This window comes from Homalodisca vitripennis, unplaced genomic scaffold (genome assembly GCF_021130785.1).
Source record: "Homalodisca vitripennis isolate AUS2020 unplaced genomic scaffold, UT_GWSS_2.1 ScUCBcl_231;HRSCAF=1720, whole genome shotgun sequence".
Lineage (NCBI taxonomy): Eukaryota > Metazoa > Arthropoda > Insecta > Hemiptera > Cicadellidae > Homalodisca > Homalodisca vitripennis.
Genome location: NW_025776358.1, coordinates 86,215 through 158,303, shown reverse-complemented (window position 1 = coordinate 158,303; position 72,089 = coordinate 86,215). Strand labels below are relative to the sequence as shown.

The 72,089-nt window shown below is 33.6% G+C and overlaps 2 protein-coding genes across 9 annotated transcripts; both read right to left on the bottom strand.

The window, feature by feature from the left end:
- Positions 1-21,299: 21,299 nt before the first annotated feature.
- On the bottom strand, positions 21,300-22,980 carry LOC124370498 (phosphatidate cytidylyltransferase, mitochondrial-like). The gene has a single exon (XM_046828793.1). The coding sequence runs from the start codon at positions 22,849-22,851 to the stop codon at positions 21,802-21,804; it is 1,050 nt and encodes a 349-aa protein (XP_046684749.1). The 5' UTR covers positions 22,852-22,980; the 3' UTR covers positions 21,300-21,801.
- Positions 22,981-34,077: 11,097 nt separating this feature from the next.
- On the bottom strand, positions 34,078-70,193 carry LOC124370496 (trihelix transcription factor GT-1-like). 8 transcript variants are annotated; one of them, XR_006923187.1, is made up of 3 exons: positions 69,452-69,571; positions 45,140-45,756; positions 34,078-34,892 (listed from the first exon to the last, which is right to left on the bottom strand). XR_006923187.1 is itself a non-coding variant. In XM_046828792.1 (3 exons), exons 1-3 carry the CDS (start codon positions 69,670-69,672, stop codon positions 34,857-34,859), a joined length of 216 nt encoding a protein of 71 aa, XP_046684748.1. In that variant the 5' UTR covers positions 69,673-70,193; the 3' UTR covers positions 34,078-34,856. The 8 variants fall into 8 exon arrangements, 5 of the variants coding, with proteins under 5 accessions (XP_046684748.1, XP_046684744.1, XP_046684746.1 ...); XR_006923186.1 differs by lacking the exon at positions 69,452-69,571 and adding an exon at positions 69,217-69,421; XR_006923188.1 differs by lacking the exon at positions 69,452-69,571 and adding an exon at positions 69,296-69,421.
- Between the last annotated feature and the right edge of the window lie 1,896 nt (positions 70,194-72,089).

Sequence of the window (72,089 nt, the reverse complement as noted above, 5' to 3'; positions counted from 1 at the left end):
ATACTATCAGCCATAGAAGTGTGTGACACCCTTTTGTGAACACCCTGTGTAGTTCAACATCACTTTTATATTTTACTTTATTTTCCTGGTTTATTATTTGAATTTTATCAAACATGATATTTCCTTAAGGGGTAGGCTAAGAGTAACAATTTCATTGTTTGTGCTATTCAAATGCCAATTTTTGAGACATATTCGTTCCAATATTGACAAACTAAATAATACAACTTACGTTGTTACTAATTTCGAAATTATTATATTTTAAGGTTACTTCAGTAGGCTATATTGCAAAACAATTATTTAAGTAATATCTAAAATAATGCGTTCCAATCCTAATTACGATTTCTTGACAACGCAGCGTAAATGATAGTGTTCAAAATACAGGACTGAAATAGATTTTCGGCGGGAATGAAATACATGGCTGTCTGAGGGCAGAGCGCAGGGCGCGACCTTGACCCAATTCGCGTTCGCCCTTTGACTCGGCCCTTCGTCATCCCCACTCACGCCCTTTCATTTTGCATCTTGCGTGTACATGACAACACGCCACTGCCCATGATCGAACTGCAACGAATTATCCGTCATTATATTTGTAGCACACCGCGTACAGTATTGGTGGAGGTAATTAGGGTCACGATTAACGTACAGCGTAGTTATTACATCAGACTCGTCATTGTGCCCCTCAAATCAATCATGGGGATATTTGAAACACCAAAATATTCTAAAATATTAATTTTGCTGAAACATTGAAGCAAAATTAATAATGATGCCAGTGACATAATGAGTATATTGGTTGGAGCAGAATTGTCACTGGCTCTATTATTTTCTTCTGTACTTATCGTAATAGCCATTATTCAACTGTCTCATCAGAATTAATAAGATGCATAATCAAACAAAGGAACATTTTCGCTTGCACGGGAATCAGTTTAAAATACGTGAATATAATTACTATCAAGCTGGCAGTCACTACTTAAAATATTATTGAATAGTTAATAAATAAATCATAAATCATAAACCGTATTGTCTGTAAGCAAACATATACATGCAATAGACTACGTCTATGGACAATGGACATCAACATACATATCGATGAGATACAAAACAGTACAGTAGTTTGATTAAAAATTAAAACATTTACAAAAAGTTATAAATATTTTAACATTTACGAAGTTAACAAAGATAAAATTTACAAATGTACAGATCTAAGGCTACAAAGTTCATTTAAATCACAAAAAGGATTTAAGCTTAACCAATTGTAACATTTTAACTTAATAGCTTCAAATCAAAGAGTTTACTATCATTGTGCAACTCGTTAAATATTTTCAGACTTACAATGTAAAATCTATTTTGACATTTCCTTAGCCTACTGTATGGCAAATCTAACCGAAGTTGATGTCTGGTATTGTGATTATGTACATCAGATCTATGTACAACTAAACCTAAATTAAAATCCTTCTTCATATGCAATAAACATACATAAATATACAAGTTTATCACAGTCGAAAATCTTACATTTAATAAATAATGGTTTACAATGTTCTTTGAAAGTTGCCTTATTCATAAAAGATCATAAAACAAGTGGTACGGAGTAAGTGTTTGAAACCGAAAAGTCGAGCAGGGGACAGGTGAAACGAAAAGGCGGACCGGAGCGGGCCAGGAAAAGTCAAAGTGCAACTTGGGAAATAGGCCAAGGCCAAGCTTGCACGCGCATCCCTTTGCCCTCCCCGACGCCACCCCATCCCCAAACGATCCACCACACCTCTAAATCCACCTCAGCCAGCCTAACAGGATCACAGATCTCACTTTACGCCATCTATTCCCGAAATAGAACACACCAAAAATAAAAAAAGGTACCAGTACAAGTATAAATAATGTCAAATATTAAATTTGATCCTATTATGCTGTAATATTCATTTTATTACTAAGAGATTTTCATTTTCACTTCCTAACCATATGTATATTATTAGGATTCACCTTCGGCTCGCTTGGGGCTACGGCCCCAGACCCAAAGTGGGGTTTTAATAAGTTCAGGGGTAAGAGGGATTTGGTGATTAGTTAAATTCGGACATGAGGTTTAACGTCCTCTGTCCCTATCTACTACTGCAGTAGTAACACTGCCTGTATGTACTAATATTGCATAAAACAAATTTGGACCAATGTGAATATTAAATCGTCACTTGTATACCTTCGAAATGTTTGGTATTCTGAAATCTCTCTGTTCCTATCTATTAATGCTACTTTAAGAGCGTTTAAGGGTTAAACGTCAAATATATGGGAAACATCCAATGGACATTATTTGTAGATCGCTCAATTTTCTAATTGACAAAATAACTATATCCGAGCTAGCTCCAACGGTTCGCCCACTATCGGGCTTAACAAAAAGGCCAGTAAGGGTGAAAAATGTGCGAATTTTCTCGAATTTTTTGGAGAGTTTTAAAAGTTAAAATTGTCCGGTTTTCAGACTTTTCCTGTGGGTCATACGGCAAATGGTACCCGTGTACCGAATTTCAAGTTTCTAGCATTTCTAGAAGTATTTAGAATATGTATCTACACACAGTCAGTGAGTGAGTTTGAGTTACACATGCGGCTGTATAGTATATAGGATTTCATATAGCTTAGAAGAATATGTACTCTCACTTCTTCCTTTATGACTTTACCAAAAAGGGATGTTTTATTCAGGTAGTATAATTTAGACAATCTTCAGATGGAAAAGTCTTCAAGGGTGCATGCACTGCTTCCCATGAAAATTGAGACTAAATCTGGACTCTATAAAAATTTACCAAGTGTATTTTAAGTTAGGGAATTCAAAATCATCGTTTATTAGTTGGGGCGGGGGTTAGGGGCTTGCTGCTGGGGGGCCTGTAGGGGTGGGTGTTGCTGCTTGTTGCGGTCATGTGGTCAATCAGTGTGTTAGAGTGATTGAATGTTTCTTTGCTTCTTGCTCTTCATTTTGAAATTTCTTTTATTTGTCATATTATGTGTAAAGTTTTTCTTTCCAATTTTAAAGTATTGAATTAATTTCAATATATAGATTTTTACTTTAAGTTCATTGGGTAGGGTACGATAAGCGGACCCGGTTTTTTATATCGAAGAATGTAATCATCGATACCTAATATTCACATCTCAAATCCTATACTATCAATCGATATAAAAACCATCTATAGTCCTCAATAACAATCACGTTTTAAATTAAAATATGAATTTAATATTTATAGTGATCAAACAAATTATTATAACCAAAATTAGGAAAACTGAATATTTGCTCCTCTTACAGTTACAGTTGTTTCTTTCCCACAAATTTCGCATAATGGGCTTTTTCGGTCCAACATGTTGAAGCCACGAAAAACATGTTTTATCATCTTTCAAAGCAATGTCGTGTAGTTTTCTAAAATTGACTGCCATTTTTAATAATAAAATGTTACTTATGTAAATTTGTAATGTTACCTTACGTTTATTATTTGAAAGTGTTTACAGCTGTTGATATACAGTAGATTATTTAAGTTAATTATTCAAAATAATTAATCAGTATCGATTTTATATCGATGATTATGATTAAGTAATATCCTTTGCCAATTTCGATATAAAAAACCGGATCCGCTTATCGTACCCTACCCAGTTCATTTCATACTGTTTAGGTTAGTTTTTTTTATTTTCTATTTAAAAAATAAGTTAATAATTTATCAAACAATAATATGAAACTATTGTAAAATTACTGTATACAATATGAGGTTGAGCGGTAGAGAAGGCTTTATAGCCCTAACTCTGCCTCTTAAATAAAGGCATTTTTCATTCATTCATTCACTTTTGATTGAAAAAGACTAAACTCTAGTATTATACTCGAAATATGCCTCAGATCATATAGTACTCCTGGTCAAAATCCATGTTTTTAGAGACCATACTTACTTGCGGCTAAACCTAAATTGTAACAGTTCCTACAGGAAATATTCTGTTCATGTCAAAAAACTACGATAAAGAACTTACGGGTACTCCTTACCGATTAGAATATTTTTTTAATGTTTTGAAAGATATATATGTAGTGCAAGACCAAATTCAATTAATACGAGTTTGGCTTTAGAGTCTTTCCTGACAGGCACTTTTTTGAAATAACTCAGAATCTTTAAAGTTTCTAGGTATAGGTTTTATTAGGTACTAATGTAACTTTCTTTTTAAGTGGAAGTGATGCTCCAAATCATATAATTGTCGTAATAATAGATGAACTTGCTGTTCAACAATATTTCATTGATATGGGCGGGAAACTGTCAAAATCTGTTAACAATACTATCTAAAGGAAAATAATTTCCATACCTTATCATCTTCTGAAAAATCATGGATTGATATTTGAAAAATCCAGATTAAAAAGCATGTCTGTAAGATGCATTGTGTGATTGCTGTATCTGTAGGTAATGAAGTAGGATTTATTTCAAACATCTTTTAATGTTTAAATCAAGTTTTAAATAAAGGTGACCGTCAAAAGAAATAAATCAAATCTACAGAAAATAGCTGAAGGAGAAATTAATCTCTGATTTGAATTGTGATATATAATATACCTTTACCACAATGAACAAGTAAATACTGCACTGCTCATCTTTTTCACAGATGAAAAAAGGACTTTTTTGATCAAAAGGAACAAAGGAAACAAGAATTTAAATCGATTCCCCAAAAGGAATTATATGCATTTAACTCATTATGGACGAAAGGTAAGTATGCCAAAAGGCACAATCTGTGTCCTCTTTTCTGTCTGTAGCAATAGGCATTGTATTTCTTGATCTTTGAGCTAGAATGCTTTTGGATGCTCCCAGCTAGGCTTGGGTTTTGTTTTTATTTAAAATTTTGTTTGTAACATAAAAATGCATTAAAACTTTGTGATATGTATGTTTAGACACCATAATAAGGGCCTAAACAAAAGTAACTACAACTCTACAACCCAGGAGGGTTCACTTCTGGCTGGTTTATACCTTCCAGTTAACCCACACTGGGCACAGCAAAAACCGATGTGTCACTTCAATCTGGGCAACCTTACAGACAACCTTTATATAACTAACTGCAAATGTCGAGATTCTGGGGTTCATGGGCAATTCCATAGGTATTATTGTATAGGTATATTGCAAAAAGTTGAAAAACCGTTATAAATTAGTCAATATAAACATATTTGTATGGGTTGTTAAATGTATCTACAGAGAGTTAGCTGTATAGTATATAAGCACGAAAACGATTCATTTCTTTGAGAAATATAAACAGTGCTACAATTGGTGAGAAACTAAAAGCAGGATATTTACAGTTGTAGAATTTTGTAGTCTTAAAATGTATTTTTATAAGTAAAAAAATTTTAAGCTAAATTTGTTATTAAAAATTTTTATCAGGAAATTTCCATTTAATATTAAATTTATGGAATGTGAACATAGACTTTCACAAGACTGCTAGAAATCAAGTCATTGTATTTATAAAATTGTATATTTTTTGCCTGCACACACTGTGCATGGAGCCTGTAAACTGATTCTGCAATATTTTATTGAATACAGATTTTGTGACTTGCGACACACGCACACATGCATACACGAATGCACACGCACACACACACAATCATCCGCTTAAGGTCCAAACCCTATAACCCTACAATTGTAAGTTTGTGATACAAGGATGTAGCCAGGAAAGGAGTCCAAGGGGTCCGGGACCCCCCCAAATTTTCAATTGTTTTGATTACTTTTTTAGTAAACCATCATTATTTAAATAATTCAGTATTACTGACACATACTGATGAAAGATCGTTCTCAACAAAGAAACAGGTCAGGAACTTTTTAAGGAAAAAAATGGGGCCTTACTTTCTGTCCACTTTGGGAAAAATCAGTTGTCTGGAACCCCCAAAATTTCCTGGCTACGTTCTTGTTGTAATATAAAGCTCATACTAATACATCTAAAACCAAGGAAAGGACAACTGGACAGAGAATTTTATAATCCGATAAAAACATTATATTTTAATAACATTTTTATAAATGGTATATTTTTTTAAGAAGGAAACCCAGTGCTAAAAGTATTATAATATGAAAATAGAAATTTGCATGTGGGAAATACATATATAAATAGACAAAAAGTGTTGTAGCATTGGTTTTATTTACTTTTTTATATGTGCGACATTAAAATCTCAAATTCCAGCATTTACAAAATAAATAAAAACTAAACTACTGTAATATAAAACTGATTTACTTACTACTTAGTGTCCTGTAGCTGCATGTGAAATTACTTAGATCTTCAGACTTACAAGTTCCAAGTTTCTCTTTTAACAGAGATCTGCTTTGCTCGATTTTTTTTCCAATTCCCAGCAGCTCAGAGTTGGCAAGTTCACAATCCTGCATTATATTACATAAACATATACACATATAAATTTTTTATATGAAGGTTTTTGATTCTGGGGACCAAGATTGATGAAAATGTAAAACCCTCTGGAAAATTCTGACAAGAGGATAGTTGCAATAGATAGTTTTCTGTAGAATCTAAAACTTGTTTAGGTTTATAATTTTACCCGTCAGGTACTTTTCCAAAAACTCTGTATCAGAAAGGACTCGAAATATTAGTTTTATCGCTGAGCTTACAATTTATGAAATTTTTGATAGTATTTTTCAATACAAATCACTAAAAGATTTTAAAAAACGTGTTTGACTTCCTTTTTTAAGTAGTAACAGGCCTAAAATATAAAGGGGGGACATATCACCTCTTAAAACAAGTTTACATTATTGTACTCCAACACAGTTACTACAAGACTGAATTTACTGACTGCCTTCAATTTACAATGGCAATTCAAGAACTTGTATCAAGACATGTTGCATTTAAATATTGCAGGAGCTCCATTGAGAAGAAAAACCATAAGGCTATTTAACTAGACTTTGTTGTGTGCATGCGAGACCCATACAAATTGATGCTAACTTCCCAAGAAATCTTGATTTCTCAGTAAAGCTACATTTCATCATTTTTTGTATCTTTTAGTATTTACCTACTCTATATAGTGTTATCAAGTACATTTAGAAATAAAACGTTTGGTAATCTTGACAAGATGCTAAATAATCAAATTTGTTCTCCATGTACTGGGTTTTTAATTTAAAACCCCATGACTACTGTTGATTATGTATTATTGGGTCTATATGAAATCGAAGGGTACTTCAGTAAAGGGATAGTCCACAATCTTCCAGGTTTTGATTTGGCAAACTGTCAGGCTCTGCAAAGACTTACATTCTACAATACAATATTTAAACCGTAACACAATTCTAATGAAGTAGTAGACAAGGTTTGTGAACAAACCCATGTGTGTTGTCCACAATCCCTTCATGATCAACTACCGCACCAAGATTTAATTGAAAAATAGTCCCACGAATTTGGGGTCAAGAAATATTTTATGGGAGTATTGTTATTATGATTAATTTTGCTAGTAGGGTTGAAGTTGCTTTTGTTGAGGCTCAGTCTTATCACAGGTGTCTAACCATATCAAAAAGTGTTAATACATGTTTATATTACTTACTCTTACTCCCATGGCCATGGATACCCTAGGTGGTATTTGGCCTCGCCAACCAGCTGCCTCCATCTCTCCCTGTCTTCACAATCCCCCTGACCCGCTCTCAATTTCCGCAAGTCCTTCTCCACCTGGTCCTTCCAGCGATTTTTTGGGTCTACTTTGAGGTCTTCTTCCAACTGGATTGTGTTTCCAAACCTCTTTAATCAATTTATCATCCTCCCTCCTCATCACATGGCCTGCCCACCGAAGTCTCTTGCTCTTTGCTTCTCCTACAACGTCTGGAGATTGAAACATCTCTCTGATTTCTTGGTTGTGCCTGATTCTCCATCCATCTCCATCTCTAATAGGTCCGAAAATTTTCCTCAAAATTTTATTCTCGAATGTAACCAATCTCTTTTCTGCCTGTTTATCTATAAGCCATGTCTCTGCTCCATAGAGAAGAACTGGTCTTATAACAGTCTTAGCGTCGTTAATTTTCTAGTCCTATTGACCGGGTTTTGTCTATTAATATTCCTGTCATCTCCATCAGTTCATCTCTGTCATTGGAAACTAACACCACGTCATCCGCAAATGCCAGTGCTCCTATCTTAGTTCCAATGCTTATACCTAGTTTCCTATTTCTTATTTCTTTCAACGCTTCTTCCAGGGCTAAATTGAACAGTAATGGAGAGAGGCTGTCTCCCTGTCTCACCCCTGTTTTTACCTCAAACTCGGGTGAATATTCATTTTCCACTTTAACTTTGCATTTGGAATTTTCTAAGCTAAGTTTTGCCATTTTCGTTAGTTTTGTAGGTATTCCTACTGTAACACAATTCTAATGAAGTAGTAGACAAGGTTTGTGAACAAACCCATGTGTGTTGTCCACAATCCCATGGACAACACATGGACAACACAAACCTTACATGTTTATATTAACATGAAAAATAAATATGAATTTTTGCAAACAAATCTAATGTACCATAACACCTGAACTCATTCTACCAGATGTTTTTTGTATTTCTGTGACAACAACAAAACATTAAGCTTAGCTAAGGGCATCCAAATGCATTATAGCACAAACATCATAAAATACAATGGTTATTACTATAGGCAGAAAAGTGGACACAGTGTGTATCTTTTAGAATACATACCTTGAATTTTAATATCTGTGTGTAAAGTCACCTTTCGTGACGTATGATGACAATCTGCCTTGTCATTACATAATAATAATATTAAATATGTAAAAAAAGTCACACTCCCGTTTTGCATTTTGTTTAAGTGCTAATTTCATCGTGTTACCTTCATTTTTGAACGGGTTTAATTTAAATGCATTATGAAATTTGGAAAAAAAAACAAAATTTGCTGCTTTTATGGGTTTCAAAGTTAACTTCTCTACAAAAAAAAAAAAAAAAAAACAAGGATGGAGGGTAGGCTATGGTTCTTTCAGACCAATTTCCATAACTCCTGTGATCTTGAAAATTTTTAAAATTATTCACTTCAGACTGTATAACTTTCTTCAAAGGAACAACGTTCTCTCTCTTTCCGTATCAGTTTGGTTTCTGGCCGTTTTCATCTATCATAGCTTCCACCTTGAAACAAATCCTGGTGAAGCTTGTCCTCTGTGGATTCTGGTGAATAGACGCTTGGTTTATTTTGTGACTTAAGTACGGCTTTTGATGTATGTAATAATCACGATATCCTACTAATGAAGCTTGAACAGTATGGTAGTATGGAAAACCCCTGAACTGGTTTGAATATTATTTGATTGGCTGTGTCCAGTGTGTTGAAGTGCACAACATTGGCAACATTCATCATTCATAATTTTCATTAGTTGATTCATGTGTACTCCAGGGCTTAGTGCTGGGACTACTTTTGTTTCTACTTTATAAAAATAAAAATACAAATGGAAGAATAAATGCATTGGAATATAAAACCAACACCAAGCACCTTGGCATCATAATAGACTCCAGCATCTCGTGGAAACCACACATGTGCAAGAAGACCAGCTGTGCAAGAAGATTAGTGCAGGCGCTTACCTGATTCGCAGACTCAAGCAAATAAGCATCTCAGAGGCAACAAGAACTGCATACTTTGCCTTTCTTGAATCCCACCTAAGATACGGCATAGCTACATGGGGAGGAACCAACGAAACAAACTTGAAAGAGACCTCACTCAACAAAAGAGAGTTATAAGGTGCCTTGTAGGGCTTGAGCAAAGAGAAAGCTGCCAAACAGTATTTGTCGAGTTAAAGATCCTCACAGTAGTGGCACTCTACAAACAAGAGGTCATCATGCACACAGTCTCCACACAACAACTGAGACATCCATCAATACTACACTAAACATGCCCCAGACTTTGCCCTGCCTCGTCATCACCACAGCATGTACAGCAAAAAACCATCATACATTGGAGTAGAACTTTTCAACCTGCTACCAGAGGACCTGAAGAACACCCCAACCCAAAAGCTGAAGAAACACCTAACCAACTGGCTGCTGAAGAATCCCTTCTACTCAGTGGAAGAGTACCTGAATAAAATACCACTTGACCCAGATGTAACTTCAAAACAATAAAATAAACACCAATACTGAAGACTTATTTTAATAACCTACAATGTAACAAATTTAAAGATATTGTCTATTGTCTATTTATATCAATGATCTTCCTAATTTTATTAACACAGTAAATAATGAAGCACTCTCCATAATCCTCTTTGCAGATGACACCAGTTTGATTTTCAATCATAGTGATTACCAATACCTTGTACAGCACTTTTACATTGTGTTCTGAAGTGGTACAACATGAATATCAATATTTTTTCTTAATATCTGAAAAAATTAATCTCATAAATTTTCACTTCCAAAAAATCTTCCAAAGCAATTTACACACTCACACTTAACAGTTCACTCTGCACTAAGTTTCTAGAGGCTCATTTAAACTTCAATCTAAAATGGGATTCCTACATAAATATGTTGGCTAAACATTTCAACTCAGCAACATTTGGCCTGAGGTGCCTATGACCATTGCCTCTGCGGAGACTCTCAGACTGGTTACAATGGCTTGTTTGAGTCAAAGGTTAGTCTGTATTATTTTCTAAGGTTTCTGTACTGCAAATTTCTTTAACAGTAGAATTATCTGCCTCCAGAAGAGGGCCTTGAGGATCGTCTAAGAGCTCCATGCAAGCGTCCTGCTGGTCTGATCCCCAGTAATTTTTGTCTTTCAAAATAAACATATGTTTTCAGTTCTTGGGTACAATTATAATACAAATACAAGACACAAAGAAAATCTTCTGAATAACATTACAAATACATAAATTACATAATATTAAAATCTGTTTTAAGATACAGAATTGTTGTTTTGGGGTGTAAAAAAAAGTGAAAAAACAGGTTCCACAGAAGAGTATAATTAGAAAAATTGCTCAAAAAAATAAACGAACTAGTTGTTGGCCATTATTTTGAGAGTCTGAGGAAAAACACACTAAAAAGAATATATGTTTATGAAGTCATAAATTTGGTGTGTGATAGGTCTGCCTTGCATAAGTTTACCTCCACACACCGCTTTAATAAAAGGAAACATTCAATATTTCAGTATCCCCACCATAATCTCTCCTTAGTTGAAAAAGTCCATTACATATGCCTTTAGAAATTTTTAACAAAATACTTCCACATATCACTTGTCTTGATCAAAAACAAACATTAAAAGACTGTAAAGGATAAGTTGGTGAAGGAGGCATATTACTCCTTAGATGAGTATCTGCTTCATAGCTGGAACTAATTTAATGCACCCTCACATTCTTAATATTTTGAGTTTTTATTTTTTATTTATTTTGATTGTATTATCTGATGTAAGTGCAAATTGTATACTGTGTGTTCCAAATTTTATGAACACTGACGGGATCTTGGAAATCACAAGAGATACAGCAAGGATTAACTAGACAGAGTTGTGCGTAATAAGAAGGCCAACAAATCAATTTGGTTAAGTTAATTATTGGTGGCGTTGTTCACTCGCTGGCTAAAAAAACTTTGTAGAAAAAATCTTCAAACTGTCACTGTACTCTTATTAGTACCTATATTGTAACGGTTTTTTACATGACATTTCTTCACCTTTTTAAATATTATAATGACATTTTTTTAAGACTAGCAAGCATGAAATGTAGGGTTTGAGTCCATTTTTTGAATGCAATGACCCATTTTTACTTCATTAAAATAAAGTATATTTTTTACTGATTTCAAAAATACCAAAGTATGTTGTACTTTCCTTGTAGTTTTCATCAAATAAATAATAAAACCCGTTTTTTGTAAGGTCGTTTGAAGAGAAATATTATTCCATTAATCGGATGGTTGGCAAACTTGACTGTTTACCTGATATTTATATATTATTAAACAGCTGACCGTAAAACCTTACAAGTTTACCAACCCTACAATTATTGGAATAAAAATTCGTTTTTATTAAAAAATTAATGGAGTATTTTGTAACAGCTGATCCCAAGAACAAGTGCATTGCAATGTCTGTTATTTCTTGAAATGTTATTCCTTAATTATTATAATTAGCTGATACACATCCAATTATTCCTCTTAATAATTTTCAAAATTAAACTTTTACATGGTTGTTTTACTTTTAATAAAACTTTTAAATTATACACAACCTTACCTGTGTTTAAATTGTACATTTCTCACCAACTCCTTATGAGCCGACCCGTATAGAAATTCAAAAGTTGCTGATGGGACAAGTAGTACTTCTTTAGGTCTCATATTGAAGTGCAGTTTCATTTTGTTATCAAGCCTTTACAAATGTATAAACACATCTGGGACTTTTGACATACCTGTGTCTACATGTTTAAGAAAACATGAACTCCGCACCAGAATGTTATTAAATCTAATATTTAAACGAGATAAATGAAAAATGAATAGTGCTTATTATTTTATCTCACTTTAGTAAAATTTCTACTGGGTGACGGGCTTCAATGACACTAAATTCAATGGGTGGACATGCACTATCATAGAATTTATTCTGCTCTATGTAGAAATGAAGGTTCATGCAACGTTTGAAGTCTATATGTCAGTTCATTTACAAGATATAGCCAGATAGATAGAAATAAAATTTTTCCAGCCCCACAAGTGATAGGCTTCGCTGACACTCAGTCAATAAAACCTAACACATAGTTTTCAATATTTATGTTGTTGTGAAGAAAGGAATAAGAAGGATAAGAAACTGAAGGAACCCTTGATTGCACTTATCCTTAAGAGGATTTGTACGCTTATTTCTCGGAATGGGAGGGATTAAAAAAATTGAGAAGTGTGATGGTAGGGGCCTGCTCCTGTTGAGATCCTTTGAGAAGGGGTAGCAAGCACTACTGTACATCTCAATCATATCACCTCTAAAGAAGGGTTTGCTAGCTCTGTTCCAGCCAAGAACGTAGCCAGGAAAAATTTTGGGAGGGTCCAGACAACAGACATTTTCCTGTAGTGGGCAGAGAGTACAGCCCCGTTTTGTTCAATAAAAAGTTCTTGAACTGTTTCTTTGTTGAGAACAATCTTTCAGCAGAACATGTCAGTAATACTGAATTATTTAAATAATAATAAACATTAAGTCATTGAAAAAATAAAAAATTTAGGGGGGTCCAGACCCTTGGACTCCCTCGCTGGCTATGTCCTTGGTTCCAGCCTCTTCCAGTAAAAGCTGGATGGGGAGAACAATCCCTCAACTTTAGGCTAGCAACATTTTTTTACACCAAGGAAGCTCCAACCACTACAACAAACATCCTATTGTAGTAAATTGGGCCTATCTAAACCCTTTTACCCTAATATCTCTGCATTTGCCACTCGCAGACATTCGTGGAACTGCCCAGATTTAAGTGATACATCAGTTTTCACTGTACCCAGTCTAGGTTCAACTGGAAAGTATAAACCAGCCAGAAGTGAACCCTCCTGATTTTTGGTTTTCTTACAATGATAACGGCAACTACAAATAAACTGGTTAAGTACCCCTGGTTAGAAATTGAAAAACAAAACGTAGGGCTTTTTTGTAAATACAAAAAGCAAAAGTACAAATCAAAAGATGGGTACTTGAATGGCCCATAAAAAAATTAAAAATGTAGCTTGATGTTTTAAAGATCTTAGCACCACTCCTCATCACAAGTTTGTACATCTAACTGCCAAAAACATTTTGAAGACTGACTGATCAAGTTCAAGACATTACCTTCTTTTGAAACATATTATACAGGGTATTCCTTAACTCTTTGGACAAAGGTATATCAAGGTACTGCTCAGATCAAAACAAACACATTTCTTCATATGAACATGGATCTCCGGTGCTTACTTTCCCATTTCTCTATGTGTTTTTACTACAAAAATAAATCTTAAAAACTAATAAACTAAATCATACCAAATTCGGGTCAAATTTTTATGGTAACAAGGCCAGTTACTACAAAAAATATTATATTATCTGCAATACTTTCAAAATAACGCCATTAAAACTTGTAAAATTAAAATATCTTAAAAGCAGTAATTTTACCAAAGAATCACAGTATAACATTTTTAGTGGATTTTATAGAAAAATCTAATGACATCAAAATTATTTAAATAGAACAATAAATTTCTGAACTAGAGAAGATTTACTGTTACAGGACATGGCCCACACTGAGGTTCTAAGGGAAAAGCCAACAATACAAAATCTAAATTTTTCCGAAATTCTTATGGCTATTAAACTAAGATCTGAGTTATTCAATAGTGAGTGGTGAAGTACATCAAAACCTGTTGCTAGAAAACTTTTGTTTCATCTAAAGAAACAAAAACAAAAAAAACCAAGAGGTATTATAAAAAATGTGTTTACAACAATAAATGCCTTTATGAACTGTAACAAAAAAATATAAACCTCTTAATTAACAATAAGCAAACTGCTTTATTTCTGAGGAGGCTTCTTTTATATACAACTGTTAAAAAAACACCAAAAATTAAATTAAAGGGCTTTAACTAGGTTAGATTAACTGTTGCCTATTAAAAATAATAAACAACTAGCACAATCTTACAGTAATGTTCAGATAACAATGATATTTTGGTAACAGCATAGATCAGCTGTTTTATGGGGAAGACAGGTGATTGTCTTATTTATATTTTTTTAGAACAGACATTGTCACTTGAAGTATGTATAGAGACACCACAGTGATTATGCGGAGCTCAATAAAGGCATATCTACAAGTTTCTCTAGGCTGTAGATCAGCTAAGAGAACAAGAGTTCTTTGTAGATTTGCTTTACTAGAGTTGCCCCATGCTGAAAGACAGTAGCTGAGGTGAGACTCAAAAACGGCATAGTAAGCGGTAGTTGCTGTTTTTATATCACTTATAGACTTAATTCTCTTTACAACATAAAGTCCTGTGGCCAGCTTTTTGCAGAGATTGTCAACATGTATAGTCTATTTTAGGCTGTTGTCAATTGTAATACCCAGGTATTTGGCTTCATTCGATGATTCAATGTTTGGCAGCACTCCCACCTCCTCTTTTCTGGGACCCATGACAAGCTGCTTATATTTACTCTCATTTACCACTAGATTGTTGTTATGGCAGTACTGAACAGCCATCTCCATTGCTACATGATCTGAGACTTCTAGGCTACCAGGTGTGGAGTCACTGAGGAGGAGTGCTGTATCGTCCTCATACATTATGGTTGTTGAATATTATTCCAAGTATTTAGGGAGGTCGTTAGTAAATAAAATAAAAAGGATAGGCCCTAAGATGGATTCCTGTGGTACACCTCCTAGTGAGCAAATATGATGAAAGGCTCATATCGCCATTGCTTGCCTGTGTGACACACAGTATACTTGGTTCTACAGGGGTGCTGAAAAGTCCCGGGACGGTCTAATAACTTTTGAACTAATTACAATATAAGAACCAAAATTTACATCAAGCTTTTGCTCATATAAAACTATTATTTTATGTATTTCACGATGATATCCTGCTTATGGGGGACGTCCCGCTAGGGGTTGGTGAAAATTCTTAAATAGAAGCATAGGTCGAGTCGTACATCAAATTAAAGCTCTTTTAATTAGAAACATTTTGGCGAAAATCTGACGTAAAACAGTTGACGCATTACAAAATGGCAGACACTCAAAGATTATAAAATACAGAATTTTTCAAATGCAAACATTCTGGTTGTTAGAGAAAACTGAGACACTTAATCTTTTATTTTACTTCTTTTACTTCAAATCACTTACCAAAACAGTTATAACAAATGTTCAAAGTGTTTGCCTTCAGTTTGCTGACAATATCCCAATCGATTGTAGAACGCTGATATCGCATTGTTTAAAGCTTGGACAGGAACACCCTGAGCTTCTCTTACAATACGGTTTCTCAACTCATCCAAATTTTGAGGTTTTGTTTTAAACACTTTTTCTTTGAGGTAGCCCCAAAAGAAGTAGTCTAAAGGGGACAAATCTGGAGAACGGGCAGGCCATTCTATTGTTCCCCTTCTACCAATCCACTTATGTGGAAAGACATTGTCTAAAAAATGTCTTACATGTACGCCATACTGTGGAGGGGCTCCATTTATATATATATGTATATGTATATATATATATATATACAGGAATATATAGGAGGCAAGAAACTTCTAAACTTATTGACAAATTCTAGTGTTTTTAAAGGTCAAGTTACAGGTAATGTGTTACGTAATTAAATATTACCGTATGTAATCCTACATTATTAAATTTATGTTATAACTTAGAGTATTTAGTTGTAACTTCCTACTGTAAAAAAGAAACATCATGAGAATATTCCTTTTAAATGACATTCTAAACATTCCTGATATAAGCGATAGTCAATGAATGTTAACCAATCTCCTGATACATTTGAGATTTGTGTTTTAAGAACAATGTTTTAAAGTTGTGAAGTCGGAGAATGAAATAGTTTTTATAAGTACAGTATCTGTGAAACAACACAAATTTCTCTCCAATATTCCATGATTATTGATTTTTTTTAGCACAAGAAGCTTAGATTTGTATTTAGTCCTCTAAGGACCTGTGCGCTGCTTCCGAAGTGAGAGGATATTCTGGATGGGTAAGGTTTGTGGGTTTGCCTCCTGTCGAGATTCATGAGGAAGAATTTAGGGTACTAATCTCAAGTCACGTCCCCTAGGAAGAAGAGGTTGGCACACCCTTATGTCTAGGCTAGCATGAGAACCTTTGACACCTAGGGAACGAACCCCACCAATTCCAACAGTCATATTCTGCAGTAGACTAGACCGATCAAATTACCCTTGCACCCCAGAATCTCTACATTTGCGGTTAGTGATGTGCCGCCCCTGGACATCCATAAGGTTGCCCAGATTTAAGTGACATCGGTTTTTTACTGTGCCCAGTGTGGGTTCAATTGAAAGGTATAAACCAGCCAGAAGTGACCCCTGCTGGGTAAATGATTATTGATTGAATAGTTATAACAATTTTAGTAAGAATTGAACTATTTTAGGTCTTTGTAGAGGAATCGTATAGTCGAAGTCTAGTTTTTCAGGGTAAAGTAATTATGATGTAATAAATGCTAGGGCTCTATCTAGTTTTGAAATTAAAATAGACATATTTTGGGTACATATTATTACAGTGTTCAGAGCTTCAGATGTTAAGTGAAATTGTGAATGGTTTAGGCTATGCACATGTGCATTTATGATTTGTATGAATTATATTTCCGACACAATGGCTGAGTTTCTATTGTTGCCTTAATCAAGAATATTCATCGGATCTGGTCTGAAAAGCTTACATCAATTAAAGAACATATATTTACTGCCCTTATAAATTATTTCCAATCTAAGGTATTTTCAGTGCCATAGTTGAGTTTGCCTCGTTTCACCGATTAAGAATACACATGTCTGAAAAGTCTACTTTGTTCATAAAGCGTGTACTTCGGCAATTATAATTTACTTCTAGTCTAAGGCATTTCCGGTGACATAGCTGAGTGTTTGCTATGTTGCCCCGATCAAGAAAATATATACATACGCTCTTCAAAAAAGCCTACTTCTGTCGAAAAACAAGTAAGATGGATTTTATAGTGGTATTAAAAGCTGTAGACAAAGTTATACAGTAACTTTGCCTTTAATATCTGCACTACACTGCTAACAAGGTACTGCATACTTAATGTTTGCTAAAGTGTATGGTTAAAAGTATATTTGTACTAAAACTTCCAATTGTATTATCTGGAGAAAAGATAGAATTGATATGAAGTGTTGTTACTTTCAAGCTTACTCTATGATTTGAACACAATAAATGAACACAGGTTTAGAATTATAATTAAATTAATTAAACATATGATAGTTTAATGATAAAATCTTTTAATAAACTTTTATTGGTGTTGAATCAAACATGCATTTGTTTTAATAATTACCAAAGAAATGTAATTAGAAATTATGTAAACTCAGCTCTTCTTAAATTTAAAACTAAACAAAGTACAACAAATACCTATTTCAAAATCACTTCAAGACGTCTTTTAAAATAAAATTAATATAATCAAATCATTAAAAAGCAAAAAAGTGTTCTACCTCAAAGCAAATAAAAGTAAAAAACTCAATCATATTGTTAGATAAGTGAATATTATTCAAGAGGATAAAACATGCTTAAGGAGGGCCCTTTTATAGAAATCAACAAGAATCCTTTAAATCAGTATATTGCATCAGTTACAGCTTCACTAAAACACTGCAAGACAATCATATTGAAAACAATTTTAAATCGCTCACAGTATCAAATCCAATCATCCCAAGATTGTACAGTCTTCTTGGTAATAAAACAATGCCCATAGTTCAAAGATACCATCAAAATTATTAAGGACCGGCTGATTTCCATGAACTTAGAAAAAACTATTGTTAACAAATTAATTTTTTTAAATCTTAGTATATCCCGAAATGTGTTTTCATATTCAAGACAAACAGGTTGATGATACTGCCATGGGAAATCCACTTTCATGTTTTATTACATGCATGTTTCTCAGTAAATTTGAAATTCGTGCCAAAGAAACATTGGATAATTTTTCAAGAATCAGGAAGGTTGATAATGTATTTCCTGTTTTCAACAAGAAACAAAATCTTCGAGATTTTATCTTCACTCATGTTATTTTTCTATAAAATTCACATGTAAAATAAAACATAACAATCTAATCCCATTTCTAGATACAGTAATTTAAAAAAAAAATACAAGTGGCCATTATGAACTTGTTATATACAGAAAATCAACACAAAACAACACGTTTATCCCATTTAATTAATTTTGTCCCCTTCAAAAAAAAGAGCAGCTATTCAAGGGTTAATCCATAGGCTTTTACATACTCCTTTATCAATAGAAAATGATAAAAAAGAAATTAATAAACTTAAAGAAATTGTATTATTTAATACCTACAAAACTGATCATTCACAAAATAAAAAAGGACAAGAAAATTACTGGAAGAAATGCTAGAACCACTCTCTATCAAATTGGATGTAAAGAATCTGAAAAATGGATATCTAACTACAGATATTACTAAAAAATTTGTATACGTGCCAATATTAATGTATCTTCAAATTCCAAAATTAAACTAAAAAAATATACTACTAAATGCAAAAACTAAATGAAGAAAGAAAATCTGTGACAACTATGATTTAAAATACTGGCCAAACAAAAAGAAAGTTAAGGAACACAGAGCAGTTTTAAAATACCAACAAGAAGAACATCGGTGATGGCAAAACATGCACTTTGAACTGGACACTGTTTTTCAAATACAAAATTATTAAAAGAAAACCAAAATAAAAATTCCTCAAATTCCTCAATTAATTATCTCCTAGTATATTTTAATGACATTTGTTTTTTGATTTGAGAACAAAATTGTTTATATTATTATTGTAAAATTGAAATCTGAGGAAGGTTTATATGAAGAGAAAGACTATAAAAGTTACCTGGAATATTTTGGAATTCAGAAAAAATGTTAGCCTTCATGTTTCATTAACTGACATACAGCAGCTGTGACGTTTCCATCTAAAGTTCAACAAATTGGCTGAAACATCTGTGTATTTGAACATTTTTTTAAAATAATTGTATACTTCATATACAGTGCTTGATCAGTATAGTATAATGCAGATGGCAAATAAAAATGTAATATTTATTTTACTCCAGATTGCTTTAGTGGCAAATTTAAAATATTTAATACATTGTAAATACTATTTAAACACTGTTGTAAAAACAATCTTTACACTGTTATAAAAACAATCTTAATGAACAAAGCTATGAATGTTTGCACATAAAATACTCCAAACTGCTGAGCTTTGTTGACATTGTGGTATGGCATTTTAACAGCGGCTTATGGAAAACGGAGAAATAAACACTAGCATGCCTTAACGGTCTATACTTCCCCAGACTACAGTCCAAAAAACATCAAGACTTCTATAACTTAAAACTTCATAAATTATTATTTTGGAACTTAAAAAGGATTCCCCCCATTATACCGGAAGCAGTTATAGTTTTCCCCATGACCGTAATTGGCTTCCCAGTCATACATGTGCATGTATATTTTCTTCATAAAGACAACAAGGCAAACAACCATGGCACTGGAAATATTTTGGAACAAAAGTAAATTAAAACAGCCGGAATTAGATGCTTTATAACCAAAGTAGATTTCCGAGAGCTACATATGTCATGTGTATCATTTTTTGATCGGAGCAATAAGGTAAACTAACCTGTACCACCATAAATGAATTTAAATGGTCAGAAGTAGGCACCTTTTAACCAAAGCAGGCTTCTCAGTCCTACATGTGCATACATTTTTTCATCATTGGGACAACAAGGCAAAATATACTATGGTGCTGAAAATATCTTAGGCTAGAAGTACACGCTTTTTGACCGATGTGGGTTTCCGAGACCTTTGTATTTGCATTTTTTTATTGGGGAAACAAGACAGGCACTACATAATGTAGTTATCGTTGGAATGTTTGATCCAATGTGAATGTTGACTTTAGTTCCGGTTCACTTTCCTCTTAATGCAGCGTCTGAAATCTGGCGGTGTCAAAGACTTGACTTCTGGAATCTAGTCTTAATAGATCCAAAACAGTCGACAACGAAGATGCTCAAAACGAACTATTGTATCTTTTCGACATCAGAGACACCTATACTACAAAATATAGTGTAATCTAGGTGAAGAGGTATTGTCTCATTAATTGCACAATTGAGTGTACTACAATCTTCTATACACAATCTCTATGCATGGTGAAACTGATTTTTCTATGTTTAAAGGTTATTTTTGACGATGGAAGGATTGTGAAGGAAACAGGATTTTTCCAGACATTTGCCATTGTTCAGTGAAACAACGCCTTGTTCAGTGAAAGAAGAAACGTAGTGTTACTGATTCCTTGTTTCACTGAACGATGGCAAATGTCCGGAAAAATCCTGTTTCCTTCATAATTTTTCTACACGTAACGTAGCTATGGTGCGAAGGGCTGATTCAATGTGTATGTTGAGTTTAAATAGCTCAAGTTCACAATCCTGTTAGTGCAAAGTCTGGTTTCTGATGCTGTCACAGGCTAAATCAGGATTACAATTGTACACCTGATAAACAATATTTACATATGAAAAAATTCATAAGACTCCATCATATCTCTCCCCCTCTCTCTCTCTCTCTCTATATATATATGGTTTTAAGAAGAAATTTGTGCGCTACAGGCTATAAAAGTAAATGTCTGTGATATTTATCTGATATTACTATTATTTCTTCTATGGTATTTTACTTTAAGATTATGGATGGGAATTCAATATATTGTAGGATAATTAATACAGAATGACATTGATACATTCCAGAAATTGGTCAGTAAGGCTGTAAAGAAAATAAGATACCAAAACTGAATATTCTGCTTTATTTCTTTTTTACATAGGCAATTAATTAAATCATTTGATGACAAATAGCCTATTTCCTAACTTTTACATTTATGTTGTTATATGTATCTTCTTCTAGGAAAATGCCATATGATACATCTACGTATGATCAACAGTATAGTGGTCATCTAAATACAAAGAATCATGACGTACTGTTCACCTGATCGGTGTAGTGGGGAATACCAAGCAAATCTGCAAAAACCCTAAGAATATGAATTTCTAATTGTAAGTTAAATGTATTTCTTACATCACATTCAACTCTGGATTCAGGATTTTTGAGTTAGTTGACAAGTTTCAAGTTTGTATCTTAAATATCACACCCATAATAAATGTATTACCAGAAAAATAGATTATACTTACGTATGTCCTGGATTTTGTACATTTGTGTAATGCTTCAAAAATGTATAAGCAAAATGCCTACCAGTGATATTAAATAATGATTTGCTATGAGACAACCAACAAACTACAAAGTAGTACTTGGCCACTTATTCATTGATTTTACCATTTTATACAGTTTATTTCCACTATATTTTACAGATTTGTACAAACCAGCAGTAAAAATACCTTTCAGACTCTGAGTAATACTAGAGTTCCATACAATATTACTCAAGCATAGTTTTAACACTTCACCACAATCTGGATCGTGAGCCACAGCACGTAACACATCTTCAGTGTCTTGCCGTTTCCCTCTTGACTGTTTGTTCCAAAACCTGACGATAGCACGTTGGGGTGTTCTCGGGAGCTGGTTGAGATGATGAAGTTTGGCCTCAGGAAAAGCATCTTGGCTGCAATTACTGTCGCATCCACCTTCTGTAGGTACATCAACAAAATCATGAAGAGTCTTCACTACAGGGTTGTACAAAACACGAAACGCCTCAATCTGGGGATCTACAATGTTTCTTATTTTATTTTTATCTTCCCCAATTATCATTCTGAAATCTCCACCATAGGATAATGAAGTAATTGTTTTGTATAGAGACCGTTCTGTAAAATTTTCTGGTAAAATTAGCAAAGCTGCATGAAGAGCATTATGCAAATTCAGTTGCAAGGCAGATCTCAATTCGGAACTACTCGTAGTTTGAAGAACCTGAACTGGTTTATGCAATCTTCCTGCTAAGTACAAATGGTTCCAATCCAAAAGGTCAGTGATGAGATCTTTCTTTGCAACAACTCCATATTTTATTGTCACACCTTCATCTTCAAATGGTATAAGGGTGTTGAAATAAACATTTGCACCCCAATGCTCTTGAATGGACGAAACTAATTTAGGACCTAAATATTTCAAACCAGAATAATGTTTTGGATTTAGTTTAATATTTTCAGAATGAAACTGAGAGGAGTCTTCAACAACAAATATCAAATCAATCATAGGTTTAGAAGTTTTATTACCATCCTGCTTGAACACACCAGACCCATAAGCAAAACAGTAAGAAAAATTATGGGCTGGAAAACAAGATAGGATTCGCGCATACAAAGGCGAAATTCCTACTAATGAAGAAACAGTCTTCGCCATTATAACGTTGAGGTGACTAATTTCATTTCGTCACAAACATTATTGTGATAAACGCCTACAACCACAACAAATCAACTACAACATAACCTACAATTTGCAACTGATATTGATATCGGAGTGGCTATATGCCCGGTCACCGGTCTTGGTTTCAAAGAACGGGAATGACTATGACGTCAGAGACTGTGACGCAAAGGTTTTGAAGCAGCTCTAGTAAGCGCCAAGCAGCACTGTGCATTGTTATTAGTGATGGGATAACCGAATGGATTTTATAACCGACTAACCAGTCAGTTATTTTTGTCGTTAATCGGTTATTTTAGTCGAATGAATAACCGATTACCTTTTAAATTCAATCCACATTTTAAGGATGGGGTGGTGGGGAAATGAACCATTCCTGTTGAGACAGGTACGCGGCACGGCGCGGCCAATTTACTCACGGCCGTACTTTAGCTTTGGCGAGCCCTGGTAAAGATATTCGGTCGGGCCCCCGTCGTGTCCCCCCACCAGACACAGTCCCTTCATATAGACGTGTGACTGGCTCCGGAAGAAATTGTACGAAAACCCGGTCTGAGTTCGGACCTTAATATACAATCAAAAAATCCCAAGCAAACCCTCACTGGCAGAACCGTAATTGAAAACGAAATTCTGTAATTGTATTATTACTTTTTTCTGTGCATACGTTATAGTCCATAACATTTTAAAATGTTATATTATCATATATCATTTATAACACTACAAGATAATTACCGTTCAAATTGCAAAACTATAATTTATTTTAATTACGAATCACGAAAGTTAATCGCTAAAGAACGATATTTCAGTAATAAAAATAACTTATTAAAAATAAACGAGCAATTCAAGTATAGACTGTCCTGCACAACCAGTTAACTTACAGAAAATCATTCGGTAAGAAAAACTAATCTAAAGACTAATTTAAAATAACCGATCAGAATCAACGATTAATTCAAATATAGACTAAGTCTTCACAACCAGTTAACTTATAGAAAAATTAGTCGGTAGAAAAACTTATCTAAAGACTAATTTAAAATAACCGATCAGAATCAACGATTAATTCAAATATAGACTAAGTCTTCACAACCAGTTAACTTATAGAAAAATTTAATATACGTATCTATCTCGTAATTGCAGGTTATAATGTGCAGGCGCTTTGAAAACTTTTCTTCATTTTATTCGTTTATATTCACGACATAAGCGAATAATTCAGATAATAACTATCCTATCTTCTAAGTTAGACTAAATTACGGATACATGTGAAATTTGATTGAAATTGGTTCAGTCGTTTTGGAGTTTATTGGCAACATACATCGTGACTCAAGATTTTTATATATATAAGATTAGTCGGTAGAAAAACTTATCTAAAGACTAATTTAAAATAACCGATCAGAATCAACGATTAATTCAAATATAGACTAAGTGTTCACAACCAGTTAACTTATAGAAAAATTAGTCGGTAAAAAAACTTATCTAAAGACTAATTTAAAATAACCGATCAGAATCAACGATTAATTCAAATATAGACTAAGGTCTCACAACCAGTTAACTTAAATAGAAAAATTAGTCGGTAGAAAAACTAATCTAAAGACTAATTTAAAATAACCGATCAGAATCAACGATTAATTCAAATATAGACTAAGTCTTCACAACCAGTTAACTTATAGAAAAATTAGTCGGTAGAAAACTTATCTAAAGACTAATTTAAAATAACCGATCAGAATCATCGACTAATTCAAGTACAGACTAAGTCTGCACAATCAGTTAACTTATAGAAAAATTAGTCGGTAGAAAAATTAGTCTATAGACTAATTTAACTGGATGCAGCAAAAATAACCGACTAATCGGTTAAAATAAAATAACCGAACTAACCAGTTATTTTCATCCAGTTATTCCCACCACTAATTGTTATTAAAATGGCGGGTTGTAGAAAGTTTAGTTCTTTTGACCAGTTGAAAACTTTTATCAATAATAAAGAAAATACGGACCATATTCAATTAAGAATAAGTGATTCGAGGTATCCTATATACTTAAACTGTACCAATATCCCTTCTATAAGAACTTACAGTCCTGCTAAAGTCCGATAATACATAAGTGATTAATAATAAAACTATTTTTTAATCTGTAAATGGAAGAATTAATTTTCAAATATCTCAAGACGAGAGACTAATTTCCCTCTTACCACTTACATACAATAATACAATGAAATCATAACCATTTTGACTGTTATTAGTAAATAAAACAAATTATGTTCCAGTTATTTTATGCTATTAAATGACATACACATTTAATATGACAAAAATTATTTATAATTAATTATGATTTCTCTTAATGACTATTAATTGAAACATTCCAGTAAAATTGCGAGAAACAAAACTGTATCTTAATAAACTACGAAGTGTAGATTCTGGTACATAGTTAATTTTTAGTGTATATTTCTTCTTTTGACGTGACAACGTCTTAAATTAGGTTGCGGCTCGGAGTCACTCATGAAAAAGTGTAACGCCCGGTAACGTTACGATGCCCGTCCAGTGGGTCCGCCGCACGGGATCCGCACGGGATAAAGCAGATAACCGTGGGTCCGCCGCACGGGATAAAGCAGATAACTATGTATATTCGTGAAAATGTGGAGTGCTTAGATTCGTCATTTACAACAACTACAACAAATAAAGGTAAATAATTGTACACTGATATTTCATTATCGTAAACTATGATTGATTGATTAATTGTTAGATTGACACAAAAGTTGAGAACCTGAGTTTATAGGTTATGTCATACTATTGACAAATGTTGATAGTGTTAAGTAAATTATTAGTTTAAATCACTCTGCAATCAATCGTAATCAGTCGATTGAGAAGAAACAGCGCGTATTGCTAGTCAAACATTTAAAATAACAAATTATAACCTCTAACCTGTCATAACAGTGCGACCAAACAAACGAACTAAACCGACCAATCACCACGCACGGAGTTAGAATTTAACTGTGTTTAGCAAGAATTTCAAATTCCAATTTTAGTAAATGTTTTTATTCAACTTTACCATTTACAATAACAAATTTTAATTAATTTCAAATTATGTACAATGTTTTAGTAAACAAAATATATTTCTATAGTTAAAATTTGTGCAATTCTTATTTTCATTCAATTCCTTGTTCCTATTGTGCAATTTAATAATATTCATATCAATAAATATTCTACCGAGAAAAAGACGTTGTCACGTAAAATCTTCGCCCGTAAAACCGACTTTACAGGCAACCATAATTTTTTAATTTTATTTAAGCGTACACTTTTATTACATTACCGTTCAATACATTACCAATGCATAATAACAATTAATAAAATAGTCTACAAATTGTGCTTTTTATATTTCTAAGGCAGTGGTGTAAATGTGACAGTTATGGCTGCCCTTTCGATACGTCACGGTGACGTCACCACTCATCGCCCGTCTGTATAATCTACAGACGGTAGCCGGCCATATAGCCACAGCGTATTGATATACTCCAACTCATAATTGTTAGAGCAGACGACAAAACACTTCGCATAATAAGACATTTCCAGCTGATGTTCACTAGATTTCTCCTTCAAGCATTTGATTGCCCATAGAGCCCCAATATGCATTATGCACAGTGAGACGACCACACTGTCTAGTTTGACGTAATTATCAATGGTATATTGTGGAAATATATATATTTTATTAACATATGTTTTCTCCAGAAAAATATGTTATCTTGGCAATCAAAGACGTTAAAATCCAAAACAATGAATCAAAACTTGAATTATATATGTGTATATGTATATATATATGTATGTGTGTGTACCAGTGTTTGAATTTTAACGTCTTTGACTGCCAAGATAATAACATAACGTTATTGAGAAAAGAATCTCATATTGCTGAGTTTTATAACTGTTGATGCAAAAATATTGGATTAATATACCGCCTACTTTGTTTATATTATTTTACATTCTTTCAAGGGTTGTCTCCAATTTTACAATAATATACTCATGTTATGATAACTATTATATTTTAAATAGTATTCAAAATATGTAAGAAGTATCACTGTAAGGTTTCACCTACTAAAAACAGAATCACACTGTGCCAAATCAATCTGATTTTGGGGCCTTTAGATATTATCTAAAAGTATTAGAGACACTGTACCTGATTGGTGGTCTGGTGCCGTGGAAGATATGGCTGTATCAACTAGATCTTAAACGAGACGTTATTCCAGAAATAGTTCACCCTCGCTGCTATGTCATTTCCTGCTCTTTGGAAACGTGAAATTGCGCTGTTTGCCATATACTATACATCGTTCTGTGATGCTATCCCACAAACAGTTCGTAGAACGAGTGGAAGAGATAGTTTTAACGACAATATATTGAAGTGTGTTAGGGCAATCCACCTCACTATTAACAAGTTCGTGGAGGAAAATAAGGTCAACCGTACATCTGCGCGTTTTAAGGAGTTACAGATCTATTTCATGGCATAGATCTTCAACTAGAACTAAAAAATACATGAAACCAAACTGCTCGAATGAAATAGCGTTGAACCACTCAAGTTCATGATACAGATGCCAGCGATCTGGGTTCTAAGTCGGTAAGCAATATTCATGAATCTGATGTGCCGCAGTGTAGTTTATCGGTAACATCTTAATAATAGAAGAGTTTTTAGCTAAGGAAAATGAAACTAAACATTTTAACTGCACTTTTTCAGACGCTTTTAATGGATAATTCAATATTCAGCGAGTTTCACAAACACACCGATTTCAATAATGGGTTCTATTGTTGAGAGTGGTGTTGCTGTTTTAAAATAAAACGTATATTTCAGCGTTTTTAACATTTAAGTGTGATTAAATAATCGCCCAAAGACAGGAAGAATATTCCTTTTATTATTTACGCGTTTGTTACAGTTGAATCTCGTTGTTTTTTCGTCCTATGTTTAATGGTTAATGTTCGTTGATGTTTAACTAAAAATACACTAGACAGTGCAGGCTACGGCAGCACCGAAGGTATCGCTCTGATTTCCGAAATTCGTGACCATTTGATAGCTATTACATCCATACATCCCTTGTTTTTTCTTCCTTCACAATTAGTGAGGTGCTGACAGAGGCCACATTGTTCGTTGGAGGCATTCGTCATCTAGCCCTCTAGGATTATGATCTGTGAAATTATATACTGTCTCGAAGATGGTTTTTTGTTCGTAGTCAGAATTGCGGGCACATTTGGTAAATTCAATCATTATTAAATGATTTGTTCATTGATATATTTAATCTAAATACAATAAAAATTGGAACAGGCATTCTTTCCCGTTCTGAACTATGATTTTTTTCTCATATATAAAAGATTAAGAAAGCATGAAACGTACCTGGCTGCTGATTACATAGGTTGTCAATTTTTGTAATATAATTTTATTTCTGCTTCCTTGGAATAACTCTTTAGAACGCGACTATTTTAGTTAAGTTGAACCTTTCCAGGACTAGCCTACTTCGTGGCATTGTTTTCAACAGTTATTGCATTTTGGTATATAACCCACTAAGTTTTCATAGGACATTGTGACACTTTTAGGAATATATTAAACAAAATGTGTACTCCCATAATATGGAAACCGATGAGGATCTACACCACTGATGCATTCTTCTGGAGTCTATATGACGTGTTTGTTTGACGATGCTACCAGTGCACAGCCATCGCGGGTTTCAATCTGAATAAATGATTTGTTACGGGTAAGATACCTGTTCCATCATAAATATAAATCTCATAAGCCATCACTGTTATAATTTAATAAAATGCAATGTAATTTTTAGTTTTATTTTATTTTAATTATGTTATTATTAACATATAGTAATGGTCAGGGGCATTTCGGTTGTCTTTTATTGGAAAGGGGCTCTCATGTGATCTGAGCTCGAATTTAGGTACTATTCGAGGATGTTTTTCTTTTTTTGCCAGCAGTGCGGGCTCGGTGGAGCCTTTGGCATAGGGGTATTTCGGTCTAGGTTTTCTTACGTGATCTGATCTCGAAATTAGCTTGTTATCCCCTGGTCCCCTAGATTGTTTGACTATTCAAGATATAACCTAAAAGTTCAAATATCGATGACCAGGGGTGTTTCCTATAACTTCTGATAATATATAGGCTTTCCTACCTTTTTTATAACTATGGTACTAGTATCCTATAAATTTATTTTCTTATTTTAAGTTAAAATTTTGGCAAAAAGTGTGCAGTGGCTGAAGTAAATATATACCATAATTTGTGTTAGGTGATTTTTTACATTTACTCTATCAACTTTTACTGGCTATTTTAAACATTAGAATATCAATAAATGTTTACAAGTACCACTTCACATAAGTTGAATTTTGTTAGTGGAAAATACCTATTTAACCATCTTACTGGCCTACGACTCATTTTAAGTTCTAGATTTACTCTATAATGGCCAGCAACTCAAAACTAGTTGCCATGTCATCTCTGCTTCTACGACGTAGATTTAACCACAAAACAAAGTTTTAACTTAACCAAGACAAAAATTATATTTACATATTCCCAGTCAACTATCCCAAAAAGTTACTGAAGTTTTTAATACATTTCATCACTTAACTTTAGGGTACCTTAATGTTTACTTCATCCACATAATAATATTTGTTGCATTTTTCAAAAGGAAAATGCTAAGACTGCCATTCAATAGATATTTGTTGTTTATTTTCGTCCCTTAAACACCAATCAATGGGATATTAATTGATTTGGACCGCCTGCTTAATCTCATATCATATGTTATAGTAAATAAACAATCTAGTATTGAAGCGATTCATATACCACTCGAAATGTATAGTTGCTGAACACAGCACTGGTTTTTTTTATTCTTCTATGACAGCAGAATAATTTTAGAATGACATTGCTGTTTTGGTTCTTGCAGAAAAATTAGTACCACACACTTTTTTATAGTTTTGTTTTTTTTTTTTGTTGGCTTTAATTTATTTACAATCTGTTTATATACAACAAACAATAAGTAAATTTGATGATAAATCTTAAGGACATGGTTAATCAAAGTTCATTAACCTTAATTAACATAAACATTTAAGAGATTGTTCATCTTTAAAATCGATCAGCTAAGTTTAAGAAATCATGTCTTTTTAGCCGAAATTGATGATCACTGTTGTCCAGCAGATTAATAGCCAAGTAGTTAGGATGAGAGTTTAATTTGTTTTGATACTTGATGCAGAACTTTGGAATTTCTTCAGTAACAAAAGGGATATTCGTGTCTCTGTGAATGACTTCATTACGAACATACCATGGGGCCTGTAATATCTTTCGGAGAACTTTAGATTGGAAACGCTGTATAATTTCAATATTTGATGTAGAAGCAACTCCCCACAGTTGAATTCCGTACGTCCAGATGGGCTTTAGAACAGTCTTGTACAACAACAGTTTGCTTTCTATTGATAAATGGGATTTGTTCCCAAAAAGCCAATTTAGTTTTGAAAATTTTGAATTTAATTGGAGCCTTTTGTTCCATATGTGTGGTTTCCAAGTCAGCTTCCTATCGAGATGTACACCCAGATACTTAGCTTCATTTCTTTGAGGAATTTGAATGTTGTTTAAAAACACTGGTGGACAGGTGTCATGTTTCAACGTAAATGTGACGTGAACAGATTTAGTTTCATTCACTTTAATTCTCCAAGTTTTAAGCCAAACTGTGATAGAATTTAAGTTAGTTTGTAGAATTTGTGATGCTACAACATGGTTGGAGTGGGATGCCAGTACGGCAGTGTCATCGGCGAATGTTGCTGTCAAAGAATTTTGATTAGTTGGAATGTCTGCAGTGAAAATTAAGTACAGCACTGGTCCTAGTACACTTCCCTGAGGTACACCAGAGTTTATTTCATTCAGATCTGAAAGACAATCATCAAACTTGATTTGAAAATACCTTCGTTCTAAATAAGATTTTTATAATGTTGTAAACAGTGTGAGGTAGATGACTTTTTATTTTAAATAGAAGCCCTTCATGCCACACTTTGTCAAAGGCTTGACTCACATCGAGAAATGCTGCAGAACAAAATTTTCTTGATTCCAAATCTTGCCTTATTATATTAGCTACTCTATGGACTTGTTCGATAGTGGAGTGGTGCACTCTGAAACCAAACTGATGATTGGGAATTAAATTGCATTCAGTTATAAAAACCTGAAGTCGTTTTAAAAATAACTTTTCGAATAATTTAGAAGGTATAGGTAGTAGACTGATTGGCCTGTAGGACATTACTTCGTTTTGAGGTTTTCCTGGCTTAGGAACAACAATAACTTGAGCCACCTTCCATTGTGATGGGAAGTATTCAAGCCTCAAAATAGCATTAAATACGAAGGTAAGAAAGAGTATGGCTTTCCTAGGAAGCTCTTGTAGTATCTTACCTGTTATTAACTCATAACCAGGGGCCTTTTTGGGATTAAGATTTTTAATCTCATCATATATTTCAGATGGTTTAAAGGAGCCAATAGGTAGTGAGAGTTGGTTAGGTGAATCAAGAAACTCCTTTACAACATGTCTATTATCAAAGTTGTTATCTACAGGGTATGGTTTGAAAACATTACTAAAATATGCAGCAAACAAATCAGTTTTCTCTCTGTTACTTTTCGCCCAAGAACCATCTGGTTTAGATATTGGAGGAATGGGCACTTGCGGTTTCTTTGTGCTTTTTGTTACTTTCCATAAAGAATAGTCTGTTGCTTCAGTTGGGGAGAGATTTGAAGTGAATTCTTGAAACCATATGTTTTTTTAAGTTTTTAAGCAAAATCTTTAACTGTCTTGATGCTCTGTTAAACATTGTTTTATCTCTTACATTTCTAGAATTTTGCCATATTCTTCGTAAGCGACGTTTTTGAGCAATGTGCTGCTTAATATATATTGGGTAATTGATATTACCACACGTTGTATTATTAAGTTCAGGCGTTGCACTCCAAGCAGATTTCTGAACAGTATAATTAAAAATTTCCACAGCGTTGTCTATTTCCTCTTTATAGTTTTGTAACAAAATATTATTTCATCTCTTATTGGGAAACAAGTTGATTTTGTAATATTTTTGATGGCACTAACGGCCACAGAGGAAGAATATTTTCTATAGGTGTTTTGTCAGGAGGAGGAAACAAACACATTTGCTTCCCAGCTACTTTATTGTAAATTTTCATGATATATATAATCTAAATTTGCACAATAAAAATATATTAGCAATCAACACATCTTTAGTCAAAATAAGGTGGAGTAATGTTAATTTTTAATTGAAATCGTCTTCAGAAAAACAGTGATTTTAACTAATCATTATTGGAAATTAAAGGCAAATATATGCACGTTAGTGCTTGTGAGAAGTAAAAATGCCTATGTTTCCATTGGCTGAGCCTTTCTGCTAATAATTAATTATTAAAACAAAGCTCATATTCTCTTACCACCCAAGCAACTTCATAAATTTAAGTTAACAGTTTATAACCAACAACTCTTAAGTGAATAACATCACTATTCCATTTGCTCTAAAAAGGAAAAATATATATTTTAACATTAACTACAAGCGGAATTTTCATAAAACATTAATCCACACTTGTGACAAAACGTGTTACCTGAGCAGCAACACATGTACTACAATTACAATTCGGATCAAATGTGCAAGTTAATTACACATATTCCCTGAATTACTGTGTTTGTATTGCTAGAGATTGAAAAGAATTTTGTAATCCATACTAAAGAAAAACCATATACCTGTTCATAATACTGTATACATATACTTGAACTGAGGATTTAAGAACCCAAATGTTAATTTACATGAAGCAGAAATTTTTTGAGGTTTAATAATGTGTAAGTTAATGGACAAAGGTAAGAAACCTAACAAATGTTTTGTTGTGCAGTTATTCTTGTAAAACTAGTGGAGCTTTAAGAGACAATATTTTAACCCACACAGGTGAGAAACCTTATAAATGTTCATAGTGTACATACTCAAGTACTGTTAGCGGAAATTTTAAAAGGCATATGTTAATCCATACTGTTGATAAACCATACAAATGTCCATTGTGCAGTCATGCTTGTATAACTAGTGTAGGTTTAAGAGACCATATTTTAACCCACACAGATGAGAAACCTTACAAATGTTCACAGTGTACATACTCAAGTATAGTATTCTAGACCAGACTGCATCGTGCCATACCACTTGCTTGTCAGTACAATACTTGTACTTATACTTAATGTTTAATTTGCATAAGATAACTCTAAATTGTGGCATGTTCATATAATCGTAACACTGTCAAACATTTATTAACTCCATAATATTGAAACCTTAGATGACAAAAATTGTTATATGCATATAAAGTTCTTTGTATGAACGTGACTCGATTTAGTTACAATTAATCATAAATTACATCAATGTAAACTTATTTACTTTACATTAATAACAAATCAATTGTTTATCAATTGTCAGGTGACCATTGAGACCCTGAAGAAGAGATCAGATTGCAGATCTCGAAACGTAGTGTTACTGATTTTTTGTTTCACTGAACGATGGCAAATGTCCGGAAAAATCCTGTTTTCTTCACGATCCTTCCATTGTCAAAAATAAACTTCAAACATGCTTACTAAAATGGTTTAAGAACGAATGACATGATTGTTTTACAAATTTTAGATGTAAGTAGCGATGTTTACCTTTTATTGTTGTTTGTGAAGAACATTGGCTTCAGGATGAGTCTAGATGTAAAAAATGAGAAATATCCCTTGGATTTTGCAGAACGCACTAGAAAGATCTTGGATGTATGATGTATGTGACCTTGGACTGATGTAACACTATATACATAAAGTAAGCTATGGAAAAAGTGAGAAGCTAAAAACCACACAATACTAATTCAACCATTAGGAAAGTGTTGTGTTGGCTTTTTAAAAATTAAGTGTGCAAGGACTGATAGATCCAAGCCCCAACGATCTCCTCGGCGTACTTGTTTTAATATCTTAAACTTAGGCGCATCGGTGAGTTAGTGCTGCTATTCACCATACATTAATTTAATCTGGCACCATATCATGGCAGTGGTTTGCAGCACATCTCACTCTCAACACTATAATCTACTATAGTTTTATGTATTGTACAACTATTAACTTCATATCATATACACAGTGTGAACACTTGTATACTATTATTCAAAACTTTAAAAGTAAATCTATTACACTCCTGAAAAAACATTCACACTCAATATCTTAAAAACATCCTTTTATTTACAAACATTTTATATTTGTACAAACATTTCAGCAATGTTTTTTATTGTTTACACTAAGAAATAATTACATCATTGAAATACATTTTATTATTAAGGAGTCAGCTTGATGTATCATGTACAGCTTGATTTGTAGTAAAATTAATCCATTTATTAAACACCATTGAAAGTACAGTTCAATTTTTCATCGTTTTCAAAAACTTCTTGACTGAGGCTTACAGCCCCTATGATTTTTGGCACAGTGTCAGGATTAGGAATCTTTTTAATTAAGTTTTCTAATAAAATACACTTTTGCCGTTCTAAAGCTACGAGATCGGAATGCATTTTCTGTAATGTTTTCCGTTTCTGTTCCTCATCTTCTTGATATTGTTTTAAAAATACATCAAACCATTTAGGAGGACCTTCGTTTATATCTTCCCTTGTATTGTCATTAACAGTTTCTTCGTCAACGAAAGTGTCCTCTTCAGTGGAAAACTGAGGATGCTGTTTAATCGTCGATCTCTGTTTCCAACTGATCCTTTTTGTGATTTCATCATTGTTCAAGATATCCTCTAGTGCCTCGTAATATATCCACTTTGGTTTGATCTTCCTTTCTGTCTGATTGTATTTGAAAGTTTTCTTCAACTGACGCCACTTTTGATCGCAAACCCCGGCAGAAATTTTATAACCCTTGGCATGCATGTTGAGACTTATCCTTTCCCAGATGTCTCTTATCATTGTCCCTTGTGGGTAGAGAAAATCTTGCAAGTGATTTCTGTATTCATCGATCAAACATAAAGTCATGTTCTGGTCCCACACTTGCTTATCCGATTTGTCTGAAACAAGATCCCAGAAATTACTATTTCTGACTAATATATTATAAAACAGTTTAAAATTTACTTAAGTCATTAAAAGTAATTTTATGAAATAGTTTCTACAAATTTTCTCCATGTATATAGTCTGGGCTTTATAGCAATTGACAATACCTGTTTTTTATACAATGCTTTTACTATAACAGTGTTCTGAATTCAATGATGGTTTTTATGTATTGGTATCTATCTACTAGGAATGTTTTCTGTAACTAATATTTAGAGGTGTTTTCAATACACCAAGCTTTTTTAATCTTTTACGTTAAAACTAAATTATTGACACTGTGGAAAGCTTTTCAGAGGTCCATGAATATACCTGTTATATGTTTACCCTTGTCAACCGATTCAATGGCTGACTCTATGAAGAATACTGCAGCACTTATGACTGATCTTTTTTCAGATCTAAAACTGTGTTCTATATCATCTAACAAATTGTATTGCTCTAGATATGATGTTAATTGCAAACAAGCTATTTCTTCAAAGATTTTTGACATTGAAGGAAGCAGAGCAACAGGCTGACAGTTCAACACATTTTTGGTACATTTTATCTTTTTTTTTTTTCGAACTTGAACTATTTTGGTTTTTTGAAGTTGGGCAAGAAACAGACCAGTAACAAAAGAGGAAAACAATGTAAAATAAAACTTTTTTTAAATGCTCTTTCCTTTTTTATTACTGTAGTAGGCACTTTGGCATAACCATTTTAATGTTTTTTTTTTTAAGCCAATATGACTTTTTCCACCTCCTGTCCATTTACAGGATTTAGTACAGACCTACTTTTAAACAGTGGTCTTTATCTAATTAACTTCTTAAAGTTATGTGATTAGTATTACTAACTGCTACATCTTTGACAACATTTACAAAATCTATATAAAAGAGGATGTTTGTATATATGACATTGATAGACTCGGAAACTATTTGACCGATCATTATGAAAACTTATATGTATTTTTCCACAAGGTTTGTATGCTATGTCCATTGATGTAACTCAACACCAAGCAGTGCTGCAAAAGATAACAGTTTTCAAAGCACCTGCACATTATAAACTGCAACTACCAGACATTTACATAAATTAATTAGCCAAACACTATTTGAAGGCGATAAGTTATGATGTATATTTGTCTTTAAAGTAAATTTCTTGTTTAACTTAATGCTTGAGTGTTGGACCACTTTATATTAAAGTACATGTACATGTATAAAGGCTATAAATATACACTTTTGACAGATTTTTTATTATGGCATGAAGAAAAACCCTACATCGGCGATGGAAATATAATTCACTTAGTAACCTTAAGTGCTCATAAACGTGCAAAGATTACGAAAAGCGTGCGAAGCCACAAGAAACAGATAATGTCTCACATAAATAAAAATCACACAAATAGAGCTGCAGCTATAATGTAGCAGGGTGGGGTCAGTTTCCGAGTGAATCGCTTTATTATAGGTTAAAAAATTACAGATACCCGGATGTGTGAACATTAACAAAATAACTAGTACATCTAGAATTACGGTAGTTAATTAAAACTTACCTAGTTTATTTCTGCATTTAGACATGTAAAAGAAATTTTTTACAAATAACTTCCGGTAAGAACAAAAAATGTACCGGGTTTTTGTGTTTTCCAATACAACTGCAACTTTTATAATTCATAACTCGGAAACTTGAGACCCGATTAAGACTCAATGTTCATACAGGATAGGTTCAACTATACTGTCTTTAGTATGTAATTTAAGAATTATATGAAAACGTTTGTTGTTAAATTACCATCCTGACTTTTATTTATCACAAATAAAGTCGGCATTGATCAAGGTAAATGGAATTCTTAAAGCTATCTTGAGCTTCTCATTTTTAAACCACTATTTTAATTTAAACACAGAATTCCATGAATAAGGCAGAAATTGAAAGCAGAAACCGCCACACTACCTAGACAACACCGCCATGGGCAGTAAAACTAAGGCAACAAAAATATCTTTTAAAGATCAACACTGATTCTTTATCTTGTCAAGATGACTTAAGTTTCAGAGGTTATACTCCTGTCTTCGAATCCATACCAATTTGTTGCTCATTCTAATTATAAAATATCAACATGTTGATGTTACGACAAATTTTAAATATTTCTTTATACACATTTATAATTAAAGAATAAAGTTGAAAAAAATAATTTTGACTTAATTCTTTGTTACTTGAAATATAATAATAAATATCTCTCATATATTTCAAATTTTACATAATATTAATATGTTTTTTGTTTTGATTTTTTTACAAGAAGCAGAGAACCTCTAATTCCAACTAGTCCTAAAAGGTTCTTTGCGCTTGCTTCCAAAGATGTTCAGGACGGTTAAGAGGAAGTCAACTCTAACATTTTCAGCTGGGCAGGAGTAGCACACCCTTATGGCCAGTCTAGTAACTGCCTTGAACACTTAGGGAGCCCCACCATCTCCAACAGTCATTTCCGCAGTAGACTAGACCTATTGGTCTACCTTTGCACTAAAATATCTCAACATTTGTGGTTTGTGATGTACTTCTCCTGGACATCCATAAGGTTGTCCATATGTGACACATCAGATTTGCTGTACCCAGTGTAGGTTTAATCACCTATGTTGATATTTTGCATATTTCGTATTATAACAAAATGATATACTGGCTAGTAACACTTGAGGAGCTGGAAAAATTTAAGTTTTGTCTGTCTGTTGGAACTTTTGGACACTTTCTATAAAATCTATCTTACTGAACAAAAATGTGAATTTATCATGTAGCTTACATTCATCTTATTTCGAGAAAGATTATATCAGTGGACTGTAAATTTTATATAACACCATTTCTGTGAAGACCAAAATTGGCTACAAATGAATCATTGTCACTTGACGTTTTACAGTCTGTTGTAGAAGATTCTCATGCCTCAACAAGAACATTGGATGAGAGAGTAATATACCAAGCACCCTGAAAAATTAAACGTTTGGCTTGGCATTGTGAGGGATCAGTTTGTTGGGCCCTTTTTTTATTTATGAAAACTTTAATGCCGAGGTATACAAGGAAATGTTACAAAATCAGGTTTATCTAGCTGTCTAACTAGCAACCAATTGTAATGCAGTTTGGTTCCAGCAGGATGGAGCACCTCCACACTATAGTCTGCATGTCCGCAAGTATTTAAATAATATTGTTCCAAATCGCTGGATAAGCAGAAGAGGAAGTATCCAGTTGCCACCAAGATCGTCAGATCTATCACCACTTGACTACTTTGTGTGTAGTCACATTAAAAACAATGTCTATAAAACGAAACCCCACTGCATTAATGACCTTAGAGACAGAATAGTAGCGGAAATTCAAAAAAAATCCTGTGTGAATCCATACAGCGTGCCGTTTTAAGTTTCTACAACAGGCTTGGACATTGTCAAACTGTCCTGGGACAGCAGTTTGAACATCTGATATAATAAACAAGGGTTAGTAAGTTTTAGCGGTTGCTTAACATAATTGTAATTACTAGTGCTACTGTAACTTCACATTAAAAATTTTAAACTGCCTCCCAAAATGCCCATTTTGAGGAAATGGTTCACTTTTCTTTCCTAGAGGGGCGTCCTGATTCTCATTTTTCTATCTTTGTCCAATAAAGGTTGAACAGGATCAATCCATTCTTTTAACTTAATTAATTTCAATGAGCCATTTTTTTACTAGGTTGTAATATAAAGCTCTAGTTTCCACTGTTCTTCTTTTATGAAGACCTTTCAAATGAGGTGTCACTAAATGGGTCTTCATTTAAAAATTTTGAGCCACCCTCAAAATCCCATTTTGGGGAAATAGGCAAAGTTGTAACATTGACTAAAGAGCTCACTGCTGTTCCCTATAACAGTGTCCTGAGTTCCAGCCCTCCATTTTTATCCATCTAAATCTAAACAGAGTGTATCCATACTTTTAACTCACACTGTATAATACATTCACTCTCAGAGCCTACACTATCTCACGATGTTACCCAGTTAAGACTGGACACTGTGCTGCTTGGGAGATAAACTGTTAATGTTGTACGTTGTAAACTATGAACCGAGTAGTGTTGATATTATAACTCCCTGAGCTTAAAAAATTTGTCAATACCAGCAAACAGGAGGTACAGGGTTTGAGTCATTTTTTTCAGTGCAATGACCAATTTTTTCTTAATCAAATGAAAGTAGGTTTTATATGATTATAGATTTTCATATTTAATATGTTATACTTTTCTAGGGGTTTTTATGAAATTAAAACCGCAATAATCTTTATGTTCACATTCCTATTGCTTAAAACAATTGAGTTTTTAATACATTCTTTTTTTAGTTAGAATACACTTAGTTGCGTTAAATTTTAATTAGTTTGCTTTATTATTTGTATGTGATATTTGGTTTTTTAAAAATATGATACAACTTGAAAGCAACACGCTATTGTGTTAATCAGTCACAAAAATGTCAGTAATAGTTTAATTTCCAAAATGTGTTCCATAATGTATTTGTATCACACATATCCTACAACAATTTCAACACTGCATTTAACTCTGCGCATATAAACTTTGTTGGTAATTTATTCACAAATAAAAATATCCAATGGTGCCAAGTCATGTAAATGTACTAGTGGGATTTTTTGGTTAAGAACAAAATAAGCTGTGTTAAAATTTAATTAGGTTGTTTAATTATTTTTATATGATAATTTTTATTTTTTATAAAATTATAATAACATTTTAAACTAACATGATAGTTTGCTAACCAACTACAAAAATGTCAATAACTGTCCTTTTAAGAGTAACCTTGTCTGATAATTTCTATGTTTTACTAAATAGCTGATTCGAAAACTGTGTGCAATAAAATGTCAGTCACGTGTATTATCTGAATATCAGAATAAAAATCCCCTTTACAAACAATACAAAAACGGATTATGAATTATTTGATGAAAACTCCAAGGAAAGTATAACATATAGGGTATATTTGAAATCAAAAATACCATAACAAAAATCACTTCTTTTGATTAAGTAAAAAAAGAACTTTGGTCATTGTATTAAAAAATACTGACTCAACTCTACACCTCCTACTTGCTGGTATTGAAATATTATTCATTATGATATTTAAAACCTAAAAGGAATCTCATGCAGATGTCATTTAAAAAAATCCATTTTAATATAGATACTAATAAGAGAGCTGTGTACGTTTGTAGACCAAAACAGTTTTTTGAGTGCAACGAGTGAACGACGCAACCAATAATCAACTTGACCACATTAATTTGTTAGTCTTGTTATTACGCAGAACTTTGTCCATTTAATCTTTGCTATATCTCTTATAGTTTCCAAGATCCCTTCAGTGTGCATACAATTGTTCAGTCCAGGCTAGGCAGCCGAGTAGATAAGAGCTCTAGAACAAGTTCCGTGCGGCCGTGTGAGTTATCCTGTCCGTGCGTGATTAATTGTGCCTTGTGTTGCGAAAGGTTTTGTACTATATATAGATATCTTTATCACAATAATTTTTTAGTATGGCAATTTGTGGCGTCTGTAAGAACACTTCCAGTGAGGAGACTGATGTGAAGTGCTCGGGTTCTTGTGATATGTGTTTTCATATTGGATGTATTAAAGGTGAGTTTGAGCCAAAAAACTCGCTCGAAAAAGGAATATAGATGTAAGGATTGCAGATCGTTGTCTTCGCAGTCTAGTCAAAAATCTACGCCATCTGATGCTGAGATATTAACCAAAGAGTGTTTTGGTAAAGCTGTTGGAAAGCTTTAAATTGGAGGTTTTCAAGGAAATGACTTCATTTAGAGCTGAAATAAATGAATTGTCGACCTCAGTTCAATTTATGTCAGATAAAATGGATACCTCGTGTAAGTTTGATGGAGCAACTGACAACAAAATTTGATCAACTAAAAAAGGAAAATGAAGAGATAAAAAATAAAAATGCAATCCTCACAAAAGAAGTAACAGAATTAAAAGAAAAGGTAAGGAACCTAGAACAGTATTCTCGTGTAAAACAATATCGAGATTAACGGCGTTCCAATTACAAAGCAAGAAAATATAAATGAACTGTTGTGTGACTTGGGAGCAGCCTTGGGAGTCGACGGTGAGAGACAACGGGATCTCCACTGCACATCGAGTACCATCCTATAGGAAGGGACCGAGACCCGGGCCATCATCGTGCAGTTCACCAGCAGGTCAAAGAGGAGGATTGGATCACCAAATACAGGCAGAAGAAGACTTTATTGGCCAACCAGATCAACCAGCGGTTCCCCAGCCAGCGTGTGTACATAAACGATCATCTGACTCCTGAGAACAAACAACTTCTAGCAAAGCTCAAGATGAAGTGCAAGGAGATCGGCTACACGTTTGCGTGGTGCAGGGATGCCAAGATCTTCGCCAGGAAAAGCATCGGGAGAACCTGTCAGGAGGATTACCTGCCTTGAAGATGTGGAGAGACTTCAGTAAGTGTAAGCTTTGCTTTGTTTTCGAAGAAAAAATTATGATTTTCTTAAGAGGTAGATTACTTTTTGTACTATCGAATTATAACGTGCAAATAGCCTTTTCTATGATGAACTATTTTTTCAAATTATTGCAATTACATAATTTGCTTATCCTTTAATTATGATCCCTTAATTAATTGTCATTGTTATGTTCTATAATAAAAGAGGTTAAATAGAAACTCCTATTAAAAATAAATGAAGGTATAAATTTAAATGTACTTAACTTTTGTATGATACATTTTTCAAACTGTATTAGTAGTTTTTATGATAGATTAGATGTTAATAGCCACGATATTATTTATGCTAACATAAGAAGTTTAAGAAAAAAATTTCAACAGCTTTATTCTCGAAATGAGTCGAATTAAAGGGAAGGTTTAGTATTGTCATTCTCTGTGAAACATGGATCAGCAGTAACGAAGTCGATCAATATAAACATTCCAGGGTACAATATGTTGCACTGCTGTAATGATACATACAGATCTGGAGGAGTCCATTTGTTATATGGACAAGGACATAAATGCTGCAAATTTAAATATAAATATGGTAACTGCTGCCGACTCTTTGGGTTTGTAGGGTTGATCTTGATTGCATGCATTTAAATATTTTTTGTTTATATAGACTTCACAAATATTCAGAAGTAGATTTTATTCAAGAACTTTCAGAAAAAATTAGCTAAAATAGCAAATAATACAATTCTCATAGGTGACTTAAACTTAGATCTCCTTGATGGTTCAAAAAATTGCGAAATTATGTAACAATGTTAAGTGGCTATGGTTTTTCTCAAATGATAGATTGTCCCAACCAGAATAACAGTAAAATCAAAATCTAGTTTAGACCATATTTTCATTAGACACCAAGATTTAAGTATTTTCCAGCCAGCTGTTTTTGACTTAAGTTTAACAGATCACTGTCTACTAGGATTAAAAATAATGTGTAAAAGAAATTATTTTGAACAAGTCGTAAAACTTGAAGTTAACGAAAAAAGATTTATAATTAATACTGATCTAGTGTATGAAAAATTAAATGATACGGATTTAAGCGATTTATTTTTAATGAGTGATGTAGAAGTGTGTTTTAATAACTTTAATGATATTCTATGTAATATTATGAATAATTGTAAAAAGGAAATTGATACAAATAATAAACTAAGTAAAGCTAAGAGTAAGAGTCCTTGGATAAATTCAAATTTGTTGGCTAAATTGGATAAAAAAGAAATACTTGTATAAGCTGTCAAAAAAAAGACCATATGACATACATTTTTCTCAATACTTTCAACGTTTTAGTCAAAATTTAAACTAATGAAATAAATGAAGTAAAAAACTCTTTTATTCTAAGAAATTACAAGAATGCAAGGGAGACTCTGCAGGTCAATGGAAAATAATCAATAATTTGACAGGAGGAAATACCAGGAGTAGTAAAGTTAACGTGTCGAGTTAGACAATGGAGAGGTGATAACAGACCCCAAATGTTGTTTGTAGAGGTCATAAACAAACACTTTGCTAATGTACAATCAACCCAGGATACCGGTTCAGTGCAAATAGGTTCTCTGAACTTACATAATAGAGTTTCATCCTTTTTCATTGTACCAGTTACAGAAAATGAAGTATTGGATGTTATTAGAGGTTTAAAAAATAAGAAATCAGTTGGACCTGATAAGATGGACACGTCATTCATCAAATTAATTTCCAAACAAATATCCCCAATTTTTTAGCACACATTGTCAATCTCAGTTTTAGTTCTGGTGTCTTTCCTGGTAAATTAAAAGCCTGTGAAGTAGTTCCAATTCATAAAAAAGACAGATCTAATAAATTAGACAATCTCCGCCCAATCAGCTTATTAAATATTTTTTTCTAAAATCTTCGAAAAATTAATGAAGGTCTCAGACTCATTAAGTACTTAAATGAAATTAATTTCTTTAGCGAAAATCAGTATGGTTTTCGGTCTGGAAAATCAACAGAAGATGCATTTATTAAGAGTAACTGACATGATCTATAATAGTATTATAAATGCAGGAAAAAAATGTACTGGACTTTTCATTGATTTTAAAAAAGGCTTTTGATTTAGTAGGTCACAATATATTGATTCAAAAAATGGAGGCAGCTGGGGTAAGGGGAGTTACACTTGACTGGTTTCGAAGCTTTCTCACAGGAAGACAACAACGAGTACGTGTTGGCCAAAGTGTCAGTACACCCCTACCAATTTACTGTGGGCGTTCCACAAGGCTCCGTCCTTTCCGCTGCCCTATTTCTGATATTCATTAATGACCTACTTGAATTGAATTTAAATGGGATACCTAGTGCATTCGCAGATGATGTCGCTTTCTTTTATTCAAGTAACAATATGAGACCCTGTACAGACTGCTTAAAGAGGATATTAGAAAACTGAGAAACTGGTGCTTAGCAAATAAAATGTTTATAAATGTAAAGAAAACAAACTATGTTAATTTGATTTCCAAGGTTTTGACTTTAATTTAGATGTGAAATATCATGCAGCAGAGTGTATTGTTGATGTCTGCGATTTGCGAAGTAATAAAAAGAGTTACTTCTTTTAAGTATCTAGGAATAGCCTTGGATGAGAAATATAAACTGGATGTACACGTGTCGTCATTACAAGTCAGATTAAAATCGTCAATAAGGAAGTTCTATTTTTTGAGGAATATATGCTCTGAATCTCTGTTAAGAAGTTTATATTTTGCGTTGGTCGACGCTAGACTACAGTATGGAATTGTGTGCTGGGGTGGGACCTACAAGTATCTGATAGAAAGGCTTAGAGTTATTCAAAATCATTTTTTGAGAATAATATTAAAAAAAAACAAGTACGAGAAGAAAGCTCCTTTCCCCTTTTTTTAGAATTTAAAAAATACTTCCTATTCAGCAATTGTACGTTTATAAGGTTCTTAGACTTTTTCTATACAAGAAGCGGTAATATGGGAACAACAAATCTTGTATATGGAACAAGGAGTATTCAGCGTAGAATTTTTAGGGTTCCCAAAGTTAATAAATCAACCTTTAAGCATTCTTTTGTATACAATGGACCGAAGTTTTTTAATCAATTACCTTATAGCGTTTAAAGAAGTAAAGAGTATAAAATTATTTGCCAGCAAAGTAAAAAATTGGTTACTTGATATCTCAGATGTAAGCTTCTTACGAAATTAAAATAACTACAGAAGTAGAAAGATGTAATATGTATAGAATTAATATACATTCTAGAAATGTCAATAGTAATGATGTGCAGTTTGTTTCTTCTTGTTCTAAAAATTTTAACGGAAAAGAAAAATATAAAGATTATCAGTCTCCTTTTGTAAATAGTCTATAGCATAAGTTAGATTCTTGATATAACAATATTTCAAAGGTCAGCTGTGTCTGACAGACGTCACCCTCGGTTGTAAGCAAGTGATAACATCTGGACTCTGACACTAAACTGTAATTGTTTCTAGTTTATTCCTGGCCACAGTACTTGTAAGAGTGGCCAGTGAAATTTCCAAACCTAATATTGTGCTTTATTTATACTTATGTGTAATATGGAATAAATCATTACTTTCATTACTTTCATTACTTTCAATTTGGAACACACTGTATAACACACTCCCAGAGTTTACACAGGACAATGTTGCCCAGTTTATGACTGGACACTGTACCAATTGGAAGCCCAAGTGTTAATTAATAATATGCATTAACCCAATTAATTGTTAATTATTTAATTAAATGTTTAGCTATAAAAGTAGGTATACACAGTATATCATTAATAAAATAAATGTACTTACTTAAAAAAAAGTTTCATGGTTTATTGTGGAAAAGAATAAGAAATAAACACTTTATAAATAATCACAAACGTTTTATGAAAGTTTATCTATTAGAGTTTTTAATAAAGCACATTTTCTTTTCTCAAGCTTGACGACATCATTATGCATATCTTCAAGCATTTTCATTTTCTTCTTTTCGTCCTCTTTGTATTTTGCTAGAAAATCAAGGAACCATGAAGGCGGTAAGGAATCCTCATTATATTCAGGTAAACATTCTAAACTACTCTCTTCATGAATGTCCATGCCCACTTGCGTGAAGCTAGTTGCACCATCGTAACAATCTTTTAAACCCTCGTCTTGTTTGCATTCTGGCTCTGAGGAGAAGATGTCCTTCAGTACATTGAAGAAAGGCCAGTTTACAACTTGCTTGCCTTCATTTTCTTTGTAAGTCTTCCTCAAGTTCCTCCATTTCTTCTCACACTGTTCCACATCAAAACTGTAACCAGACACTGCCAGATTGTTACTCACCTTCTCCCAATAATCACGTCTCCTCACATCTGGGTTTGAAAACTCATTTTTGTACCTTTTGTATTCCCTTATGAGTAAATAAACTGACTGCCTATCCCACGCGATCCTTTCTGAAACAAAAAATATGAGAATTAAACTGTATCACATGTTTTGTTTCAGAAAGGGAAAACTTTTTTTGTCATATAAAAATAGCCTAAAATATGTTTAATAAAACACTATTGTATCATGCGTAAAGAAAACTGTTGATTCTTCGAAGACTCATAAATCAAACTGTTAGGAAATAACTATTAGGAAGACTCAATTAGGAAACTATTGGTGCAGACACCTAATCATACTGTTTTCCAGCAATTGTAATTAATCAATAGTTTATTTCACACACTTGTAAAGCTTGTTATAGCAAGACAGGAGTATATTACACATAATGCTGGAAACTCAAAAAACTGTTTTTAAAACTTTGCTTCACTGGTTTCGGTTTGAATGACTCAAGAACTTTTTTAAGAACATAAAACATATCTGAGATCAAACTAAGTTTATTTTGTAAAACTATAGTCCACAACTAACTTTTAAAAAGAGGAATTTATAGTTTTGGATAATCCTTGTATCTTAAGGTTGTACCAAAATTGATCGTTCTTAATGTATAATGAATAAATAAAAATAAAAGGCGTGAGTTTGTTAGATTTCCATAAATCTCAGGAGGAAGATCAATATATCCAATTAATGTTTAGTCGAGATATTGACCACATATAATTAGATTTGAACATGTAAAGATTCCCAAATAGTTGGCTGCTGTGAAGAAAATATTTGGGTGGACACCCACCGTTTAAGTGGTCTGACAAGAACAATAAACACTTCACTGAGAAAGTTACTCATGTTATATGTTGTTTATTCTCAATTTTGAGAACTGTAACTCTAGGGAATCAAATAACTTGTACAAGTGTCACCCTGAAGATATATAAATATTGTGCTAAACTTAACAAACGGTTGGAGTGTTCAAAGCAATCCTCTCCAGTGTCAATGGATGTTTTGGAAGTCCAATTTTCCACTCATTGAAAGCACTCAGATACTCAACTTTTGGAACGGAGTCAAAATATTTATAACTCTCACCACAAATTTTGGTTTCCAACTGTGTAAATGTTGCTTCAGATTGTAAAATAATCAGAAGTTGCTCGTAGCAAGATTGGGTGAATAAGGGGAGTGCTCCAACGTTTTGATGCCACTTCGGACCAAACCTCAAAGTTTTTGCAACAGTATGAGACAAGGCATTGTCGTGGTGCAAAATTGCTGTTTCTTGACCATTGTGGGGAATGACTCTTCTTCGAACATCCAAATGCAAATCTCTCTTCAAGTTGGAATGTCATAAAATGGTACCGATATGTACATCTCATCAGTAACAATTTTAGAAATAATCCGGTGACCAATATTATAAACAGTTGGAAGGATCTGTCAGCTGATTCTCACACGTTTAGCTCTTTGCTCATCTTTCAAATTGTGAGGTATTCATAAAAAAATAATTTTTGTGACTTACAAGCATTCACGTCATGCAATATTATTCACACTGCTTAGCAACCAATCACTAGGTAAGGATGTACTGGTGGATATAGTGTGCACCCAATCAACGTTTTCTTGAGTAACGTGAAATGCAGCTTCCTGAATGTTTGTCGTCTTGAAGTGAACTATGGCCCTTTGGAAATTCTGTATACCACCTAAAAACAGTAGCTCGAGATGATGAACCAAAAACAATTTTGAGATGTTCGATCCACTCCTCTTGAGACAAATCGACTTTAAAACCATAGCTAGAAAATGATCTCTCAATAACTCCAAGACCTTAGGAAATTGGTCTTTCCAAACAGATGATACAGTCATGTACACTGTTGAACCTAAGTTGCTGTGGTACTGATTGATGCTCTGACAATCAGATAATAATGATACAATTATTAGAGTATCCACTGTATCTGTATCTCAAAACTTTCAGAGTAAGCCTCATATAAAGAAACCATTATCAGAAACTTGCCAAACGTTGCCAATTTTGTTTATAAAGACCATAAAACTAAAGGATATGGAAATCTATAGAGTCCAGCTTTATTTTACACAACCCGTGCTATAAAAAAAAATCAAATCTACTTCTGAGAAAAAGAACCGGTTGTACGTAAAGTCAGTTTACTGACGATAGTTGAATGTGACGTCATAAGAATATTTTTGCAAATTTAATTGTAATTTGTTGTAAAAAAGTAATAATTTTGAATACTTTAATATAAGAATAAACTGTGATTAAATCATTGTTCATAAATCTTAAATTTGAAAACATCGTTAAAATTTTTGTAACTCTAGCTTTTTAAAAGCCCGCCTCAATGTGTTTGATATAGGAGAAAGTTGTTCCCTTTGACGGCTGGCTGGTCCAACTGCCATTTCAGACACGTTGTTATATGTGGAAGATTTAACATTTATGTTTAAATTTTTTGAAATCATAGCTACGCTCGATAATTATTTTGATTGAATAGTAAAGCCATTGATTTTTTACTCATCGTGAAATAGTTCTGTTAACTTATTGTTATAGTTTTGTCAATTATAGCATAACGTACAATCGCTGCAATGCTATTTATTTTAATGATGAAAGCACGAATATTCAACAATATATCACTGAACATATATTTAATATCGAAAGAATCATTACCTTTATCGCCGCAATTATCGTTGCTATAAACAATTGACACCACATTCACTTTTCACTGCACTTCATACTTGACGAAAACATGTAAATGTATTATTGTATAGCAGCTGTACACGCGGACGCATCGCTCACTCAAGTAGGAGAGAGAAAGATGTCGAACAGATGTTCTGCACTCTCGCTTGCACTTCAAGCCTTAAATGGAACGCCTCAGAGCGAGGTAACGCCGCATGAGTCATGTTTTTTGGTGCGTGCAGCCGGCTCCATCGAATTATAAGACGTCACGTCAAAAAGTGCTCTAAAGCCAAAAGACTTGATCATTGGGAAGTTTGACAGTTACAATGCAGTTTTTGACTTGATCTTCCAATCATTGAGAAAGTCATTGCGTTTTTCACAGGTAAAGAAAATCGATTCATGAGACACCAATACCCTATATTGTTACTCGTGTCATATTCTTACTGATTGAAAATAAACTCCTCTTTTCCTTTATTCCAAGACTGAACACAACATCGTCTTGAGCTCTGACACTGTCTATTAGGTTTCTTTAGAGGTCTTCCTTCACTGTCTTATATTTCATGATTTCAATCTCTAATGCCTTTACTAGATGCCAGATTGATGTGCTTTTCAGACATATTCCATTGCGTTATCGATTGTCCCATGACCTACATGTAAGGTTGTCTTCTTCTACTCCATTGTTCACACAATAATCACAGTGCTGCTTTATGTTTTGTTCAGTGTGCAATACATCTACTAATACTTTCTTGTTCTTCGCTTATGACATGGATATGATCAAAAGACTATGACTTGACAAAAACTTCTTTCCATCAATAGCTCCTTGCTAAATTGCACTTCAAGCCAGCAATCCTACTACTTCCTCAACTTTATTATCTGCCCTTTCTCAAACCAACAGCTTTAGTTTTACAGTCCCTGCAATAATGAAAGCGGCTCTCACAAAATTCTATAGCTACTGTACTTAGTGATTACCGTTCTCAGACGAACTCTTTCCACTTCCTTAATTACACTTGTTTAGTTTTGTGCTCTTATCCACATTGGTTTATTATTAAACAACTATGGATCTTATATGATTGACAATCTTCTTCTGCCAAAACGGTCCATTTATGTTTGGTTATTTATCTTTCTACGTTATTAAAATGTTTTGTTTCCATGGATGGCTCCATTTTCAGCAAGGTTGAAATATTTTATTCTATAACAATGTATCTACGTAATATTAACTGAAAAACTTAGGTAATAGTGATGACAATCGCCTTGTAAGTCTAAGAACTAAAAACCTACTGAGTGCTCCAGCTACCCAGGCATACTTTTTATCATCTTGTCTGCTGGCCTAAGTAACCGATGATTGGGGAGTTTTCCATCGGGCAAGATTAAAATTATGTAAGGAGACCACTACAGGCACTACATATCTGGAAATTAACTAACCAGTGGGACTTGAGGATTTTAATTATTGCAGTTAGACAAAGGCACTGCCATTAGATAATAATCTAGTTACTGACAGTTTTACAGTTATCAACCAGAAATATATACTATTAGTAGGGGAGCATGGGATGCTAAATTTGCAGTTACTACAGTGTCATGGGAACCTACTGGATTGAGAAGATTAGGTCCTACAACAATAAAGTCTATGTTGAGTTTTCTACTTTAGTGGGAAAGTGAGCGTGCACAAATTTTCTAAAATGTAAAAAAAATCACATAGAACTATTTGAGCATTTCAGACATCCATAGTGTATACGCGCTGTCTTTCAGATAATCAAGAGATATTAATCTGAAGAGTAGTGAACACAACGTTGTCGTAAAAAAGATGTAGGAAAAAAAGAAAAAGTTATTCGAGCATGTCAGATAATCAGAGGATATGTTAATGTTAAGTGACCTCAAAAAAGTGTCCTATTCAAATGTCCGACGATTTCGAGGTGACCATAAGTCATGAACGATTTTTGAAAATGTAAAAAAATGTGACCTTGAAATACTTGAGTGCGTCAGATATTTTTACAAATGGCTCAAGTTGATGTACTTCTCATCCTATATAATAATCTGACAATTATATGGAGGAACATTGGTAATCTGACAGTTAGAATTTTTTAATTACTGGATGTAATAAAACAATATATATATGTGTGTGTGTACAATTTTATCCTTTATTGATATAAAACTATAAATTTGTCCCAAATTTTCACCCTTTTTTGTTGATAACTTTGTTAATTTTAATTTTATGACAAAAATTTACAGGAGTAAATTTATAGAAAATGTTATTAGCACCAAGAAATGTTTTAAAAGGTTTTTGATTTGTAAGATACATAAAAAACCTTTTGCACCCCTTTTTACAAGATGGCGGCCGAGAGACATGAGTGGCGACTTCACAAACTTGAAATTAAACTTTTACTAACCCCTCATTGAAGTAAAAAATAAAATAAAATTGCGTCCTCTAAAAAAAGCAAACCCAAATGAATGAATGAATGAATATTTATTTATTTCCTCTCTCTCATAGTTACAAAGATCTCAACATACATGCAAAAACAGGAAATGATCTCCACATGGGCATAGCCTGTGTGTGGAGATTCGAGACGCGATCAGCAGCATGAATATGTACTCATCAACATAAAAAGTAATGTAAATCTTCGTATGGAAAAACAAACGTAATGACAACATGAAATGCAACTTTTGTATGCTCGTAATATAAGAAAAAACAAATACTTCATAGCTACAACAAAGCAAGTGTTTTGTCAATAAGATTACAACCAGATAACAACCGCAGAAATGATAATATGATAATGGATGATTCATAAATGATAACAAGAATATAAACTGAATTTATCCAAAATACGAGATATCGGTTAATTAGGAGGCTTGGAACCTCTCACACACTTATACACTCACGCCACACATAACCATTATAATCTCTCTCTCTCTCTCTCTCTCTCTCTCTCTCTCTCTCTCTCTCTCTCTCTCTCTCTCTCCTCTCTCTCTCTCTTCTCCTCTCTCTCTCCTCTCTCCCTCTCTCCCTCTTTTACTGATCAAATTGAAGAGGTATGGTTTCTCTGATGGTTGTGTCAGGTGGGTGGGGTCATATCTCTCCGAGCGACAGCAGCGTGTCAAGACTGACAATGGGTGCTCCGAGTGGAAACCTGTCATCCGAGGGGTGCCTCAGGGTTCTGTACTTGGACCACTTCTTTTTACACTCTACATTAATGACATAACTACTAGTATCCGACACTCAAAGTTCCATCTTTACGCTGACGATTTACAAATTTACCGCCACTTTTCACCTAATGAGATGGACACTTGTGTACAAGTAATGAACTTTGATATTGATTCAATAGCTTACTGGACTTGCAGACATGGACTGAAATTTAATGAAACCAAGACTAACTGTATTTTAATAGGCTATCAAAGGCTTATTACTAAAATCGACATTAATACTGCTCCAAGACTGATACTGAACAACAAAGAAATAGTTTACAATGAAAAAGTAAAAAACCTGGGAATAACTATCAACAAAAGCCTGGGATGGGCTGATCAGGTGTCACTAATGTGTAATAGGGTTTTTGCCTGTATACATGGCCTCAAGCGATTTGCACAGTACTTGCCGTTGGATGTTAGAGTGATGTTGGTGAAAACTCTAGTTTTACCTCACTTCAATTACTGTGACGTGGTGATCAATGACATGACTGTTTGACCTTTCTAATAAAATTCAGCGTGCACAGAATTATTGTATTCGGTTTCATTTTCAACTTACGACGTGATGATCACGTATCTCCTTATTTTGAGCAATTATCCCTATTAAAATCCAAAGAACTTAGAGATCTTCATGTACTTAGTCTGTTGCACGCACTAATCCACAATGGTTGTCCAAGTTATCTGGCCCAAAGTTTCGTTTTTTATGTCTGATATTAGTGCACGTAGAACTCGTAGGGGTGCATCTTTTATTATCAATTCCAATTCATAGGACAGCCTTATATAATAAATCTTTCACTGTTTCCGCATGTCGATTGTGGATACGCTCTCCCAGACAACATCAGAAGTATTGACAAGAGCGATCGCTTTGGGGCGGAGGTTAGGGCCTTTCTGCTGCGGGCTCGGCAGGAGTGACGGTTGGTGGTTCTTGTGGTTACACTTGGGGTAACTGTATGTAAGTTGCGTGGATGGGGAATGAATGCTGTTAGGATAGGATAGTTTTATTAGTTGCATGTTGCATTAAGAGATTTTTGTTAGAGTTTAATCGACATGGTTTATTTTAATTATAATTGGTATATATATACATTATTATGTTAAAACCAATATGTAAGTAACTATTAAAGTGATTTAGTTTTACGTGTCACTTACAATGTATGATGATGTGTGGTATAGGTATGATTATATTTTACTTTGTTTGTTTTGTTTTGGAGGTTAAGTGGTAGAGAGGACTTTTAAGTCCTAACTTCGCCTCTGTAAATAAAGTCATTTTTCATTTCATTTTCATTTCCCTCTCTCCTCTCTCTCTCTCTCTCTCTCTCACTCTCTCTCTCTCCCTCCCCCCCTCTCTATCCCCCCCTGCTCCCCTTTACTTTTATCTCCCCCTTCCTGTCCCTATATTTACCACGATCAAAAGACACTCTATCAACACTCAATCCTACACAGTTACAACATCATGACACCACCAACCCACTGTCAATGATAGCGATGAACGAACATAGGTTCAACAATTATGCTAATGTGCATACAAAGAAGTTATAAAATATTCTAACTCAACTTTATCTATGTTTAGTAGCCATGAGGTTACTTTCTTTTATAAGTGACGGATTTGTAAACACTTGGTAACTTAAGACAATCTGGTTAATTTAGGAAAAATTATATTTGCAATGTAGTGTGAATTTGTGCAATTGATGGACTTCTCTAATTTTGGGGCAATAATCCCAGAGGACACTGCCAATCTGGTCGAGTAGCTATGGCTTACTTGATTAAAAATATTACTGTGGTTTTTGAACATGTACATTATAATATTTCTAACATATAAATGTCTAACGTTAAAAACCTTAAAATTCATCAAATAAAAAATCTGAAGGATAAAGACGATTTTTTTTCAAGGCAGCTTTAATAATTGCTTTTTGGACGATTTCTAATGGTAACAGCGAGCTCTTAAATGTCCCACCCCAAGCAATAATTCCGTACTGCAGAAATAGACTGTACGAATGCGTAATAAACCATTTTTAGTAAATCAAATGTTAATATATTACAAAGTTTTTTAAAAATAAAAATGTGTTTCCTCAACTTACATCTTATATATTGGATATGAGCTGTCCATTTCAACCGATTATCAAAAAATACTCCTAAATACTTGTACTCAGATACACGCTCTACACATTCACATGACATACAGCCAGCCACTCCGCCACAAGTGTGAAGCCTCAGGTGTAAATTGTCCGGATCATGACCCGTCCGAAGTGCCACTGCCATGCACTTTGTTTTTTTGACGTTGATAGTGAGTCCATTTTGGTCAAACCAGCGCTTTACAGTGTTTAGACCACGCTCAGCCGCCCCATACACCTCTGGCCAGCTGGACCCCTCGAAACACAGAGCTTGTGTCATCCGCGTATAAAAATATTTTACCATTTGCCATATTTATTTTACCTAAATTTGTTCATATATATCAAGAAATAATATAGGACCTAAAGTACTTCCTTGAATTACACCGTACTGTATGGTCTTCCTCGAACTCAGCTCCCGAAATGTAACTTTTCAATGAACTATTTTTTAATCTATTATATTAACACTTACTCGTCTACATTTATACCAGCAGTCTGATTTGTGGAAGATTTGTAGAAATAGTTAATTCAGGGTTTCCCGATCATTGAGTTTGAAAAGTCTACTTCGGTCAAAAAGTAAATACTTCCAAGTATCGAAATCTATTCCTGGTGCCGTAGTAGAGTTTGCATTGTTATCATGTATAAGGGCACATATATGTTCTACACATAACATAGATTATTGATGGTTTGGATTGATTCAGTACAAATATTGAGTTTATATCCATTCCAATTTGCCAAAGGGTATTCAAACAAAAATATATTGAGTTTATATCCATTCCAATTTGCCAAAGGGTATTCAAACAAAAATATTTTGAGTTTATATCCATTCCAATTTGCCAAAGGGTATTCAAACAAAAATATTTTGTTGGTCTAGAAAGTAAATAGTAACTTTTGGTGAAAAAGTTGCTATTTTTGACCATTGGAAACAACTTCAGGTGCCACAGTAATGTTTCCCTGGTCAAGAATATATATGAATTGATCTGAAAAGTTTACATTGGTCAAAAACCCACTACTTCCTGTAATTGTAATTTACTTACAGTCTAAGGTATTATTTAATTTATGCTTTGTTGCCCTGATCAAGAAAATATACACATAAATAGGTCTTGAAAATCTATCATATAAAAGTGACTAATTCTGACCATTGTAATCTGGCCTACAGTATTTCCAGTGCCAGTACTCTGTTGAGGGCATAATATATGTGTGTCAATTTTCACCTTTCTGGGAAGTTGAAAACTAATTATAGTTCTTATAGGTGCAAACCTAATTTCAACCCCTACGGGTAGAGTTTTATGAACATGCTTTGATATTCTATGTAAGTCATGTGTTATGTGTGTCAAACTCCATCTTTCTGGGATATTGGGAGATTGTAAAAACAAAAATATAGTTATTCTGGGCGTTGCAACCTTATTTCAATCCATATTGATGTAGTTGAGCTTTATGAAAAAATCTTGTATTTGCCTGCTAAGAATATTAGACACACGTCAAATTTCATTGTTGTAGGACATAGAGAACAAAATACAGTTCTTCTAGATAAAACCTCATTTCAATCTCTACAGAAATTTCAAATTTTTAGGTTATCGGAAAGTTGGAGATTTAGTGATGAGCGAGTGAATATGTGAGGACTTTGCCTTTTACATATAGAGATTTAAAAGTGTAACATTTGCCATTTGTATCACATTTAGAGATGATGTCAAACCATTCTTTCAGGAGACACAAGATAAGTATACTATAAGTGAAAGATTAGTATGCTACATACCAGTTATGTAAATTTACATCATATAAATAGTTATCAGATGAACAGGCATCATCTTTTCCATTGATTTAAAAATCATTAACCTATAAACGGCATGCAATACCACAGTATCTATCGTGGTACGATTATGTTAGCAAAACTGTACTAAAATATACCTTTACTCCTATAAAAACATCAGTCATTAAGACAGAATCTTTGCTGGTATAAAATTGCCAGCCAAAATGTGCTACATCTGATATTTTTCATCATACCGACACAAATCACATTTATAAAAGGGCTCTAAATCAATTTTATAAACATCAAAACAGATAGGAGATGATAACGATGTAACAAAAACTCCGATAAACAGTTTACTGTCTTATATATTACATTCTCATATAAGTATGCAAAAGTGTTTCACCATATCAAATGAAAACCATCATTAGTTGTTTGGAGACTTGTCCTTAACCCAAAGTGCAGGTTTCGAAAACAGAATATTCTAATTACGCTAAACAGTTAATTCCCGAAATGTATATTGTTTTTCCATCTATATTATACCATATTGCCAACAAAGAATCACTCTTTATCCATACAAATGCAGCATGCCACTTAAAAGAGTACCTACTACCACATTCAGAAAATAAATGCGGAAAAAATATAAAAAATGTGCAATGACCAAAATCATGTCAAATTATATTTTTCCAAAATTAGCCTAATTTTGAAAGTTGTGCAGAATTTGTTATTGTATTTACTAATGGTGAAAATAAATAGGCTATTCTTTTAACCCTTCATGTACAAAAAGAAAATGATCATTTTGAATTTCTTTACAGTAGCCTAGATACTGTTTTAGTCATTTATTTTGACATGCCAGAATATAAATGGTTTTTATTGTGTTTGCATAAATGTATCAACAATATTGATGGTTAATTTTTGGAAGAAAACCTAACTAACTTAACTTTGTCTCTATTACTCGCACTTATTTTGAAAGTTCAAGTTCCATTACTCTGATTTTTTAAAATATCTGATTATCTAAACTCTAAGAAATGTAATTTTTATTATTATCTTCTTCTTTTTTTAATAAAATGGTCACATTTCTGAACTTCCCTTGCTTCTGTTTTATTTTAATTTAAAGCTTGTTAAATTCTTCGTGCTATTGAGTCATTTAACAGTGGGATATTTTTGATCTTTAAAGCTTCTTGGGGACTTATCACCCGTGAAACGATATCAATAGCAGCAGGAAGTATCAATTCTTCTGCTATTGTATGACGTATTGTTCTCTAACTGAAAAATGTTTAATGAAGAGCATTTTGGTTAGTATTACTTTTAATCATTTTAGTGATATTTCCTATTTGATTTTTCAGAGCCTGACATTTTAGTTTAAAAAAGCTTACCAGTTTATCCTTGAGTCAATAATGTTTGGTTTCCGTTTAATTTTCACTTAATATTTTTGATTATTTAATTGATTCAGCGAACATCACACATGGCACACAGTGGCTTACTTCCAAACACTTTAGATAACATTTATTTTAATTCCAGCACTATTGTTTTTTTTTTATCAGCCTCGTTATCACGGAAGCACTCTTTTTACAATTGCATCCATTACAACATTGAAATAAGTAAGAACAGCAGATTGGGCAGAGAGCAGAAAGGCTGATCACGCTTGTCCGCAGACTATATAAAGCGATCAAAAATATTGTATTTTGTTTTAGTTTTTACTTTACGTTACTGTTTGTCTTCCTGTCATACTTTTATTAGTGGAAGAATAAATTTACTGTTTATCAAATATTTGATCAGGAATACCATACAATAAAACCACAGCATTTTACAGGTAACATGTCCTATTTACTTAGTGGTGTTCAATGCCTCGCCCCCAATTGAAATTTACGTTTGCCGTCAAAATTTTGAACACAAAATGCGGTTCATAGGTTTAAAAAGGATGAGAACCCCTGCACTAGTTAGTCATTATGTACAGGAGCGAATTGACTGTTACGCACCAGACAGTGGTAATGTGTTGACTACGCATGAACCTTGTTATTGCCCAGCAATGTTAATGAAGGATTTCTACCTTAATTTTTGTGTTTCTTATTTTCTAATGGCTACCTGATCATTATACTAAAACTTGTCTGACTTCTTGTGACACTAAAAGAACATATGTAGCAGGCTACATCGTCATTGTACTTGCTGCCATTAGTCAAATACCAAACAAGTGTTTTTACTTTGAATGATTTTGAGCAATAATGTTGAACTGAATTTAGTTTTTTAAATTTGTGTTATAGTGAAGCTATAATTTTATATGTAAAAGAAATGTATTTGTTTTAGATTATATAAAATAATTAAACTTTATTTCAACTATGTTTGAGCAGTAGCCTAGTAATTATGATTACTTTAGCCAATCTGAAATGGTAGGCCTAATACTGCAGGTAGGCACTGATGCTATTAAAACTACATTAACTAATTTAAAAAAATCATAATTTGTTTGATACCTACTGAAATAGTAAGGTTTCCAATAAATTCATAATGCCAAATTTAGAACGTTAAAAAATCTTTTCAAGTGCATTTTTTGCAACGTTGTGTTTGTCCTGACTTTTCATGTAGCAATACACTATTTGACTTCCACCTTTAATTCTAGTTCAGCCATTCTTTTCAAACATACACCTAAGGGTATAAAAATTAATTACTGAATTTCCTAATATAACCGTTAATAAAGCCTTTCAAAACATCTAATAAAAGTAGAACTGATAATATTTTGCATTAAAAAAAATTATTTTGTCATTTTCTTTAGCTTTGAAGTTGTAGCTTTCTTACTGGCTAGATGTAACCAAACATATGTTTTTTTTTGGACAGCTGATACATTGTTAATAGTTTTCCCTCCAAACAAATTGAGGTTATGTTCAAGAAGATTGAAGTTTTCTCTTCAACTGGGGAAATTTTCATTTTGATTTGGTAAGTTTTTGCTGGTTTTTTTAACTAATACAAAAATCAATTCTTGATGTCACGTCCGTAACAAAAAACTACTAAAAGTTTAAATACCAATTGTAATAGTTGGTTAATCAACATGAAATTTTATAAAAGTTAGGAGTGTACCTTTTTTAATTAATTGGTAGTCTTTATGTGAATGAATAAAAATATTTTCGACAAAAAATAAGTGTTACAGACGTGACATCTCGTACTGTTAAACACGATACTATCTTGTCTGATATGGAAAAGGCAGTGTTTAACAGCTTGTGTGTGCTTTTAAAACCTATAGGCCTACTTGAAGTTTGTTTTTGTACCTTGCAGTGATTTCAGTAGCCTAGGCTTACATGGTGCCTTGTGTTTCCAACCATAAAAAAATGTGTGCTAAACATTAAACTTCGTTTGAGTAAAATATGCCAATATAATTAAGGTTGTGGGTGAGTGGTGATATCAAACCCTTAGATAGCCTACAGTATTTGTAATTTTAATGGATTCTAAACAACAGTAAAGGTTAAACCTTCACTTGTCTTCATTGGGCATTCCTATTCGCCAGTTACTGAGTTACTGGACATACCCACACCGCAACTGGATGAAGTGGGCAGATGTGATCACCGCTTAGGCCTACTGATTACATAGAGGTTACATTTCTAGTTATGTTATAGTCTTAAACTTATAGTTTTGGAGTGGTTATTTAAAACTAATATAACCTGTTTTATTTTTTCCAGAAAATGTCGAGTAGAGATCGTGTTGCCAAATGCAGAGCGAAGAAGAAGGAAAATCCAACTAAGTGGCAAGAGCATCTTGAGAAAGATAAGTTGCGTAAGAGAGCCGTCAGAGCTAAGGAAAAAGAAGATTTACATGGTGATAATAAACTTTTACTCCTAAAAAGGGAAAAAGATAGGGAAAGACAGCGTCGTTGCAGGTTGAGAAAGAAAAATGTTAATGTTGAAGTCTCTGGGTCTGATCTTGGCTCTTACAAAAGTCCAAGAACCCTAGGAAAGGCTGTGAAGAAGGTAAAAGCTTTGTTGCCTAAGAGTCCGTCAAAAAAACTTGCAGTTTTTAAGCGTTTAATGTATGAAAACCTTGGTCCTGAGATAGTTAAAAATATTTTTAAAACAAGAAAATCTGGATCAAGACAACTATCAGAAGAGTGCAAACAGAGCGTGATTGAATTTTTTAACAATGATGAGATTAGCCGTCAGGCTCCAGGAAAAAGGGATGTCAAATCTGTAAAGGACCCTCTTACTGGGAAACGGGGCCTGATCCAAATTCGCCATATGGTTATGGGAATTAGAGAGGCTTATGAACAGTTTAAAAGTTCGCATCCAGACGAGAAGATTTCAAAATCTAAGTTTTATAGCTTGCGGCCTAAACACATCCTGCCCTTAAGTGAGATGCCCCATACAGTATGTGTTTGCATTAAACACGCCAACTTCTCGTTCTTGAATGAACCAATATCTAAATTTCATCCTGCATTCCCAAAAACTCATAATGAGCTTTTAGGGTCAGTTTGTTGTGATACAGAATCAGTGACCTGTATGACAAATGAATGCGAGAACTGTATTCAAAAATTAGAGACTCTGCTGAGTTCTGATGTTGATATGAATAAAAGGCTCAAGTGGAAGGAGTGGAAAACAGTAAATAATAGACCTAAGTTGGTAGAAAATACTACAACGTTGAAGAGGATGGTTTTAACATTAAACAGTCAACTAGCTGCATTTAAGACGCACACATATATTAAAAGAGTACAGGCACAATACTTTGAGAAGTGTAAAAAATCTTTGACCAAGAACCCCAAAAGTGCTGTAATGCAAGTAGACTTTGCAGAAAATTATTCGATCATCCAACAGGATGAAATTCAAAGCGCTCACTGGGCTCATAACCAAACTACAATATTTACCTGTTGTATTTGGCACAATGACAAAGTATACAGTTTTGCTGTCATAAGTGATGACTTGAAACACAGCAAAAACTCAGTGTTTGCTTTTATGAAGGCAATTATAGTTAAATTTAAGGAAGTAGTTCCACAAGTAAATAAGTTGATTGTTTTTTCAGACAACTGTGCAGGCCAATTTAGGAGCCGGTATAATGTCGCAATTGTCTGCTACGCTGAGAAAGATTTTGGAGTTACGTTGGAGTGGAATTTTTTTGCTTCGGGGCACGGCAAAGGGGCAGTTGATGGAGTGGGAGGTTCTGTCAAGAGAACTGTCTGGAGGGAAGTTCAAGGGAGGCAATGTTTTGTGAGCATGCCTTATGATTTTTATGAGACAGCCAAAGTAAAGTGCAAAGAGACTGTCATTTTATTTGTCCCACAGGCTGAAGTAGATTCAGTTGCAACACTCCTCACTAAAAGATGGGACAACCTGATTGAGATACCTAAAATACAATCTATATGCATCACTTTCAGGGGTATGACGATAACTACATGCTCATTGGTAAGACATCGGTTGATTTGATGTTAAAAGTTCCAATTGTAGAAGAATCTTTAAGTGATGAACCTTCAAGTGAAGAAGAAGACAACCCTTCTAGTTCAATGACTCTAACAAAAGATCATGACCGCTTCTATAGGTTTAAGGATGTGTATACTGACTCTGAGGACAGCTCTAAAGAAGAAGAAGAAAATACAACGAAACCTGCTCCATACACATTTGATGAATTGAAGCTGGATGTGTACCTTGTCGTCTCATTTACCACGGGTAAAAAGACTTTGAATTTTGTGGCAGTAACTCGAAGGAGAAGTACAGCCTGATCGTGAAATTGAAGTTATGTTTATGGAACCTTATGGAGGCAAATCTACGTTTAAGCCTAATGAAAATGACATAAGCTTTATATCTTGTGACCAGATCGTTGGCATTTTGCCTAAACCTGATATAATTACCAAGGGAGGTAGAATTCTTTACCAGTTTAAAAATGATGTTGCTCTGTAAAAGTTAGGACTTGGACTTTTGTCAAGCTCTGTCACTAAGACAATTTAGTCATTATTTTATTTATTATTATTATTTTATTGTTACTGACTAGTCAGTAATATTCTTCTTGTAATTTTTTTACATTATTCAGGTTTTAGATCAGGTAAAGTTTTTCCACCACTCACGGTGATTTTTCTCTCGCCCATGGCGATTTTAGCCCTCACACACATATATTACATGATTATATTATTACATATAATATATGTTAAAGTGTGCATTGTGTCAAATAAATGGTTTTTAATGAGAAATTTTACTTTATTGTCACGTCCGTAACAAACCCCAGTCACGTCCGTAACAAACCCCAGTCACGTCCGTAACAATGTTTACATTTTTTTTATTTTTTATTTCCAATGTTTTCTGATTAGACATTAATGTTTCCCAGTAGGAAATTTTCTTAAGACTATCACAGATAATTTTAAATTGCATATTTCTCAAATAATTAACAGACTTTTAAACAGTTGTCATACTATGTCAGAACCTAGGTGCTTTTCACGTCACGTCCGTAACACCAACTCTATTAGATATGGCATTTAAAACAAATAATGTTATGTATTTTATATTCAGGATGAAAATTGAATACACATTTGTCTATCTGCTTGGTATTAAATATTTATAGAAAAAAAAAAACTTTAATTTTTATTCTAATGAGAAGGTGTGTAACTGTCACGTCCGCAACAAAAGAATGGCTGAGTTCAGCCATTCTTTTCAAACATACACCTAAGGGTATAAAAAATTAATTACTGAATTTCCTAATATAACCGTTAATAAAGCCTTTCAAAACATCTAATAAAAGTAGAACTGATAATATTTTGCATTAAAAAAAAATTATTTTGTCATTTTCTTTAGCTTTGAAGTTGTAGCTTTCTTACTGGCTAGATGTAACCAAACATATGTTTTTTTTGGACAGCTGATACATTGTTAATAGTTTCCCTCCAAACAAATTGAGGTTATGTTCAAGAAGATTGAAGTTTTCTCTTCAACTGGGGAAATTTTCATTTTGATTTGGTAAGTTTTTGCTGGTTTTTTTAACTAATACAAAAATCAATTCTTGATGTCACGTCCGTAACAAAAAACTACTAAAAGTTTAAATACCAATTGTAATAGTTGGTTAATCAACATGAAATTTTATAAAAGTTAGGAGTGTACCTTTTTTAATTAATTGGTAGTCTTTATGTGAATGAATAAAAATATTTTCGACAAAAAATAAGTGTTACAGACGTGACATCTCGTACTGTTAAACACGATACTATCTTGTCTGATATGGAAAAGGCAGTGTTTAACAGCTTGTGTGTGCTTTTAAAACCTATAGGCCTACTTGAAGTTTGTTTTTGTACCTTGCAGTGATTTCAGTAGCCTAGGCTTACATGGTGCCTTGTGTTTCCAACCATAAAAAAATGTGTGCTAAACATTAAACTTCGTTTGAGTAAAATATGCCAATATAATTAAGGTTGTGGGTGAGTGGTGATATCAAACCCTTAGATAGCCTACAGTATTTGTAATTTTAATGGATTCTAAACAACAGTAAAGGTTAAACCTTCACTTGTCTTCATTGGGCATTCCTATTCGCCAGTTACTGAGTTACTGGACATACCCACACCGCAACTGGATGAAGTGGGCAGATGTGATCACCGCTTAGGCCTACTGATTACATAGAGGTTACATTTCTAGTTATGTTATAGTCTTAAACTTATAGTTTTGGAGTGGTTATTTAAAACTAATATAACCTGTTTTATTTTTTCCAGAAAATGTCGAGTAGAGATCGTGTTGCCAAATGCAGAGCGAAGAAGAAGGAAAATCCAACTAAGTGGCAAGAGCATCTTGAGAAAGATAAGTTGCGTAAGAGAGCCGTCAAAGCTAAGGAAAAAGAAGATTTACATGGTGATAATAAACTTTTACTCCTAAAAAGGGAAAAAGATAGGGAAAGACAGCGTCGTTGCAGGTTGAGAAAGAAAAATGTTAATGTTGAAGTCTCTGGGTCTGATCTTGGCTCTTACAAAAGTCCAAGAACCCTAGGAAAGGCTGTGAAGAAGGTAAAAGCTTTGTTGCCTAAGAGTCCGTCAAAAAAACTTGCAGTTTTTAAGCGTTTAATGTATGAAAACCTTGGTCCTGAGATAGTTAAAAATATTTTTAAAACAAGAAAATCTGGATCAAGACAACTATCAGAAGAGTGCAAACAGAGCGTGATTGAATTTTTTAACAATGATGAGATTAGCCGTCAGGCTCCAGGAAAAAGGGATGTCAAATCTGTAAAGGACCCTCTTACTGGGAAACGGGGCCTGATCCAAATTCGCCATATGGTTATGGGAATTAGAGAGGCTTATGAACAGTTTAAAAGTTCGCATCCAGACGAGAAGATTTCAAAATCTAAGTTTTATAGCTTGCGGCCTAAACACATCCTGCCCTTAAGTGAGATGCCCCATACAGTATGTGTTTGCATTAAACACGCCAACTTCTCGTTCTTGAATGAACCAATATCTAAATTTCATCCTGCATTCCCAAAAACTCATAATGAGCTTTTAGGGTCAGTTTGTTGTGATACAGAATCAGTGACCTGTATGACAAATGAATGCGAGAACTGTATTCAAAAATTAGAGACTCTGCTGAGTTCTGATGTTGATATGAATAAAAGGCTCAAGTGGAAGGAGTGGAAAACAGTAAATAATAGACCTAAGTTGGTAGAAAATACTACAACGTTGAAGAGGATGGTTTTAACATTAAACAGTCAACTAGCTGCATTTAAGACGCACACATATATTAAAAGAGTACAGGCACAATACTTTGAGAAGTGTAAAAAATCTTTGACCAAGAACCCCAAAAGTGCTGTAATGCAAGTAGACTTTGCAGAAAATTATTCGATCATCCAACAGGATGAAATTCAAAGCGCTCACTGGGCTCATAACCAAACTACAATATTTACCTGTTGTATTTGGCACAATGACAAAGTATACAGTTTTGCTGTCATAAGTGATGACTTGAAACACAGCAAAAACTCAGTGTTTGCTTTTATGAAGGCAATTATAGTTAAATTTAAGGAAGTAGTTCCACAAGTAAATAAGTTGATTGTTTTTTCAGACAACTGTGCAGGCCAATTTAGGAGCCGGTATAATGTCGCAATTGTCTGCTACGCTGAGAAAGATTTTGGAGTTACGTTGGAGTGGAATTTTTTTGCTTCGGGGCACGGCAAAGGGGCAGTTGATGGAGTGGGAGGTTCTGTCAAGAGAACTGTCTGGAGGGAAGTTCAAGGGAGGCAATGTTTTGTGAGCATGCCTTATGATTTTTATGAGACAGCCAAAGTAAAGTGCAAAGAGACTGTCATTTTATTTGTCCCACAGGCTGAAGTAGATTCAGTTGCAACACTCCTCACTAAAAGATGGGACAACCTGATTGAGATACCTAAAATACAATCTATATGCATCACTTTCAGGGGTATGACGATAACTACATGCTCATTGGTAAGACATCGGTTGATTTGATGTTAAAAGTTCCAATTGTAGAAGAATCTTTAAGTGATGAACCTTCAAGTGAAGAAGAAGACAACCCTTCTAGTTCAATGACTCTAACAAAAGATCATGACCGCTTCTATAGGTTTAAGGATGTGTATACTGACTCTGAGGACAGCTCTAAAGAAGAAGAAAATACAACGAAACCTGCTCCATACACATTTGATGAATTGAAGCTGGATGTGTACCTTGTCGTCTCATTTACCACGGGTAAAAAGACTTTGAATTTTGTGGCAGTAACTCGAAGGAGAAGTACAGCCTGATCGTGAAATTGAAGTTATGTTTATGGAACCTTATGGAGGCAAATCTACGTTTAAGCCTAATGAAAATGACATAAGCTTTATATCTTGTGACCAGATCGTTGGCATTTTGCCTAAACCTGATATAATTACCAAGGGAGGTAGAATTCTTTACCAGTTTAAAAATGATGTTGCTCTGTAAAAGTTAGGACTTGGACTTTTGTCAAGCTCTGTCACTAAGACAATTTAGTCATTATTTTATTTATTATTATTATTTTATTGTTACTGACTAGTCAGTAATATTCTTCTTGTAATTTTTTTACATTATTCAGGTTTTAGATCAGGTAAAGTTTTTCCACCACTCACGGTGATTTTTCTCTCGCCCATGGCGATTTTAGCCCTCACACACATATATTACATGATTATATTATTACATATAATATATGTTAAAGTGTGCATTGTGTCAAATAAATGGTTTTTAATGAGAAATTTTACTTTATTGTCACGTCCGTAACAAACCCCAGTCACGTCCGTAACAAACCCCAGTCACGTCCGTAACAATGTTTACATTTTTTTTATTTTTTATTTCCAATGTTTTCTGATTAGACATTAATGTTTCCCAGTAGGAAATTTTCTTAAGACTATCACAGATAATTTTAAATTGCATATTTCTCAAATAATTAACAGACTTTTAAACAGTTGTCATACTATGTCAGAACCTAGGTGCTTTTCACGTCACGTCCGTAACACCAACTCTATTAGATATGGCATTTAAAACAAATAATGTTATGTATTTTATATTCAGGATGAAAATTGAATACACATTTGTCTATCTGCTTGGTATTAAATATTTATAGAAAAAAAAAAACTTTAATTTTTATTCTAATGAGAAGGTGTGTAACTGTCACGTCCGCAACAAAAGAATGGCTGAGTTCCTATTTCTTATACTACAAACTGTACACTGCAGATTTAAAGCAGTAAGGGGCTGCATTATAATAAGCGGCCACCAACACAATTAAATCATGATTATCGAATGATATTGAATTATCGATATTCATGACCCTCTAATACTGAAAACAGAAAACAAGATGTCGTACCAAATAAAGTAATAGATATTTGAGAGTGAATTTAGTTCATTTTGGGAAAATTTCCAAACGGAATCTACCACCTATTCTTTCCATTTTGGAAACTTTATTTATTAGTGTTTATTTCTTATGTAGTAAGCACTTTCTCTTACAACCATTTAAAACTTTAATCAATAAAAAAAAAAAAAAAAAAAAAAAAAAAAAAAAAAAAAAAAAAAAAAAAAAAAACATTTTGGGCCAATATTTGCCTGTTCATTCCCATTGTTCTAACCAATGTCACCAGCCTTATAGTACATAAATGAAATAAAAACAGCTGGCAATGATTTTCTATAGGTCAAATGTTGTATTCGATAATATAGATATTTGTAATCATGATTAATTATGATCATCTCCATTACTGTTCAATTTAGCCCTGGAAGAAGCGTTGAAAGAAATAAGAAATAGGAAACTAGGTATAAGCATTGGAACTAAGATAGGAGCACTGGCATTTGCGGATGACGTGGTGTTAGTTTCCAATGACAGAGATGAACTGATGGAGATGACAGGAATATTAATAGACAAAACCCGGTCAATAGGACTAGAAATTAACAACGCTAAGACAAAGTTGATTTATTTTAGGCGAGGAAATAATGGTAGAGAAGATTTGGAAATACTGAACCATAAATTCGAACAGGTTGGAAGATTCAAATACCTCGGAGCAATAGTTAATTCAAAGAGTAATGAACTAATAGAAATCCAAAATAGAATAAATTTGGCAAATAGAAGCATGTACGCATAAATAATATTTTAAAATCAAAATTACTGTCTTACAAAACAAAATTAAGAATATATAAGACTGTTATAAGACCAGTTCTTCTCTATGGAGCAGAGACATGGATTATAGATAAACAGGCAGAAAAGAGATTGGTTACATTCGAGAATAAAATTTTGAGGAACATTTTCGGACCTATTAGAGATGGAGATGGATGGAGAATCAGGCACAACCAAGAAATCAGAGAGATGTTTCAATCTCCAGACATTGCAGGAGAAGCAAAGAGCAAGAGACTTCGGTGGGCAGGCCATGTGATGAGGAGGGAGGATGATAAATTGATTAAAGAGGTTTGGAAACACAATCCAGTTGGAAGAAGACCTCGAGGTAGACCCAAAAATCGCTGGAAGGACCAGGTGGAGAAGGACTTGCGGAAATTGAGAGCGGGTCAGGGGGATTGTGAAGACAGGGAGAGATGGAGGCAGCTGGTTGGCGAAGCCAAATACCACCTAGGGTATCCATGGCCATGGGAGTAAGAGTAAGAGTATGATTAATTATGATTTGATTGTCGTGGTTGACCGTTTATTACACTGCAGCCAAGCAAGGTGAAAATACAATTTGAGACAATAATTGCATGTTCATCGCCATTGTTCTTGCTGTTGTCACTAGCCTACTCAATACATAAATAGGGTAGGGTACTACAAGCGAACCCGGTTTTTTATATCAAAGAATGTAATCATCGATACCTAATATTCGCATCTCAAATCCTAGACTATCAATCGATATAAAGTATCTATAGTTCTCAATAACAATCATATGTGTTAAATTAAAATATGGACCTAATATTTACAGTGATCAAGCAATGTCGTGTAGTTTTCTAAAATTGACTGTCATTTTTAACCCTAGAATGGTAACGCGTAGTCTCTCAGACGACGCAAGCTACAAAAACCGGTCCAGGTGGCAGGTGCATGACGTGACCGACCCCCCACCACCAATACCTTCCCCCTGCCAGCCAAGGTCAATGATGGATAGGGTTCCATTTTGTTTCATTCACTCAGTTCATTTCAGTGAGCCCATAGTCGTCTGGTAGACTACGCGTTACCGTTTATGTTACTTTTTTGTTGCTGAGTAAATATATGAAAAGTTGTTTAGTGAGATTGTAGTGTTAGTTCTTGTGGTAATTTTTACCGTGGATGGTCACGTAACCATGGCTGATCCACTGAACACTAGTTTCGAAATAAGAGAAATACTATCTGAACTTGAACGAAGTGATTGTGATGAACAAGAAAGTGATCATGATGAAGCGTTTTTTTGGTCATTTTGATCAACTCATTTGTTATTTATGTCCATCAGGTATTGTCAAAAAAAATTAAACCAATGACAAGAAGGGCATTTGCTAATAAAACATGTGTTGAACTAACAACTCCGCACATTCAGGGAAGACAAAAACTGCCAAATTTATCAAGGAATCTCAAACGCAACATTGAAGTTGTCGTTGGCCGATCAACATCTGAGGCTCAAAATGTTATTGAAGAAGCAGGAACAAGGAAGATATGTGCAGTTTGCCCAGCGAAAAAAAGGAGAATGACTCGATTCCAGTGCACAAAATGTTATACAGTAAACATATTTGATTGGAGCACCGAGGAATGCTGTGTGTAAAGTGTTCCAATAAAGACTGAAATCAACAAAAATCAGGAAACATGGCCTCTAAGATGTAAATAATGTCATTTGTAAATAAATTTAATTTTAATTTAATTGTTATAAATTTTTATTCATTTTTCCCTAAAGTAGTCAGAGACTACGCGTTACCATTTATGTGTGGCAAATAGGCGTTACCATTCTAGGGTTAATAATCAAATGTTACTTACATAAAATTGAAATATTACCTTACTTGTATTATTTTATAGTGTTTAAAGCTGCTGATATAGATTATTTAAGTTAATTGATCAAAATAATTAATCAGTATCGATTGATTGTATCGATGGTTATGATTAAGTAATATCGTTTGCCAATTTCGATATAAAAAACCGGGTCCGCTTATCGTACCCTACCCCATAAATAAAGCAAAAACAACTGGCAATGATTAATTATGAATATCTATAAATCAAATGTTGTATTCAATAGTTTCAATATTCCTAATCAATACTCATGATTCGATTTTAATGGTGGCCGCTTATAATGGTGCAGAAAATAATAAATTTTCCTCATTCAAGTAAAATTGAATATTACTATCCTGTCACACTAGCCTAAATCTATATTTGGTACCACAGGTATTTCATTATAATAGGGAGACACATTTTGCATTGAACACTATTAGACATAGATGACTAACCAAAGTTACATTTTTTTAGATAGGCTAATGATAATATGGTAAATCCAGTCATACCATTTTCAAATTTCTCAACAAAGTTGATCTCATTCAAAATTAAACTGTTAGGTATAGCCTATATTTGAAAATAAATTACAGTGTTTTTGTTGGTGTGAATCCACAAGCTGTCAATAAAAATACTTAACCTCAACAATGTACCCTTCTTTTTCTAGAAACTATGGAATCAATCCCACTATATGTTAATTTAATCAATGTAGGCTAAATATAAGAAAAACTGTTTTAATTTGTTTACATTTTAAGCTCGTTCAGGCAGTGTTAAACAAATCCAATCAATTTCACGTCATCATGGACAAATGAATTACAGATTTAGAGACATTTATTTGCAGGTTATTTTATAATACACTGCCTGTACCATTGAGCATCAAGCATGATCATCCACATACCTGCCCCTGTTATAGATTCCTCTTCATCAGATAAAATAATATCATTCTTCAATTGTGTATCTTCTTCCATTATCAATCTTGTATCGACTAAAATGTTTTGAGGAAAGTTACAAATATTATAATAACTATTAAAAAAAACACAGATTCCTTATCACTCAAACTCAAAACACACTAACATCGCTATCTCTCTTGCGCCAACACCTGAGAATCTTGAATAGCTAGAGTGAGAACTGACTACTGACTACTGAGAACGGCCAGAAACAACAACCAACCAAAAACCAGCTCAGCATTTATGTTTTATTGTGCTGTGTTTACCATGGGGTCAATTAAATTTATTTTTTATAACTATTGGTTAATCAAACAAAATCATCAAATGAGCTCTTGTAGTTGCACTATTTCTTGTAGCATGATTATATAATGTGCAATACTGATGAAATACAATAGAGACCTAAACACATCTATACAGCTTGATAGACTGAGAACTGAGACCAATATGCATTTTAAAAACAAGTACACAACTTGTTTTCCCTTGAAATTGCTACAGGAATATTCCCATAAGAAATTAAGCGATTTCCAGCCGCACTAGTTTTCGTGGAGGTCGAAATGGGAGGGTATTATAAGGGTTAAAATACCAGTATTGAACTACTCTTTTTCTCGTGACTTATTTTTTTAGAGGTCTCCTCGGACTGCAAAAAAACACGACATTTTCAAAAATTGTCCTATAGAATAACAAACGGGCACAGTTCCTATAGAATTGTACGTACAAATGGGCATTATGTTGAATCAATAAAAGATGTCGATATAAAAACACCAAATGAATTAAACATACAATTTTCTCATTAATTGGACATTCAGTAATTCTAGGATGAACATTCAATACTGGTTAATTAATGACAGCATGATGAGCATTAATGATAATTGTAAATTTGATTTCCATTAGAACTTATGGGCTCTTGACGTTATAATTTATATTTATGCATTTCATTTTAATCTTTTTTAGTTGTCATACATGATGACTCTAATTTTGATGAGTCAATAATACTTTCCTATATATTTATACTAGCGGCCCGCCCCGGCTTCGCACGGGTATAATATATATAGCCTATGTCACTCACTGAAAAAATTATTAAAATCTATCCAGTAGTTTTGATTTATTCATTACTGCCCGTGGCCCGAACGCGTTAAATTTGGGGTAAAACAATTCCCCTTTCCCTATACCATGAAGATTTCCTGCTATCTTTGGAATATCTAAATTCATACTTACATTACTTATTTATTTTTTTACATTTTTGTTTATTTATTTTATTTTTACAACAATTATTACATTACAGAATGTCTTTATATACAACGTTCACAGCTTTCTTGTCATTAGACAATACAAACATATTTTCTCTAGACGTTACTCTTGAAAGAGCGACATACAGTTGGCCATGTGAAAAACAATCAACGCTCAAATCTAAGGCTGCAACGTTGAAGGTTTGATCCTGCGACTTATTAATGGTCATTGCAAAAGATGTCTTTACCGGAAACTGTAAACGTTTAAATTGGAAGGGCAAATCTGATGGTATCAGAGGGATTCGGGGAATCAATACATCTTCTCCGATACCATATCCTGTGAGTATTGTACACTCTATTATGAAAGTTTTTAGTGATTTTACCAGCAAACGCGTGCCATTGCAAAGTTTAGGTGGATTCAGGTTTCTTAATAAAATAACAGGACAACCTACTTTCAACACCATTTTGTGAGGAGGGGGTCCAGACGGGTTCAAAGAGTATAGAAATTATGTAGGCAAATGAACAGCTTCTTCCAAATCGAGAACAGTATCGACCGAGTAGTATATTTTCGTCGGCGCATCAATCTTTTAAAGAATCAAGTTATTTACCTTATCTACTTGTTCGTTAGTTGGTGACAGATTCACTCTTTCTTTAAACCAAGATATTGTCTTAGAACTTATGTTATCAATGTCAGGATAGACTTTGTTGACTAACTCTTGGATGTTGTCTATCAAAACACAAAGGTTTTCCAGGTTAATGCTTCTCTCACTTTGTGTTAACTCTCCATTACCAACTTTCCCGAGTCTGAGTGTGGCGAGCCTCACGTTCCGTTGACAATTCTTCATCTCTTGCTGAACGTACTCTTCTGGCACTGTACTACGACCTATGTTCGAACGAACACGTCTTCCAGACATGACTGAAAAAGATTTACTCAGTTCTATATGTATGATTACCTATACACAAATTGCCATATTATTAGTATGTGCCGCACTAAAAATATCTAAATACTTACCATTTAGAAACAAAAGATAATTGACATTTATAAAAAAACAAAAGATACCTATTCTATTCAGTTCCTTTTTTACTGAAATACCTCAACTTAAACAACGATTTTAATTAAATTGAAAATACTTAAAAAATAATTTGCTATTCGTTCGACTAAAAACAAAAGATAATCAACAATCATCAAGAACAAAAATACCTATTCTATTA

Coding starts and splice junctions, on each gene's coding strand:
- LOC124370496 (XM_046828788.1), bottom strand. CDS start 69,672: ATGGAAGAAGATACACAATTGAAGAATGATATTATTTTATCTGATGAA. Junction 34,893..69,602: donor GGAATCTATAACAGGGGCAG/GTATGTGGATGA, acceptor ATCTTGTTTCAG/ACAAATCGGATAAGCAAGTG.
- LOC124370498 (XM_046828793.1), bottom strand. CDS start 22,851: ATGGCGAAGACTGTTTCTTCATTAGTAGGAATTTCGCCTTTGTATGCG.